Source organism: Primulina eburnea, chromosome 5, assembly GCF_022965805.1.
Source record: "Primulina eburnea isolate SZY01 chromosome 5, ASM2296580v1, whole genome shotgun sequence".
Taxonomy (NCBI): domain Eukaryota; kingdom Viridiplantae; phylum Streptophyta; class Magnoliopsida; order Lamiales; family Gesneriaceae; genus Primulina; species Primulina eburnea.
The window spans coordinates 14769003-14841091 of record NC_133105.1 but is presented as its reverse complement, the minus strand read 5'-3'; the positions used below and the strand labels follow the sequence as shown (position 1 = coordinate 14841091).

At 37.5% G+C, this 72089-nt stretch overlaps 1 pseudogene; it reads right to left on the bottom strand.

The window, feature by feature from the left end:
• Positions 1–21725: 21725 nt before the first annotated feature.
• On the bottom strand, positions 21726–55664 carry LOC140833052 (putative vesicle-associated membrane protein 726; annotated as a pseudogene).
• Positions 55665–72089: the final 16425 nt, after the last annotated feature.

Below are 72089 nucleotides of genomic sequence, written 5' to 3'. Positions count from 1 at the left end.
ATTAAAGCCTTTGGCATTTGGCCTGGAAATTTCAATAGCATTTATTTAATGTTCAAATATCATCCACAGTTCATTTCAATTACTGATATATTTTCTTGCATATTTATGAATGGATTGATATATCATGAATGAATGGAGTCATGGACAACGGATTTCGGTCTAGAAATTGAGTCCACTGGACAACGTGGTTTCGGACCGGAAAATGAGTCCAATGAACAACGGGTCAAAAGTCCCAGGTATATGGTTCATCTGAACAACGCTCACCGAATATTTCGGTCCGGAGAATGGTTCACCCGGCTCGTGTAAAAGTGCTCAATTAGAGCCACCAATGTTAATTTATGGAATTTTCATTTATCTATTATTTCATTGCATATCATTCATAATATCTAAATTTTTATTCCTATTATTTCATGTATAATTATGATGAAGTGTTATTTAAAAGCCATATATTGATTTAAACTCACTAAGTCCTCAAAGACTTAACCCTCTGTTTCTCTTCGTATATTGTAATTTCCAGACACAGGAACCCTTGAATTGGAACCAGATGAAAATAATTGAAGCTGAAATAAGATCATTTGAAAGTTGAGATGATCTGTTTATAACTGAATGTTAAACTTCCGCTGTAACATAATTGTACATATGAATGTTAGACTTCCGCTGTAAAATAATTGTACATATTTGAAATAAGAATGTAAATATTTGTAGATAATCCTTAAATTATTATAGAAAATATTCAAATTTTTATCTACAATATCTTTCTAATAATAATAATGGTAAAAATAAAAATAGAAGTTCAATAAAGAAAGATTGAAGGTAAATGTGGCACCTAGTAAGGGAATAATTATGAATTCCTAAACCGGGCGCCACAGAAGCGCTGGTCCTCGGGTTATGTGCACCTCCAGTCCAATCAAAGCAGGCATGCAAACCTCCCTCAACATTATTATCATACTCACCTGCATCAATCACATCTAATTATTCTAAAGACTTAACACATCATATTCTTGATAATAACATAATACGTATACAGATCACATATAATAATTAAAAATACTTGTACTTAAAATAACATTTTCATATTAATGAAAATGTTCAGATCTTGATTGTGACTCGTATTCGTATTGGGTGATGAATCCATCTATAAAAACCACAGAACTGGGCGGAGGAGACACCAATAACACTCTCACCGGTCAACTGGACATTGGCCAATGTATTAAGATTTTAACGTATTCGTATCTGAATCCAAGGAAACACGATCTTCGGGCTCCCACTAAGACCATAACCCTCACGATATCTCCAACATATCATCGTATTAGTCACAATCCCTTCACTTCCTTCAACATTTCGTATTCTCATCACTTAATAAAAACATGCATATAATATCTTTTTTCTTTGAAACCAAGCACGCAACATATCTTTTATATGTCCCATATTAAGCCATAAAAATTCCATAAACATTTAAAAATTCATAAACATTTGAAATAATCATATTAGCATATAAAACAACATTGAGGACAATGCCATGACGTTTACTAATTTTCGGGTGTAAAATTACCGTTTTACCCCTAGACGTAAAATTTCACGTGTTTGACATTGTCTTAGTTTCATTGACTCTAACATGTCCCAAATAGTTATTTAAGCCTAAATTAAAATACTCATAATTTTATTTAGCTTAAATACTAGGCTTTTAATTAAATCGTAATTAGTTATTTTTAAGGCGCTATAATCCCGAATAATTTCAAACTTTAAATAAAATTCTTAAATTTAAGACTTAGACTTTTAATAATTATTAGTCCCTCTTGAACCATGACTCGATCCCCGTGAGCCATGTTTCACTATAAAACCCAAAGAGAAACCCTAACCGAACCTTCTAAACTACACCATGAACCATGTTCGTTTTTCCATGAGCCAAGCTCGAGCCGGCCTAAGCCAAAACCAAGCCAACCCTTCCCTAGACCCTACTGGACCCTAAGAACCAAAGGAACCTGACCCTAAGTTGAAGCTGAAGCTCCCACCCTGCACAAGCAAGGCCGAGAACTCCTCATGTGAGTGGACTATTGTTTCGCACCTAGGACCTGATCCTCGAGCCCAGCCCTTGAACCAGCCTCTCAAGCACTTACCTAGGACCCCAAAGAGTCACCCTAGCCCAGCCCAGCCCTGAGCCCCGTGGCCGAGCCCCTTAATACCTGCAATCCTACGCAGCCCTGCACGTGCTTGATGGCTCTTGGGTTGGAGTCCTTGCATGGCTAGGACTCCACCCCTGACTCATACGTGGTCCTATCTCGGTCCTGGTCCCAACCAAACCCAAGCTAAGCCATCAACCCATGAAAACCGATCACTTATGACACAACCAACCAATTTCGGTTCCAGCATGTTTCCAACTCGTGTGGAGAATGTTGTCGTGCATCCTAGGACTCTTGTAACATGTAAAAATCATGCCCTTACCCTTTCTAATCATGGCAGCCCCCTTGCGTGCATATAAAACATTTTTTGTAGCAAAACACAAGGCTTAAGTTCCATGTTTATGCCAAACAAAAATATAACCACGTGTTCTTTGTTTTTTCATGCAAAACATGTTCAAGCAATTACTATGGTGTGGAAGATGAGAAAATGTAGAAGTATGGCGTGCCTTTGCGTATTTAACCAACGATTATTTGTTAACGATTTCGAATAACAGCGACGAACGACCTCGGCTTGAAACTCACTTGAAACCCTCGACTTTTTCCCTCAATTATGGTGTGTGTGTGTGCCGTGTAAGACTTGGGGAGAGTTTTGGGAGAGTAATTCTGAAAAGTGGCGTGGGGTTTAGGGTTAATGGGGAGGGTTTAACATATTTTATACTTAGTTAATCCACTAACAAGGCTTAGGCCCATTAATAAATTTAATTAGGCCCATTAGTGTTTAATTAAAATTTTAAAAATAATTTTGTTTAAATAAGTTTGTCAATTTATTAGTCGGGTTGCCAAAACGTTTGCATTTTTGTTGAAAAACCAACATTGATAAAATTTACGTCCCGGCGTATAAAATCACCTCAAAACCCCTTATTTTCAAAAGCATTAATCATATTTTAAATAATTAAAAACAATTATTTAATAAAAACATTTTACATTTTTCACCCATCGGTCTTCATTCCTCGACCGCAACTTGAATACCCTTTAACAATACATTTTTAATACATGTAAGTAGAAAACTACTAAAACATCATGTAAACATGTCACATAACCAATTAGGCAATTAAAATAATTTAATTAGCCATTTTTTTTCATATTTCCTAGATTTGCATGCAGTTGAATTACACCGTTTTAATTTTGGACCTTATAGCATTCCCATTCGGTGGCCTAATAGATACTGACCTCCGCCGAAAATCAATAGTATTTCCATTCAGTGTGAGCCAATCGATCCCAAAAATAATGTGGAATTTGGGCATGGGTAGTAATATAAGGTCCGCTCGTATAGTATTCTTTTACAATTTAAGTTCCACATCCTTAGCCATACTACTAGAGATCATTTGTTCGTCAGAAGGCACTTTAACTCTGAATCCCGACTCCACATCCACTGGTAAGATTCCCAATTCTTTCACAAAAGATTTAGATATGAAAGAATGTGTAGCTCCATAATTTAGCAAAGAGTAAGTAGCTACGCTCGCTAACAAATTTCGTCCTGATAACATTTGCATTATATTCGATGAAGGCCATAAAATTTAGGAATTCCTTATTATCTAGGCCTTGCTAGTTTCCCATATTATCATTTCAACCCCTAAAATTCGAAAATTACCAAATGACCTCTTAATATTTTTGAATTTTACAATTAAGTCTTAGGAAATTTCGAATTTGTCTAAATTTTTCCTCAACATTTTCGAAAATTGCTATCTATCCCTTAATTTTTCGAGTTGCACTAGGTTATCATTAATTATTTTTTGTATATTTCAATTTAGCCCCTAAAAATTTCAATCTTTTACAATTTGATACAAGTAACTAGTGTTTGCAAGAATTCAATTTCTTAAACCCAAGAGTTTGTAGCATGCAATTTTAATTCATCAATTTCAATGCATCTCGATTTAATTCTACCATTCATGCCTTTATCTTAAGCAATAAAGCAATATAAAATGCTTAAACAGTCGTAGTACCTGTAATAAGCATATTGTATGGCTCCGCTTGCTCAACATGCATCACGTAAGCCCTTCCAGTCGTGGGTTGCTTGAGCTTTGGGCAATCATCAGCATTATGCCTCATTCCTCCGCACTTGAAGAAAATGTAAGTGCCCCACATGCACTTTCCATAGTGATGGCGATCACACTCCTTGAAAAGTGGCTTCTCAGCAGTTTTCAGGACGTTTTCTTTAAGTGGTTTCGGCTGTCCCGGTCGCATAGGTGTTACAGTGAATGGTTTCTTATAAGCTGGGCGTGATTCCTCTTACGCTACATCTCTCAATCAATATCATTAAGTGATTGCTCGGTCGAAAAGCTTTAGCAACGGCAGTAGTATAGTCAATAGGATCAGTGAGCATCACATCGCGATGGATTGTCGGCCTCAATCCATCCAAGAAGTGTCGTAACTTCTCTGCAGCATAATTAGCAATCAAGGGAATCTCTATCAAACTTCTGCACAAACTCAGCAACAGACAAGTCCCTCTGGCGGAGACTCATAAACTCTCTCTTCAACCTCGAACGAACGTCGGTAGTGAAATATTTATCATAGAACACCCTCTTGAAATCCACCAATGATAGTGTCGCTAAATTCACTCCTCGCTCCGCTCCCTCCTACCATAAGGAGGCATCGCCCTTCAGTAGACAGGTGGTACAACAAACTCGGTCATCGTCTGCCATATCCATGTATCGGTGTTAGAGTAAATGCCCTGCAATCCAACGGTTGGCTAGGGAATTTATTGACTTAAGTGTAATAAACAATCTTTATTTTAATATAATTAAACTTTTTATGGTCTTGTTTTACTTTATCTGTATACACATGCAATCAGCATAGATAAAGTCCTTGATTATAGTTTAATACAAATGAATCGTAATTCGATGTTGAAACTCATTTGTAAATACTGTATGATCTAAATTCGTTCCTAGTCGATTCAGCCGCATAAAACATGGATAAAGGTCACTTGAGCTCGAGACTAGCATCTGTGATGTTGTGTACTGCGTTTCTTGGTAAGTGCATAGATATTTCCAAACATGCAGATGGGTAATCATATGATGATTATACCGAACAACCCTCCCTCGGACTTTCCAAGTGGTTATCATTCATCGAGAGGATAAGTCCGTTATTATGATTGTACACCATTAGTCCTTACGACTCGGGACAAAACTGAGGCTCTATATGCTAGGGCTGTGCTTTGACTCGTTTAGCGGCTCCAGGAGAGTCATCAGGTGGCGAGGTTGGGTATTGTTGCGACACATATATGAGCCAATGCATTGTAGTCGTGGATTCACCGCTCACCTACTGGTGTGGATATCCTATATGATCTGATGAATTAATAGTGCGTGGAATCTCTGGCCAGAGTATGAGATGTACATTGGAAAAGGATTTCTCCAAAGTTACATGCGATGCCACTATTTATATGTATCACATAGTCATCAAATTAATATGCCACCCTCGATGAACCTATGGTTCCAGATTCGATCGGGATATATGAGATGAAGGGACCGTACTGTACGCTAATCATGATCGACTGGTTCTTGCAGACACTATCAGTGATACCTAGGGAATCATGGGGGATACTACTAGACGCTCTTACCACGATTCGATGAGTTTAATCAGAAATATGATTTCAGACATTCTCATGATCAATGGTTGATACATAGAATGGGGAAATTAAGGGTAAGCCCAAAAAAAGATTATGTACTGAATCACAAGGACTTGTGAACTAACGGCTAGTTGTATCTCTGAACTATTGAGGGTCACACAAGCATTGGAACGTTTGTTTCCGTTGAGAGAATAAATTCAAGAAGTTGAATTTATATATGATATGGTAATTTAAGGAGTTGAATTTATGATAATTAAATTTTGAGAGAATAAATTCAAGGAGTTGAATTTGTAAAATTTGAGAATTTAATAATTAAACTCAAAAGTTGAGTTTATTAAATATTAAATTTTGGAGGTGATAAATTCAAGAAGTTGAATTTCTTATTTAAATATTAAATTCAAATGTTGAATTTATAATAGATTTGATTTATTAAGCTCAAAAGTTGAGTTTATTAAATTAAATTAAATATAGTGGGAAGTTTGTTTAATGGGCTTATAGGAATACAAGTCCAACATACTTAAATAATTAAAGTTCTTAATGGACTTTGATAAATTAATCAAACTAGTTGAACTAGCCTAATTTATTAATCAAACTCATTAATGTTAATTATGTGTATTAAGGTCATGTCTTAATTATAAATAGGTGTAATCAAGCCATAACCCTAGCCTCCCTAGACCTTGGAATTTTCGAAATTCCTTCTCCTCCTCCTCTCCAAATTTCGGCCACTTATATTTGGAGAAAAGTTTGAGCCGTCTCTCATACATTGATCTTCAACGTTAAAATTTCTTCCAAATTTTCTAGTGCAATTTGGAAGAGGATCAAATCTTCTAGTCGTGGACCTAATTAGAAGAATAAAGAAAGGATTTTGAAGATCGTTCGTAGGGATTCATCAAGAGCTAGATCTGCCTATACCGGATTAGTTGGAACCAAGTGATTTAATTCACCAAAGGTATAAAATTCTAATGCTCTATGAATGTTTATTCATAAAACCATAGGAGTGCTCAAACGTATATATATTTCGATTGTCAAATTAAATTAAATTTTTAAACTTCTGCTGCATTTTGGGCACGAGAAAACCGAGATCCAACAATCGGAAGATCACCTCTAAAGATCTAATCCACCCCTCAGCCACGAATGGATCATTAGTGCCAGAAAAATCCTCAGGGTTCATCCTTTTAAATCGCTCATAGATAACTTCCGGTCGGGCCCTCACACAATTTTCCACATGCTGCCATAATAAACGAGCCATACCGGCTTGCACACGGGCACTAGCATCCTGATTAGGTAGAGGCTTTGGAATCTCATCCTCGTGTCTATCCTCATTATCCCTACGAAGAACTCATCTAGGAGATATCTCTGTTACAAGTCGTCCATACCACGTAACCAACATGCACTTAATATTTAAAATTATCATGCACCTAACCTGTATATCATGCATCATGAAAGCATTTAAAAATTTAGCATATAAAATTAAAGATGTAAAACTCACAGACTTGAGACGTGACTTCTTGAGCTTCTCAGAGTGGCAGTAACACAACCCTTTAGGGATACTTGGCTCAGATACCAACTGACACATCAGCTAATTTTAAACTTTAAAATCCTACTTTTTTTACATATATACTTTCGAAATTCACCCTTTAAAATAACTTAACATTTCCATAAATCAAAATAATTTAAATATTTAAAATCTTAAGTGCATAAAAATTCTAAATCGTCAATTAACAACATTCAACTTCAACCTTTGACACAATCAAACTAACCTTAAAATAAAGCATAAAATCTCTAATTGAATCATTAAAAAATCTTTAAAACTTTGAAAATAAAGTCTCTCGGGAGTGTACTGCTGGACTCGATCTACTCAAGCGTCAGTGCCGCTCTCAATATCATCATCACCAGCAGCATTCAAATCTAGTGAATCTAATGTCTCATCACGTTCTAAACATGAGTAGAAAATAATATATATACAGGCACATTAATTAAAAATCATACTTTTATTCAAATAAGCTATCATAAATTTGTAAGAATAATTTAATCATAAATCGTCAAATCATAAAGCTTTCAATCATTTATCATTTTGGGTGAAGTTTGATATTTGAAAGTGACTATCTATATCCTCTGGTCGACTGATTAGTTTTAGCTCACCATTTCGCATGGGGACGGGCACCAGGTAACGACGTAAAATGGAAATACGATCGTTAGGCTCTCTCTGGGGCCTTTTTCCCTTAAATCGACTCCCTCTGGATCCTTTTTCCCTTAAGTCAGCTCCCCTCTGGGACCTTCTCCCTCACGATATCTCCACTAATCATATATCATATCATTTTTATCACATTGAATTCACATCCTTCAAAATATTTTCTTTTTTTTAAATCAGAAAATATCGTGTATTTTCCACATTTGAAAAATAGCATTTAACAGTAAAAATTTCACAGCTTTACCATAAATCATAAAATCTCATATTTTCATTATAAACGTCTTAAAATATCATTTAGCGTGCGTTATGATCCATCGGGACACTGTCAGACCTTTTTGTACTACCAAAGTGTAAAATAACCATTTTTCCCTTGGACCCTAAAATTCTCGATTTTGACTTTTTCTCACTTTTATTGACTCGAGACTATCCCAAATAATTATTTAAGCTTAATTTTGGCTTTTAATATTTTTATTTAACATAAACTTGAGCATTTTAATTTAATTCCTTAATTAGTATACCATGAAGCGTTTTAATCACGAATTAATTCCAAACTTAATGTTTTCATTCCAAACCTTAAACATAAACTTTTTATACCTAAACTACTCTTGTGAACCATGAATCGCCCTCGTAGACCATGGTTCAAGCCCTTACTCCTCCCCTTAGCCAAACCGAGATCCTAGCCACTAAAACGAGCCACTATTGTCCCAATTTTGAACTACCTTCGAGCCAGCCCAAGCCTTGACCGACCCAGTGTTAGAGTAGGTGCACGTCGAGCCAAGTGTTGGCCGACTGTTCACGATGAAACTCTTTGTATAAACGATCTTTATTTTAATAATATTTGAATTTATTAATTTGGCGCATCTTTATCTTTATACCTATGCTAGTTGCATAGATAAAGTCCTTGAATATACATATAGTAGAAAGAATATGAGATGCTCATATGATGAGTATCATGAAACTCATATTTGGAATACTGTATATTCTAAATGGTTCCTAGTCGATTCAGCCGTCACTAAGAAGGATAAAGGCCGCTCGAGTTAGAGACTAGTATCTGCGATGTGAGTACCATGTTTCATTGGTAGGGGACATTGTGATGTCCGAGCATGCAGATAGGTGCTCCTTGTAGAGTGCACTAAACAACCCTCTATAAAGGACTTTCCAAGTGGTTCTCACTTATCGAGTGGAAAAGTCCTAGTTTATGGTTGTACACCATTAGTCCTTATGACCCGGGACAACATTGAGACTCTATGTGCTAGCGTTTCACTTTGACTTGTTTACCGACTCTTGTGGGGTCATCAGGTGGCAAGGTTGGGTGTTACGGCGAAACATATAGGATTCGATGCATTGTAGCCGGGGATTCACCGCTTACCTACGGGTATGGATATCCTATGTGTTTTTCATGTATGTGTGGGTTGAAATCTCTGATCAGAGTATGGTGGTAATTATGAAAGGGGTTTCATAGATTACACCATCGATGCAACCACAACATGACACATAGTATCGATTCATTGACAACTCTCGATAAACCAATAGTTGTCGAATCGGTCGGGATATATGAGTTGAAGGGACCGTACTGTACGGTAACCATAATTGAATGGTTCTTGCAGGCACTATCATGTGATACCTAGGGAATCACGTAAGCGATGCTGCTAGGCGTTTAACGTGATTGGTTGGGCACTATCAGACTTGAGTTCTGACGTTCTTATTATCAAGGAGTTGATAAGTAAGAATGGAGCAATTGGGGTATGCTCGAATAAGGACATGTTTAGTCCGAATCACATAGAGATGTGAACCCACGGCTAGTTGTATCAATGAACCATTGAGGTCCACACAAGTACTAGCTTTCTAAATCCCGATGAGAAGTAAAATAGTTCAATGGGTTGAACGGCTTATAAAAGAGTTTATAGGCGTGAGGAAAAATAGAAGTATGACTTCTATGAGAGAAATATAAATTTTAATTTATGGAAGTGTTCCTAAAATTAAAATTTGGCCAAGTGAATAATGTATTTGAAAATTGTGATTTTCATAAACATTATTATGGACTAAATTAAATTAATTCAAGTGTTGAATTAATTAAACACTAGTGGACCTAGTAGAGTCTAAATAATTAAATTAATTCAAGTGTTGAATTAATTAAATAATATTGAGTCTTGTAGAGCTCAATTAAAATAATTATTTAACTAGTGGGACTTGGGTAAATTCAAGTAATGTTTAATTAGTCTCAAATATGTTTGAGATAATTAAATTTAGTCCAAGGTTTTTAATTTGATTAAAAACCATATAATATGCATGCATGGGAGGTGAAGGGTTGGGAGACTACTTTTTGTGTTTTCAAAGCATGGCATGCAAAAAAGTGATTCTACTTTTTCAACAACCAAGGCTAGTCTCCCCCCCACTCCATTCTCTCCCCTCTTGGCCGAAATCCCTCTTCCAATTCTCTCTCAAGTTTTTCCTCTCTTTTGTTCTTCAAGTTTTTGAAGATACAAACTTCTTCTCTTTGAAAAATCTTCTTGTTTTTCTAGTGCAAAACAAGAAGGGATTTAGCTTACAAGTGGTGGGCTTGATTTTGAAGAAAGGAGGTAGCTTGTAGACTTGTCTTCCTTGAAGAGCTTTGTTGTTTACAACAAAGTTGGTACCATTCATCAATCTCTTGAGATTGATAGGTAATATCTTCTTTAAACACCCTATGCATGGTTTTTGGTGTTTGTTGTATTTTTGCTACACAAAATAAGAGGGGCCGAAATTTTAAAGAAAAATTATGCTTCCGTTGTGCATTTCGGTCTCCCTAAATCGTTTCCAACAAGTGGTATCAAGAGCTATGGTTACCATTTTGTGTAGCATAATACATGATATTATATTGAGGGCGATTTCTAACCGATTGAGATGAAAGTTTGCAACAAATATCAAGGATTTTGTGGGGATTTTTCGGGCAGCAAGGGCAGCCCTAATTTTAATAAAAAAAAAACAAAATTTTTGTTGCCGGAATCCGGCGACGGAGCTCCGGCGACGGCGATGACGACTAGGGTTTCCAAAAGTTTTTTGGATTACCAAAGTGTCATGGGCCTTGAGTTGTTGGGCCATTGGATGGCTAACATATTTGTGAATTTTAAATGGGCCAAAATGTTTTTTGTGAAAAATAAGTTTTTGGGCCCTTAAGTTTAAAATTACAAAAGTTGCAAATTTTTCTCATAAAATAAATAATTGAAGTTGGACTTTAATTATTTATAGTAAATTGTGATTTACAAGAAATTCGGTTATAAATAAATTAATTGGAAAGTAGACAAAGGTGTTTGTATACTTTGTTAATTTAGTTTATAATCGTGGCGGTTAGTGATTGGTTCAAGATATATAATATTGGATCAATTAATTATTGTGATAATTAATTGATGGTGTTTATATGTGATATTATGCATGAAGGATGATCAAAAGCCCAAGCCCAGTTTGCTAGGTGTATGCTAGGATATTTGATGTTGAATGATTGTAATAATTATCAATTTATAAAGTGGGCTTGGTTTATGGCCCGTTCTCACCCCATGAGATGTATCCCTATTTGCCATGGATATTTATTTGTAAATATTAGTATAGTGGATGATCAAGATTGGAAGATGGTGGTCATGATGATTATGAAGATCGAAGACATGTAAATATTGGAAGCTAATGTAATAGTTGCATTGCATCCCGTGCATTTACCCTAGGATTGGACCTAGGCCCGTGTTTAGCTCACACGGGCCTTTAGTGTTGGGGCGATTGATCATCCTTGTTTTGTTTACTGTTTATAATATATGCATGATATGTTATAAATAATGAGTATGTGCGTTATTATTATGATAATAACAAAGTTGCATGAATCCGACAAACATACGATCAAACATGACGAGCTTTTAAAATAAAATTAATGATGAGACCTTTCAAAATTAAAAACCCTCATTTTGAATAAGATTCAAAATTAATATCAAGTCTGAAAAGGGGAATTATAAATTTGTTTATAATTTCCTTGTCTTCCATCGACGATGGGTGCATGATGAACGCTACCCGTACTCGGGGCTCGGCTCATATTATTGGGGGGGCCCTGGGTGCCAGAAAGCTGTGACATCCATTGACATGGTGATGTGAACTACGTGGAACTCCCATGATTTCGGCTCATATTATTGAAGGAACTCATGGCGACCGTCCATTAAGGTTCAATATCGATGGGTTAGGCTTGACACGTAAAGATGAACGACGTCATATTATTGGGTCCTAATCAAACGTGAGACAAAAGTATACGTAGAGGGTTGCATGGCGATGCAATTGGAAACTACCTTTTAGGAAATGTGATTGGCTGATATTATTCGAGATCACAATTCGCTAATTGGACCTTACGTACCTTCTGAGGAAAGTGTTTCCCGTTTTCACTAGAGGGTAGTGAAAATGTCAAAACAGTGGGAGCGACAATTTATAAATTTAAAGTCCAAACTTTATATCTTATTAAATATTTTAAAATAGTCATTAACATTTATCTGTTTTACTTTTCAGTACAAATCTTTGACAATGTCATCAATTCGCAACCCGTTTTCCGTTATTCTCGAAAAACATGTTCTAACCGGACCTAACTATATCACTTGGCTAAGAAATCTAAAGATTGTCTTGAAATCGGAGAAAATTGCATACACACTGACTGAGTCGCCCCCTGCTGAGGCTCCGACTAGCTGCACTCCTGAGGAATTGCAGACCTACAAGGATTGGTGCGACCATGACTTGAAGGCGAGGTGTTATATGCAGGCTTCGATGAACGATGAGCTGCAGAGGCGATTCGAGGATGCTAAGAATGCTGCTGACATTCATATGCACCTCAAGGAGCTCTTTGGTGAGCAGACTCGGCCTCTAAGGCATGCCACAGTCAAGGAGCTCATCACTTTACGCATGCGAGATGGGGCTTCGGTCCATGAGCATGGCCTAAAGTTGATTGGGCTCGTGGATAAGCTCGTTGGCATGGATTTGATCTTGCCTTCGGAGTTGACCACCGACGTGCTGCTGTTGTCACTGCCGAGCTCGTTCGATCCTTTTGTGGTGAATTTCAATATGAACCAGCTTGAGCCAAGCCTTGAAGAGTTGGTGAACATGCTTGTGACCTTTGAGTCCACAATCAAAAAGGAGAAGCCGGTTCTTTATGTGGGCTCTTCATCTGGCACGAAGACCGGTCCACCTAGGAAGGGAAAGAAGCGTTCTTTCCAGCGCCCCAAGAAGAGCGTGCCGTTGAAGAGGCAGACTCCGAGTCCCGTAGTGGCAGCCACACCTGTGAAGGCTGAGAAGACAGTTGACATCTGTCATCACTGCAAGAAGCCTGGACATTGGAGGCGTAACTGCAGGGAATATCTTGCCCAGAAGGGTTCTGGCAAAGGTATGTTCTACATTGAAGTAAATATCTCCATTAACTCTACTTCTTGGGTACTGGATACCGGCTGTGGCTCACATCTCTGTAATGATTTGCAGGTGATGGAAAGAAGTAGGAAACTTAGGGAAGGTGAGACCTTCTTGAGGATGGGCAATGGAGCAAGGGTTGCTGCCAAGGCTGTGGGAGATGTTTCTTTAATTTTAAACAATGATTTTAAGTTGTTATTGAGAGATGTTTTGTTCGTACCAGACTTGATTAAAAACATTATTTCCATTCCTATGCTTGATATTGATGGATTTTCTTGTTTATTTGGCAAAGGTGTTTGCAATATTTACAAGAATGAATGTTTAGTTGGTACCGGAGAACTAAAAACAATCTCTACACCTTAAAATTGAAAGATATTCCACTTAACAATGTCCAAGAAATAACAACAACGAATAAACGCAAACAAGATACTCTAAATTCGGCACAATTATGGCATGCTCGATTAGGACATATTTCCCTAAGAAGGATGAACAAGTTAGTGGGAGTTGGCATGTTTGATATGTCCGATATTAATTCTCTCACGACTTGTGAATCCTGTCTAAAAGGAAAGATGACCAAAATTCCCTTTAAGGGCCATGTGGAGCGAGCCAAAGGGTTATTGGATTTTATCCATACCGATGTGTGCGGTCCGCTTAGCATCACCACTAAGCATGGACATGCCTACTTCATCACCTTTACCGATGACTTTTCGAGGTATGGGTATGTGTATTTGATGAAATACAAGTCTGAAGCCTTTGAAAGGTTCAAAGAATTTAGAAGTGAAGTAGAGAAGCAATTGGGACGAAGCATCAAGACACTTCGATCGGATCGAGGTGGTGAGTACTTGAGTGCCGAGTTCCAAGAGTATCTTAGGGAGAATGAGATTCTCTCGCAGTGGACTCCGCCCGCTACACCGCAGTTGAATGGTGTTTCGGAGCGTTGTAACCGAACTTTGATGGACATGGTTCGGTCTATGATGGGGTTCACGGAGTTGCCGCCATCCTTTTGGGGATATGCGCTTGAGACAGCGGCACTGTTGTTGAACAATGTCCATACAAAGGCAGTTGACAAGACTCCATATGAGATATGGATGGGTAAGCCTCCCAAGTATTCTTATCTTAGAATATGGGGGTGTCCTGCTTATGTGAAGCAGACAGTGGGAGATAAATTGGATAGTCGATCCATTTTATGCTACTTTGTGGGATATCCAAGGAATTCAGTTGGATATTACTTCTATCATCCCCAAGAAACAAAGGTGTTTGTTTCTAGGAACGCAACCTTTTTGGAAAAGGAATTTCTATTGGATAGAAAAGGGGAGATGATAGAACTCGAAGAGGTTCGAGAGACACCCACAGTTGTAGAACCCACACCCGAGAAGCCAAGAGAGGAGATACAAGCTCCTAGAAGAACCGAGAGAGTCTCGAGACCACCTATGAGGTATGGTCTGCTTCTTGAAGAGGGCCATGATGAGCCTAACCTTGGATGTGATCCAAGGACCTTCAAGGAAGCGTTATCTGATGCCGATTCATCCAAATGGCTTGAAGCAATGGAATCTGAGATGAATTCCATGCATTCGAACCAAGTGTGGAATCTCGTGGATCCACCTGAGGGAATTGTTCCCATAGGGTGTAAATGGATTTACAAGAGGAAACTTGGGGCGGATGGGAAGGTATTGACCTTCAAGGCGCGATTGGTAGCAAAAGGGTATACTCAAAGGCAAGGTGTTGACTATGAGGAAACCTTTTCTCCAGTTGCGATGTTCAAGTCCATTAGGATTTTGCTAGCCATAGCTGCATGGTATAACTATGAGATATGGCAGATGGATGTCAAGACTGCCTTCCTTAATGGGGATATTAAGGAAGAGATTTACATGTCTCAACCTGAAGGGTTTACATCTATCGGAAGTGAGCATATGGTATGCAAACTTCAAAGATCTATTTATGGTCTTAAGCAGGCATCTAGGAGTTGGAACCTCAGATTAGATAGTACAATCAAAGAGTTTGGTTTTACTAAGAATCCTGAGGAACCCTGTGTATATAAGAAGGTCAGTGGGAGTGCTGTGACATTCCTTGTTCTTTATGTTGATGACATTCTACTCATTGGGAATGATGTAGGAATGTTGCAATCAACTAAGATATGGTTAGCAAGTAAGTTCTCGATGCAGGACTTGGGTGAAGCATCTTTTGTATTGGGAATACAGATCTATAGAGATAGATCAAAAAGATTGCTTGGTCTCACCCAGTCCACATACATTGATACCATCGTGAAGCGGTTCTCGATGGATGAGTCCAAGAGAGGACATCTACCAATGTGTCATGGCGTGTCCCTATCCAAGTCTATGTCTCCCAAGACTGATGCAGAGATAGCGGCGATGACACGAATTCCGTATGCTTCGGCTATTGGTAGCATCATGTATGGGATGATATCTACACGTCCTGACGTGGCTTTTGCACTAAGTGTAGTGATTAGATATCAATCCAACCCTGGTCTTCCACACTGGAATGCTGTGAAAGACATCCTCAAGTATTTGAGAAGGACCAATAAGTTGTTCTTGGTCTATGGGGGTGGAGAACTGAAATTGGAAGGCTATACCGACTCTAGCTTCCAAAGCGATGTTGATGCTCGAATTCAACCTCCGGATTCATATTCATGCTCAATGGTGGTGCTGTCTCTTGGAAGAGTTCCAAGCAAGACAGTACTGCGTATTCCACCACTGAGGCAGAATACATTGCTGCATCGGCTGCAGCAAAGGAGGCTGTTTGGATTAGGAATTTCGTCCAAGAGTTGGGCGTCATTCCTAATGGAGTTGCTCCTATCCCGGTGATGTGTGACAACACGGGAGCCATAGCTCAGGCGAAGGAGCTAAGGTCTCATCAGAAGTCCAAACATGTATTGAGAAAGTACCACATCCTCCGAGAGATTGTGGAACGAGGAGAAGTGTCGATCGACAAAGTCGGCTCCGCAGATAATGTTGTTGATCCACTAACTAAGCCTTTACCAGAACCATCATTCGAGAAGCTTCGCGAATCAATGGGTCTGAAGTATATGGGTAGTTGGCTCTAGTGCAAGTGGGAGATTGTTAGAGTAGGTGCACGTCGAGCCAAGTGTTGGCCGACTGTTCACGATGAAACTCTTTGTATAAACGATCTTTATTTTAATAATATTTGAATTTATTAATTTAGCGCATCTTTATCTTTATACCCATGCTAGTTGCATAGATAAAGTCCTTGAATATACATATAGTAGAAAGAATATGAGATGCTCATATGATGAGTATCATGAAACTCATATTTGGAATACTATATATTCTAAACGGTTCCGAGTCAATTCAGCCGCCACTAAGAAGGATAAAGGCCGCTCGAGTTAGAGACTAGTATCTGCGATGTGAGTACCATGTTTCATTGGTAGGGGACATTGTGATGTCCGAGCATGCAGATAGGTGCTCCTTGTAGAGTTCACTGAACAACCCTCTATAAAGGACTTTCCAAGTGGTTCTCACTTATCGAGTGGAAAAGTCCTAGTTTATGGTTGTACACCATTAGTCCTTATGACCCGGGACAACATTGAGACTCTATGTGCTAGCGTTTCACTTTGACTTGTTTACCGACTCTTGTGGGGTCATCAGGTGGCAAGGTTGGGTGTTACGGCGAAACATATAGGAGTCGATGCATTGTAGCCGGGGATTCACCGCTTACCTACGGGTATGGATATCCTATGTGTTTTTCATGTATGTGTGGGTTGAAATCTCTGATCAGAGTATGGTGGTAATTATGAAAGGGGTTTCATAGATTACACCATCGATGCAACCACAACATGACACATAGTATCGATTCATTAACAACTCTCGATAAACCAATAGTTGTCGAATCGGTCGGGATATATGAGTTGAAGGGACCGTACTGTACGCTAACCATAATTGAATGGTTCTTGCAGGCACTATCATGTGATACCTAGGGAATCACGTAAGTGATGCTGCTAGGCGTTTAACGTGATTGGTTGGGTACTATCAGACTTGAGTTCTGACGTTCTTATTATCAAGGAGTTGATAAGTAAGAATGGAGCAATTGGGGTATGCTCGAATAAGGACATGTTTAGTCCGAATCACATAGAGATGTGAACCCACGGCTAGTTGTATCAATGAACCATTGAGGGCCACACAAGTACTAGCTTTCTAAATCCCGATAAGAAGTAAAATAGTTCAATGGGTTGAACGGCTTATAAATGAGTTTATAGGCGTGAGGAAAAATAGAAGTATGACTTCTATGAGAGAAATATAAATTTTAATTTATGGAAGTGTTCCTAAAATTAAAATTTGGCCAAGTGAATAATGTATTTGAAAATTGTGATTTTCATAAACATTATTATGGACTAAATTAAATTAATTCAAGTGTTGAATTAATTAAACACTAGTGGACCTAGTAGAGTCTAAATAATTAAATTAATTCAATTGTTGAATTAATTAAATAATATTGAGTCTTGTAGAGCTCAATTAAAATAATTATTTAACTAGTGGGACTTGGGTAAATTCAAGTAATGTTTAATTAGTCTCAAATATGTTTGAGATAATTAAATTTAGTCCAAGGTTTTTAATTTGATTAAAAACCATATAATATGCATGCATGGGAGGTGAAGGGTTGGGAGACTACTTTTTGTGTTTTCAAAGCATGTCATGAAAAAAAGTGATTCTACTTTTTCAACAACCAAGGCTAGTCTCCCCCCCACTCCATTCTCTCCCCTCTTGGCCGAAATCCCTCTTCCAATTCTCTCTCAAGTTTTTCCTCTCTTTTGCTCTTCAAGTTGTTGAAGATACAAACTTCTTCTCTTTGAAAAATCTTCTTGTTTTTCTAGTGCAAAACAAGAAGGGATTTAGCTTGCAAGTGGTGGGCTTGATTTTGAAGAAAGGAGGTAGCTTGTAGACTTGTCTTCCTTGAAGAGCTTTGTTGTTTACAACAAAGTTGGTGCCATTCATCAATCTCTTGAGATTGATAGGTAATATCTTCTTTAAACACCCTATGCATGGTTTTTGGTGTTTGTTGTATTTTTGCTACACAAAATAAGAGGGGCCGAAATTTTAAAGAAAAATTATGCTTCCGTTGTGCATTTCGGTCTCCCTAAATCGTTTCCAACACCCAGACCCCAGCCTACTGCCCTGGACCGTACTTGAACCCTGATGGACCAATTCTAACCAGCCCAACCCATGCCTAGACCATGCACATGAAGCTTCTAGGACCCGCGACCTCCTTTCTTGCGCAACTAAGATTCCAGCCATGCTAGGACTACTCCTAGCCCCTAGACGCAGCCTCTATGGGACTGTGACCCAGCCCAGTCGAGCTCTGTAGCGAAAACCCTTATGGTCGACCCTTCATATGCCTAACAACCATGAAACCCTAGCGCCTAGTGTAATTCCTTGCTTGTCCAATAGTCCAACCATGCTAAAACTCCTCCTAGTCTCTCCCCTAAGCCGTACACGGATCCTGAGCAATCTCTGGCCAAGCCATGGTGCGGTTCTTCCCTTGCCGTCCCAATCCCACAAGGAAACCCATGAAGAAAGCCCTAGATTCGACCACATCACCATGCACAGCTCATCCTGCACGTTCCAGCATACATATCCTCCCTTCAAGGCTTTTTTCCCATCCCTTAAACACCTCCTATTGGCAGCGTATCTTTAGGAATCACGACGTTTTTTGGACAAGCGTAAAATCATCGAAAATTTCAAAATATTTGTTTTATCGTTTTTCATGAAAAAAATAACCAAATCAAGCATAATATGGTTTGAATTATGCGTTGAAGGATTTTAGAAACGTGCCTTTGCGTTTTAGAATGCTTGAATATACGATTGTTAGCGTGGGGTGCGAAGAAGAACGAACGGGCGAAGAAGACTCCTTGTTTTCTCCCTTGAGATTTTCGAAAATATTGGTATGTAGTGTGTGTTAGTTTTTGGCTAATATGCCCCTTAGAAGCCCTAGGTTTCTATTTTATAGATTTCAGTTTGCATGTTAATGGGCTTGGGTTTTGGGCCTTTGAGTTTATGAGCAATTAGGCCTACTAATCCTAGGTAAATTAGGTCTAATAACACCTATTTAATTGAAAAATAAAAGTTATAAAAATAATTTTTAAAAATAATACTTTTGATCTTGTAAAAGTCATTTGTTTGCCCAAAACCGACTTCTTGGATAAAATAGAGCTCATCTCGTAAAATAATTTGAACTCTATCATTTTAGAAAAATTTAATCATATTAATAAGCCTTGAAAATATTTATTGAAAAATATTTTTTTTATCATGATCGTCCCCGGTCTCTTTTCCCAGCCTATTATCGAATATTCAGATAATATTTTCAATCCTCATGAAATCATGTCATCTAATCATTTAATCATGCAATCAGACCTTACTCATATAATATGCATCATGTAAGCATTTAAAATCAATTAAACAAAGCAAGTAAGCAATTTTAAATCTTTATCATGTACGTGCTTTACGTATGTTGGCTTTTGGCCGTTACAATGTATGTAGGTTTTAGGGTTTAATTATATATTTTAAAAAAACAAAAAGGCTTTCTAAATCAGTTAATTGATGCACTTAATTAACTTTAGTTTTTTAATTAATAAATTGGGCCCATTAAGATTAATAAATTTATTAGGCCTAAAATTAAAAGATTTAAAAATACATATTTCCAAAAATATCATATAAATTACATAAAATACCTTGCTCCACCAATTAATTAAATTTTGACCTTAAAAAATGTCAAAATTCTTGAATTATTTAAAATAAACATTTTCTTAACTAAAAATAAAAATTTAGATTTTAAATCTTTATCATCTTAATCGTCTCCGGTCCTCCATCCCTAGCCAACCACCGATATTCGTCTGAAAATTTTTAAATTATGAAATCAAGCAAAATTACAAAATTAATTATTTAGTTAATCAAAAAATATCATTCACGCATCCAAAATTATTAATTAAAACATTTTAGCAATTTAATAAATTTCATGTATGTGATTTATTTGGACTCATTGTCGGGCGTTACAAATACATTTAAGAATCATGTGGTAATTAATAATAAACTTTGTTCTTTTATGTCATTTTTGGTAAGAACAAATTAATGAAACTCGTATTTGATATTTTTACATCTCTATTGTGAACACATTATAAATTGATTCGAGAAATATCAATAATTTGGACTTCAAATAAATATAGGATCTATTCATTAAGTTATATAGATTTGAGAGAGAGTATGAATTTTGGACGAAACCATGCATGTATTGTCTCGACTTTAAACTTTTGATACATGCACGTGCATCATCTTTTCGACATTCAAGCTTATGTATTTACTCATTGCGTATGAGAATGCCTATAAATATCAGCAATTGAGGTCCTTAAGCACACACATAAGAACAAATAATACACCATCTATAGAGGGTTGAAGTGCTTATAAGGCTTCAAACTAAGAGGAAAAAAATACTTACAAATTGTGAGGCCCGGGGCCGAAGAGGGTGGGGGGTGATCGCTGGTGCCTTCAGTTGCACGGACAATGAGCGGCTCCTAGCAGGCTTCTAGGTGGAGGGAACATGAATGAACCGACCCACACGGGAATGAGAGGGATTCTGAGACTGTTCAATATAATGGACTGTGTAGTTGAAGAGGGCTTAAAAGATTTGATTGGTACTACTCATATCACGAAGGTGCATCTTCTTTTCGGTAGCTCATCACATAAGAACTCTAAAGTTAAGCGTGCTTGACTTGGGGCAATTTTGGGATGGGTGACCTCCTGGGAAGTTTCTCAGGGTGCGTGTGAGTGGGGACATAAGCACGCTGGAAAGACCCGTCTTGATACAGTGACGACAGTCGTCGAATCTGGGACGTTACAATGAGCGACTCCTGACAGGCTTCTAGGTGGAGGGAACATGAATGAACAGACCCACACGGGAATGAGAGGGATTCCGAGACTATTCAATGTAATGGACTGTACAGTTGAAGAGGGCTTAAAAAATTTGATTGGTACTACTCATATCACGAAGGTACATCTTCTTTTCGGTAGCTCATCACATAAGAACTCTAAAGTTAAACGTGCTTGACTTGGGGCAATTTTGGGATGGGTGACCTCCTGGGAAGTTTCTCAGGGTGCGTGTGAGTGAGGACATAAGCACGCTGGAAAGACCCGTCTTGATACAGTGACAACAGTCGTCGGATTTGGGGCGTTACACAAATCATTCAATAACAAGAGATAATGCTTGATCAACTTCCGCATAATTGTTTATCGTGTTCATTCAAGTTTAGAAACATGATTTTTGAGAAACCTCAAACAAATTCAAGTATTCGAATCACATTATCTGCATATGCTTAATCAAAGTAAATATATAGCATAACATGAAATCTATTACACGTAGTGGCACGTAATATTCTCTTAAAATGTGAAGTATACAAAAAAATAACGCGACGTTTTAATCTCTTCACCTTCTGTGACACATTTACATGATCTATACATCAGATTCTACTTACAGGCTTAAAGAATAAATAACAAAAGATGCTAGCATCTACTAGAAACACCTGAAGCCGTGGCAAACAGTCAAGATGATGATTAGAATTAACGCTACGATGATACCAAACACGATCAGTTTTATCTTCATGTTGTGAATCCACATTTTCCTCCTCATCTTGGTTCCTTGCGTCCTAAAATCTTGAGCCTGAAACACGACGTAAAAACATAGAAACCACAAACTCTCATAGAAGAATTGATGGCTACATATGCATGCCTGATTCAAGAAAGTAGATAATTCCAATGCATGAATACGTTCAAATGGGATAACCTTGAAACGCTGGGAGATAAATCTGATGATGGTTCTTTTTGTTCCTTAAAAATTTTCGACACAAAAGTGTGGAAGTCGTAATTTTTTATTTTTGTCTTTGTTTTTTGTTTCTTATCTCCCTTGTAATTACGACAATAGTGTTAGAGTAGATGCCCTGTAAGCCAACTGTTGGCTAGGAAATTTATTGACCAAGTTGTAATAAACAATTTTTATTTTAATATAATTCATTATTTCATGGTTTGTTATTTCTTTATCTGTATACACATGTGATCAACATAGATAAATACCTTGATTTTACTTTAATACAAATGAATCGTAATTCGATGTTAAAACTCATTTGTAAAAAATCTATAATCTAAATTCCTTCATAGTCGATTCAGCCGCCGAAAACGTAGAAAAGATCGCTTGAGCTCGAGATTAGCATATGTGATGTTGTGTACCACGTTTCTTGGTAAGGGCGTATAGATGTCCAACATGCAGATGGGCAGTCATATGATGATTATACCAAACTGCTCTCCCTTGGACTTTCAAAGTGGTTATCATTCAACGAGAGGATATGTCTATGGTTATATTGTACACCATTAGTCTTTACGACTCGGGACAGGTATGAGGCTCTATATGCTAGGGTTGTGCTTTGACTCGTTTACCGACCTTGGGAAGGTCATCCAGTAGCGTGATTGGGTACAGTTGTGACACATGTAGGAGCAGTGCATTGTAGTCGGGAATTCACTGCTCACCTATAGGTGTAGATATCCTGTGTGATCTGATGAAACAATAGTGCATGGAATCTCTTGCCATAGTATGAGATGCACATTAGAGAATGGGTTCTCCAATTGTACATGAAATGAAAATATTTATTCTAAAATATGTGTCACATAGTTATCGAATTCTTATGCAACCCCTCGATGAACCAATGATTGCAGAATTGATCGGGATATATGAGATGAAGGGTCTTACTGTACGTTAATCATAACCGACTGGTTCTTGCAGGCACTATCAATGATACCTAGGGAATCATGGGGCGATGCTATATTAGACGCTCTTACCATGATTCGATGGGTTTAATCATAAATATGATTTCTGATATTCTCTTGATCAATTGTTGATACATAGAATGGGACGAATTAGGATAAGCCTGACTAAAGGAAAATGTCCTGAATCATAAAGAGTTGTGAACCAACGACTAGCTGTATCCCTGAACAATTGAGGGTCACACTAGCACTAGAACATTTGTTCTCGTTGAGAGAATGAAATCAAGGAATTGAATTTATGATCATTAAAATTTTAGAAAATAAATTCAAGGAGTTGAAATTATGATATAGTAAATTCAAAGAGTTGAATTTATGATATTTAAATTTGGAAATAATAAATTCAAAAAGTTGAATTTATAAAATTTGATAATTTAATTTATTAAACTCAAAAGTTGAGTTTATTAAATATTAAATTAAACATAATGGGAGGTGTGTCCAACATACTAAATAATTAAAGTTTTTAATGTACTTTGATTAATTAATTACACTAGTTGGACTTGTCCAATTAATTAATCAAGCTCATTAATGTTAATTATTAAAATTAGTTCATGGCTTGACTATAAAAGATAGTAGAGAGGCCACAAACCCTAGCCTCCACCACTTGAAAATTTCGAAAATCCTCCTCCAAAAGGTCCTCTCAATTTCGGCCACCTAGAATAATTTTCAAGGTCTTGAGCCGCTTCTCAATTTATTCTCCAACGTTAAAATCTCTTCTATACATTCTAGGGCAAGTTAGAAAGGAACAAGTAATCCGGTCGTAGACCTGATTCGAAGATTGAAAAAAGGAGATTTGACGAACGTACTTGGAATTTACAACAAGAGCTACGTTGCTTATACCGGTGTAGTTGGAGCCAAGTGAAAATTCAGTAAAGGTAAACATTCAAACATTATATGTATGTTTGTTCAATCCAAACCATATGAGTGCTCAAACAATAATTTTGAATGTCAAAATTTAAAAATTTAAAATTTCCGCTACGTTAGGGCACGAGAAAACACGATTAACAACATATAGCTATGTAATTCAAATATTGGATTCGTAAAGTAGCTAAAGTTTCAGGTTTCAATCTGTGTTCCCCTGTAGACAGGTAAAGCAATTGCTGTGGATACAGACCAACCAAGGTTAATTTATCTCAAAGTACATTTCTTGTGGATTAGGTGGATGATATAGTCATTTAAGGCATGTTAATTTTAGCACTCTGAATTTTGTGTTAGGTCGTTTAACATTTTATGCAAGAAAGTACAGAAGTGGCGAAATACAGTTCCTAGTGCAAAACCCATCATTTTCTATATTTGCTAATTAATATGACTTTATAAGGGAAATATGCACATGGAAGATCCTTTAAAGTGGTTAACCTGCGATCGGAGATTCTCCGTTTTGTCAACAAGTAGTTCTATTTTTTCTCCACGGTCAAGAACCTGATGAACAAACAGTAAACCAAAACCACAAACGCAATAAGTAAGTAACCCATTATGAATTGAATCTTGTGAAGGCAAAGGAACCCTAGAAACTTATTTACCTTCTCAATATTTTCCATCATCACACCTTTAACTTGAGAAATCTGATCCTTCACTTTAGCAAGTTTGCTAATTCTTCGGGATGATCGACGCAATATTGCATTTGCTCTTTCAATTTCGGCCTAAAATACCAAAAATAATATGGTCAAGTCGGAAAGAAAAAACTACAAGAAAAGAAAGAACTTACCCGAATTCTCTTTTTAGGCCATTGGCACCGGTAGTTGAGGCTTTTCCTCCTCCATATCTCTTGCTAAAATCATCTTTAACTCGCTCCAAAAATGCCATCGGAATTTGCCTACCAGCGGACTCCACGGCAACGACACAATAGGCTACAAAAATTGAGCATATGTTACAAAAATCTAATGAAAGAATTAATCAGTTGGATCGTGCTCAGTTACTTCTTTATCATAGCCTGCGAAATAGATCTTCAACCATCAGACACTTCGTAAATAAAAAGTTGAATTTCACTCGAACATTTCATGTAGTCTAATAAGTTTAGTTGAAACAACTGTCAAGTTTGCTTGCTTGACCATAATTAGATAAGATATTAACGAACTTACAAGATATGTGCAAGTATTTACTAGTAATTTATAAATGATTAGAATAATACCAATGATCGGAGACGTAGCCAGAAAAATATTTGAACCTGGGCTAAGAGCCCCCGCGATACAATGTACACAATAATTTCTGTAATTTTTTATGAAGACAACAATTTATTTGTGCATTCGCTAAAATACCAAAAATTATTACAATACAATCTTATAATAATTAATGTTCGAAAGATGAGTTGAGTGAACGAAGTTAAGAAAATAAAAGGTGAAAAAATTATAATTTCTGGATGAATTTTTTAGATATAAAATCAATAATATGTTTAATTAATTATACATTATAAGTTAAATATCGATATTCTATAATACTTAATACTATATTTTTCAAGAAATCACCAAGAAAATGTCAGGCTAAAAACAAGTTAAAATAAATAATTAACAAAATAATAAAATCCAATTGCAATGACAGACGTACTGAATTCGACTTATTCTTTTCTTGTACTTTAACAGATCTGAGCAAACCTTATAAATAGATATTATATTTCAAAAAACTGCATCAAGGGAGCGACTTTAAAAAATTAAATTGTACCGACAATAACAAGAACCTGAAATAAAATATTCTCCCAGAAACTACCAGGGATCGGAACATGTTCATAGATAAGCTTTGATCTTTTACATGTTAGAGTAGATGTCCTGTAAGCCAACGATTATCTAGGAAATTTATTGACTCAAGTGTAATAAACAATATTTATTTTAATATAATTTAAATTTTTATGGTCTTGTTTTACTTTATATGTATACCAATGCAATCAGCATAGATAAAGTCCTCGATTATACTTTAATACAAATGAATCGTAATTCGATGTTGAAACTCATTTGTAAATATTATATAATCTAAATTCGTTCCTAGTCAATTCAACTGCTTAAAACATGGATAAAGGTCGTCTGACCTCGAGACTAGCATCCGTGATGTTGTGTACCGCGTTTCTTGGTAAGGCATAGAGATGTCCAAACATACAGATGTGTAGTCATATGATGATTATACCGAACTACCCTCCCTCGGACTTTCCAAGTGGTTATCATTCATCGAGAGGATAAGTATGTGGTTATGATTGTACACCATTAGTCCTTGCGACCCGGGACAACATTGAGGCTCTACATGCTAGGGTTGTGCTTTAACTCGTTTATGGACTCCACAAGAGTCATCAGGTGGCGAGATTGGGTATAATTGCGACACATGTAGGAACTAGTGCATTGTAGTCGGGGATTCACCGCTCACCTAAGTGTGTGGATATCCTATGTGATCAGATGAAATAATAATGCGTGGAATCTCTGGCCAAAGTATGAGATGTACGTTGGAGAAAGAGTTCTCCAATAGTACATGCGATGCCACTATTCATATGTGTCACATAGTTATCGAATTATTATGAAACCCTCGATGAACCAACGGTTGCAGATTCGATCGAATTATATATGAGATGAAAGGACCATATTGTACGTTAATCATAACCGACTGGTTCTTGCAGGCACTATCAGTGATACCTAGGGAGTCATGGAGCGATGCTACTAGACGATCTTGCCATGATTCGATGGGTTTAATCAGAAAATAGTTTCTGACATTCTCATGATCAAATGTTAGTGCATAGAATGGGGCAAAATTAGTGTAAGCCCGAACAAAGGATTATGTCCTGAATCACAAAGAGTTGTGAACCAACGACTTAGCTGTATCCCTGAACTATTAAGGGTCACACAACTACTGGTTTACTTGTTTCCGTTGAGATAATAAGTTCAATGAGTTGAATTTATATGAAATAAGTTTGATATGATCAATCGATAAGCTTATAAATAAAGTTTATAAAAACTTATAAAAATTTGAGAGCATGACTGTTAAGACAGTCAAAGAGTTGTAGAACCCGTAACTTAGACTACATATAAGCCATGCATAATTCTAGTATTTTAAATGATTTTATTTCATGAGTATTTAAATGATTTTCCTTAAGTTAATTATTTCATGCAGCAGTTGATTTTTTATCATTTCAGTTAATTCAGTGAGGCCGGACTGGAGTTGGAGTTTAGAGATAAAACTTAAGATTCAGAAAATATATCCAGAATTTATTTTAACTAGCAAGTAAGTTCATTTAAGTTAAAAAGGAAGTTTAAGGAATTATTTAAGTTACTTGAGGTGAGTAGAAAATAAATTCATTTAAATTCCATAATTAAGGGGTTAGTTCACTAAATTAATTAAAGGATAGATGAGGCTTTTAAGGGTTATAAATTTAGTTAATAATCAACATTTCCTTTCATTTTATTTTCTAAATTTCGGACACCCTTAATAGATTGAGCTAGGACATGCCAACTCACCTTTGACCCTTTCTTTGTATTTAATTAGTAGGATAATCCTTTCAATTTTTCTAGCATCATTTAATTAATGATCAACCTCATCCTCATCTAGTCTAGATGGATAATCATCGGCCATGCACCTCTAACATTGCCCCCCACCAATATTTGATAGCAACAAGAATTCAAAATTCAAAAAGGTGGAGACTTGGTCTAGATTTTTCCCTATATTTTGCACCCATTCTCCTCACCCTCTTAACCACCATTCCCCCTCCCTTAGTCTCGAAATTCAGAGAGAAATTGAGAGAAAAAAAAACGTGAGCATCATAGATAGAAAGAGAGGAAAAAATCGAGAGAAAGCAAGGTAGAAAAGAAAGCACTCCACCTCCTCCGCGCTGGATTGTCTCGTTCTTTCGTTTTTCTTTCAAACGAAACCAGGCATGCATATATTCTTCCTTGACTCTTCAATAAAGTCCTAATATCATTTATTTTCATTACATGATCATGTTTTATTAAGAAAAAACCGAAACATGGCAAGAATTTTCAGAAAAACCACATGCAGAATTTTTCGGTTCCATGACAAGCTTCACGGTTTTCTTTCGTTTTCATGGTTTCAGGTATTGGTTCGATTCCAGGCTCCCAAGGCGACATATAGACATGTAATAGGACGCATTAGAACCATGATGGTCCATTCATTTAACCCCATGTACGCTGAAGTCGAGAAGATGACAGCAACTTCCCCCTTGATCCATTCGAGTTTCGAAAATGGTGTTTTCGGTCCAAGGGTAAGGATCTGATCATGGCTGCCCTAGGGGCCTATAGCTATGGTTAGATCACTTCCCTAGCATGTCCAAGACGTGACTAAGTCGCCCCTTTGGTGGCTTGGTGTAAGGACCGTGTATCGTATTATCGTAAATCCTGTGTTGATTATCGATAATCTATGAAATTGTCATGTGATTATACATTTGATGTATATTATAACAATGAAATTGAGAAATGAATATTGAATATGAATTGACGTTGTAAGAGCTCGAGTAGAGAGGCCGGACGCCAATTTAGTACAAACATAAATATTTGTACAGAACATGTGGCGCCCGGGCGGTAGAAAATGACCGCCCGAGCGCCAAAGTATGTAAAGTTTGTGTTCGGGCAGAACACTTCGCGCCCAAGCGGTAGTTTGTGACCGCCCGAGCGCGACGCAAGTGATAATCGGACAGAACATGCCGCGCCCGAGCGATAGTTTTTGACCGCTCGAGCGCGGTGCATTTGAAACTCGGGGGCAGAACCTCTCGCGCTCGGGCGCGAGAATTCTACCGCCAAAGCGCCGAATCGGTGGAGGGATAAGAATAATTCTTTCCTTTTTCTTCTTCATTTCTTATTCGATATCTTCGAGAGAGTACGAGAGAATTTTTATTTCCTTCGTCCAAATCGACTTCGAAACTGCTGTCTAAACGCGAAACAAATTATATATTTGTGATCGTCGCGTCGAGAGCTTCTGACTGAGGTAATTTTCTCTTGGTTCCAGCAGCTCTAAATATCAAGGTGCTGGAATAAAATGTATTTGAAGTTGAATTTCGTATATGTAGTAGAATAACCGACAATAAACTCGTATTCGAAGTCGGAATTGAATTATGATATGATTATGATTGTATATGAATTTTTGAAGTTTCAAACGATATTTGAAACTCATATTAATGATTTTGGAAAATGTTATTGATGTAGATAAAGTATTATACCGATATCTTCAGGCTACATCAATTGGAACGAAGAATTGAGGTATGTTGCAACCGGATAACATACGACAGGTATCTGTATTATATGATATAAGTTGGATTGATTGGATTGATTGGAATGAGATTACATGTCTATATGCCTTATTTATTGATTGATGTGGCATACATGACATTAAGATTGGAATATCGATGTATAAAATAAATGTTTTGTTAACACACATCATTTGATGCATACATCGATACATGACATACACGTTGAGCTATGATCCTTGGATACCCTGATATGATTTGATTGGATTCTGGGGTTTGTGAACACAATTGCTATGCTGGTATTATATGAACCGTAAAGCATAGACATTTGTGGCCCCGATGATTGGATATGAGATTTGGGATTTGATGGCGCTTTGTCGACGCTATGCTACGAGTATCCATTATTGAGGCCGGTGTGCCATCTCGAGCATTGATTTGATAGCGATTCGATTGATTCTGACATGTGCTCAGTGGATGGGCATTTGACCTGATACCTCCACGACATACATGCATTGTATACCATATATCATTGTTTAGATATCTGTGGTATATGATTGGTTGTTCCATACGGAGCTTTGCTCACCCCCAAGGGGGGCTGTTGTTGTCTTTTTGTGTGGACAATGGCAGGTACTCCAGGATATCAGGTACTTCTGGAGGGATCCACAGCTTGGGCTGAGGTTTTATGTTTATGTCTTGTTCCCAGTATATATGTATATGTATCTATATACGGGGGCATGTCCCGAGGATATGAGTTGTTTGTATGTGATTGGTTTTGATTATGTGTGCGCGTGTTTTATGATTTGAAATTAGATACTTTTTTTAGTACTCAAATTATAGAAGAGATATTTTGGGCTCATTGTAAAGAAAATTTTAAACTCGTTTTACGCTGTAATTAATTAACCCTAATCAGATTGTGTTGTAATAACGATTAGGAGTTAAGAGCCCCACACTAGATGGTATCAGAGCATAGCTGGGAATGCTCGATTGAGTCTTGTGTACACTTGAATAGGCACAAATGAATTGTGCGTATGTGTTTGATTTATTTGTGTTACTTGCTCCTACTTGATTTGATTCGAGTAAGTATCTGATGAGATTGATGATACGAGATGATGATGTGAAATTGATATTGATTTGTGATATTCATCCTCTGATTTGTAGATGGATCACACAAATGAAACTGGGAGTAGTAGTACTGAGAGGATAGCTGGGCAATTTGAAGGATTGTCCATGGATGTTGTGATGGCTCGATTCCAGGATCTGAAACCACCGAGGTTCTTTGGCACTGAGAGTGCTGAAAGAGCTGAGGCCTGGCTGAAGGATATCGAGCATCTGTTTAATATTGTAGAATATTCCAAGGCTCGGAGACTGAAACTTGCGCTTTACCAGTTGAAAGACCGAGCTTAATCTTGGTGGGAAGCCGCTGAGATTGGATTGAAAGAGGCCGGGATTGAAGTCACTTGGGTTGTCTTCAAGGCCCAGTTTTTGGAGCAGTATTCTCCTCCTTCTTATTATACTGCTCAGGAGAATGAATTCAATAATTTGCAGCAGGGAACGATGTCTGTTGCAGAATATGCTTCGAAGTTTTCTACTTTAATGAAGTATGCACCTCACGTAGTTGGGAATTCGAGGGCAAAATATAACAGGTTTGTAAATGTTTTACATTCTGCTCTGTATACATATGTTGTTTCTGGATTGCCTACCAGCTACGCAGAGGCAGTTGAACGAGCTAAGACAGCCGAGGCTGGACTTAGGACAGGAGGTCCACAGTATACTCCTCCACCACCGGTGTCAGCTCAGCAGCCTACTTTGCGACCGAGAGGTAAAAAGTTCAAGAAGACTGGTTCTGTTTCTTCGTCTTCTTCGACGCTATCCTACGAGTATCCCTTATTGAGGCCGGTGTGCCAGCTCGAGCATTGATTTGATAGCGATTCGATTGATTCTGACATGTGCTCAGTGGATGGGCATTTGACCTGATACCTCCACGACATACATGCATTGTATACCATATATCATTGTTTAGATATCTGTGGTATATATGATTGGTTGTTCCATACGGAGCTTTGCTCACCCCCAAGGGGGGCTGTTGTTGTCTTTTTGTGTGGACAATGGCAGGTACTCCAGGATATCAGGTACTTCTGGAGGGATCCACAGCTTGGGCTGAGGTTTTATGTTTATGTCTTGTTCCCAGTATATATGTATATGTATCTATATACGGGGGCATGTCCCGAGGATATGAGTTGTTTGTATGTGATTGGTTTTGATTATGTGTGCGCGTGTTTTATGATTTGAAATTAGATACTTTTTTTAGTACTCAAATTATAGAAGAGATATTTTGGGCTCATTGTAAAGAAAATTTTAAACTCGTTTTACGCTGTAATTAATTAACCCTAATCAGATTGTGTTGTAATAACGATTAGGAGTTAAGGGCCCCACACTAGATGGTATCAGAGCATAGCTGGGAATGCTCGATTGAGTCTTGTGTACACTTGAATAGGCACAAATGAATTGTGCGTATGTGTTTGATTTATTTGTGTTACTTGCTCCTACTTGATTTGATTCGAGTAAGTATCTGATGAGATTGATGATACGAGATGATGATGTGAAATTGATATTGATTTGTGATATTCATCCTCTGATTTGTAGATGGATCACACAAATGAAACTGGGAGTAGTAGTACTGAGAGGATAGCTGGGCAATTTGAAGGATTGTCCATGGATGTTGTGATGGCTCGATTCCAGGATCTGAAACCACCGAGGTTCTTTGGCACTGAGAGTGCTGAAAGAGCTGAGGCCTGGCTGAAGGATATCGAGCATTTGTTTAATATTGTAGAATATTCCAAGGCTCGGAGACTGAAACTTGCGCTTTACCAGTTGAAAGACCGAGCTAAATCTTGGTGGGAAGCCGCTGAGATTGGATTGAAAGAGGCCGGGATTGAAGTCACTTGGGTTGTCTTCAAGGCCCAGTTTTTGGAGCAGTATTCTCATCCTTCTTATTATACTGCTCAGGAGAATGAATTCAATAATTTGCAGCAGGGAACGATGTCTGTTGAAGAATATGCTTCGAAGTTTTCTACTTTAATGAAGTATGCACCTCACGTAGTTGGGAATTCGAGGGCAAAATATAACAGGTTTGTAAATGTTTTACATCCTGCTCTGTATACGTATGTTGTTTCTGGATTGCCTACCAGCTACGCAGAGGCAGTTGAACGAGCTAAGGCAGCCGAGGCTGAACTTAGGACAGGAGGTCCACAGTATACTCCTCCACCAACGGTGTCAGCTCAGCAGCCTACTTTGCGACCGAGAGGTAAAAAGTTCAAGAAGACTGGTTCTGTTTCTTCGTCTTCTTCGAGTTCTAGTGGATCCCAGAGAGGGAGTCCTGTGATTGCTCCCTATTGTAGCCATTGTGGGGGTAAACATAATATCGAACAGTGTCGAGGTATGTTTGGTACTTGTTATCAGTGTGGACAGGAAGGCCATTTTTATCGGGTATGTCCGAACAGGGATACGACTTCGTCCCAACCCCAGCCAGGATTTAGAGGTGGCCCTGGTATGACGAGACCTGATGTTCCTGTTCCATATTTTCAGCAGTCAAGTGTCCCACGATATCGAGGACCGGGTGGTCAGAGTGCCCAAGTTCCTCCTCAAGTGAGAGTGTACACCATGACTGAGGATCAGGCGAGAGAAGCTCATGGTGGCGTGATTGCAGGTATTTGCACGCTTTGTGATTATCCTGCACGTGTTTTATTTGATACAGGAGCATCTAATTCATTCATATCTCATGAATTTGTTGCATCTCACGATATTGAGTGTACCCCGTTGTATGATACTTTGTCGATAGCCACGCCAGCAGGGAAGATTATTTTGTCTGAGAAAGTTGTGCATAATTGTATATTGATATATGAGGATAATGTGGTATTTATGAATTTGATTGTCCTCCCAATGCACGACTTTGATTGTATTGTTGGCATGGATATCTTGATGACAAATCGAACTACTGTTGATTGTTGTCATGGAGTGGTTCGATTTCGACCGATTGATGGACCCAAGTGGAATTTTTATGGCAAGGGTTCCCAAGCCAAAATTCCATTGGTCTCTTCCTTGGAAATGTCCCGATTGTTGACTAGCGGAGATGAGGGTTATCTTATCTACGCTATTGATACTTCGAAGAAGGAGTTTTCTTTATCTGAGATTCTGTTGCGAAAGAATTCCCGGATGTATTTCCCGATGAGATTCCTGATTTTCCTCCTCATCGAGAAGTTGAGTTTAGTATTGATCTTATGTCGGGGACTGCGCCTATTTCCAAAGCTCCTTATCTCATGGCACCTCTAGAATTGAAAGAATTGAAAGAACAATTACAGGATCTTCTCGATAAGGGATATATTCGACCGAGTGTATCACCTCCAGTTTTATTTGTTCGGAAGAAAGATGGTACTATGCGAATGTGTATCGATTATAGGCAGCTGAATCGGGCTACTGTGAAAAATAAGTACCCACTTCCTCGTATTGATGATTTGTTTGATCAGCTTCAGGGTACTTCTGTTTACTCGAAGATTGATCTTCGTTCTGGGTATCATCAAGTACGTGTTCGAGACGAAGATGTGCCCAAAACTGCTTTTCGTACGAGGTATGGCCATTATGGATTCTTGGTTATGCATTTTGGTCTTACGAATGCTCCTGCTATCTTTATGGATTTAATGAATCGTGTCTTTCGAGATTATCTAGACCGATTCGTTATTGTTTTTATTGATGATATTCTTGTATACTCGAAATCGAAAAAGGATCATGTTGAACATCTGAAACTGGTACTTCAAACTCTTCGTACTAGTCATTTGTATGCCAAATTGTCCAAATGTGAATTCTGGATGGACAAAGTGATATTTTTAGGCCACGTACATTTCGAGACATGGCATATCTGTTGATCCTACGAAGGTCGAAGCTGTATTGAATTGGCCGAGACCTACGAATGTTCCTGAGATCCGTAGCTTCATGGGTTTAGCTGGTTATTATCATCGTTTTATTGAAGGGTTTTCGAAGATAGCTAAACCTATTACTCAACTGACACAGAAGAATCAGCGATTCATTTGGTCAGATGAATGTGAAGCTAGTTTTCTTGAATTGAAGACGAGATTGACCACAGCACATGTGCTTATTATTCCCTCAAGGTACCGGAGGATTTGTGGTATGTACAGATGCGTCTAGTAAAGGTCTGGGCTGTGTTCTGATACAACATGGCAAAGTGGTTGCTTATGCATCTCGTCAATTGAAATCTCATGAAACACGTTATCCTGTTCATGATCTAGAATTGGCCGCCATTGTATTTGCTTTGAAGCTTTGGCGCCATTATTTGTACGGAGAAAAGTTTGTTATCTATTCGGACCATAAGAGTCTGAAATATCTCTTTTCGCAATCTGATTTGAATATGAGGCAGCGGAGGTGGATGGATCTCCTGAAAGATTTTGATTGTGAGATTCAATATCACCCTGGATCGGTGAATGTTACTACGGATGCCCTGAGCCGTAAAGTTCATGATTCTGTGTTGGCTTCTGTCAATGTCGCCAAAGTACACGAGGATATATGTACTTCTGGTTGGACTTTTCACTCGAATTGGAATTCTGTCACTGTCTCAGCATTGAAAATTGAGCCGAACTTGATCTCAAAAATACGAAAGGCCCAACGAAGCGATGCTCAGATCCAAAAGTCGAAAAAACTTGTATCTGCTGGACATCAGTCTGGATTCCAGATTTCTTCTGATGGTTCTTTACGACTTAATGGTCGGCTGGTAGTTCCTAATAATTCTGATTTGAAATCTGCCCTTCTTCGAGAAGCACATTGTAGCAAATACAGTATTCACCTTGGAGGTCGGAAGATGTATTTGACATTGAGACCTCAATTCTGGTGGAAACGTATGAAGAAGGACATTGCTGAATTTATTTCTAAATGCTTGGTTTGCCAGCAAGCGAAAGCCGAGGGAATGAAACCGGGAGGATTGCTCCATAGTCTTGAAATCCTGAAATGGAATTGGGAACATATTGCTATTGTTTTTGTGACTCATTTACCTCGTTCGCCCAAGGGCTGTGATGTTATTTGGGTTATTATTTATCGGCTTTCGAAATCTGCGCATTTTATTTCCGTATGAACGAACTTATCCTTATAAGAGAATGGCCTGTTTATACATCGAGAATGTAGTGAGACTGCATGGTGTGCCAGTCTCAATTATATCTGATCGTGATCCCAGATTTGCTTCAAATTCTGGGGTAGTTTCCAAGAAGCGATGGGTACGCGTTTGGCTATGAGTACTGCTTATCACCCTCAAACTGATGGCCTAGACCGAGCGTACGATTCAAACTTTAGAGGATATGTTGTGTGCAATTGTGATGGACTTCAGAATGGGATGGCAAGATGCCTTACCATTGGTTGAATTTTCTTATAATAATAGCTTTCAGACGAGTATCGGTATGACACCGTTTGAAGCTCTATATGGGAGACGATGTAGATCACCGTTATTCTGGGATGAGATTGGTGAGTGACAATTGACTGGACCTGAAATGATATAGGAAATGAATGATAAGGTTCAGTTAATTCGGCAACGGATGAAAGCTGCTCAGGATCGTCAAACGAGTTATGCGAACAAACGAAGGCGACCCTTGGAATTCCAGAAAGGTGACAAAGTGTTTTTGAAAATATCTCCCTTTAGAGGCACTGTTCGATTTGGCATGCGAGGGAAGTTATCTCCTCGTTATGTTGGTCCATACGAGATTCTCGATCGAGTTGGTGATCTTGCATATCGATTGTCATTGCCACCAGCTCTATCCGCTATTCACGATGTATTTCATGTTTCTATGCTGAGGAAATATGAATCAGATCCCTCACATGTACTTGCACCTGATGAGGTTGAATTTGATCATTCTATTTCCTATGTTGAACAACCTGTTCGCATTATGGATCGAAAGGAAAAGATATTGAGAAACAAATCGACTCTTCTAGTACGAGTGCAATGGACACGACATGATGCGAGATTCATATCCGCATTTGTTTGATTCTATGACGTCTGTTCCATTGTATTCGATGTATTCTCATCCTTTTACTGATTTTAGTTTTGATATGTACTATAACTGGTGACATATGTATGTTTACCAATGTTATGTATATAGAAATATTTGAGATTTCGAGGACAAAATCTTTTAAGAGAGGGAGAAATGTAAGGACCGTGTATCGTATTATCGTAAATCTTGTGTTGATTATCGATAATCTATGAAATTGTCATGTGATTGTACATTTGATGTATATTATGACAATGAAATTGAGAAATAAATATTGAATATGAATTGATGTTGTAAGAGCTCGAGTAGAGAGGTCGGACGCCAATTTAGTACAAACATAAATATTTGTACAGAACATTTGGCGCCCGTGCGATAGAAAATGACCGCCCGAGCGCCAAAGTATGTAAAGTTTGTGTTCGGGCAGAACACTTCGCGGCCGAGCGGTAGTTTGTGACCGCCCGAGCGCGATGCAAGTGATAATCGGACAGAACATGCCGCGCCCGAGCGGTAGTTTTTGACCGCCCGAGCGTGGTGCATTTGAAACTCGGGGGCAGAACCTCTCGCGCTCGGGCGCGATAATTCTACCGCCCGAGCGCCGAAGCGGTGGAGGGATAAGAATAATTCTTTCCTTTTTCTTCTTCATTTCTTATTCGATATCTTCGAGAGAATACGAGAGAATTTCGATTTCCTTCGTCCAAATCGACTTCGAAACGCTGTCTAAACGCGAAACAAATTATATATTTGTGATCGTCGCGTCGAGTGCTTCTGACTGAGGTAATTTTCTCTTGGTTCCAGCAGCTCTAAATATCAAGGTGCTGGAATAACATGTATTTGAAGTTTAATTTCGTATATGTAGTAGAATAACCGACAATAAACTCGTATTCGAAGTCAGAATTGAATTATGATATGATTATGATTGGATATGAATTTTTGAAGTTTCAAACGATATTTCAAACTCATATTAATGATTTTGGAAAATGTTATTGATGTAGATAAAGTATTATACCGATATCTTTAGGCTACATCAATTGGAACGAAGAATTGAGGTATGTTGCGACCGGATAACATACGACAGGTATCTGTATTATATGATATATGTTGGATTGATTGGATTGATTGGAATGAGATACATGTCTATATGCCTTATTTATTGATTGATGTGGCATACATGACATTGAGATTGTAATATCGATGTATAAAATAAATGTTTTGTTAACACACATCATTTGATGCATACATCGATACATGACATACACGTTGAGCTATGATCCTTGGATATCCTGATATGATTTGATTGGAATCTGGGGTTTTTGAACACAATTGCTATGCTGGTATTATATGACCCGTAAAGCGTAGACATTTGTGGCCCCGATGATTGGATATGAGATTTGGGATTTGATGGCGCTTTGTCGACGCTATCATACGCGTATCCCTTATTGAGGCCGGTGTGCCAGCTCGAGCATTGATTTGATAGTGATTCAATTGATTCTGACATGTGCTCAGTGGATGGGCATTTGACCTGATACCTCCAAGACATACATGCATTGCATACCATATATCAATGTTTAGATATCTGTGGTATATATGATTCGTTGTTCCATACGGAGCTTTGCTCATCCCCAAGGGGGAGCTGTTGTTGTCTTTGTGTGTGGACAATGCCAGGTACTCCAGGATATCAGGAGACCGGAGAGGGTACTTCTGGAGGGAGCCACAACTTGGGCTGAGGTTTTATGTTTATGTCTTGTTCCCAGTATATATGTATATGTATCTATGTACAGGGGCATGTCCCGAGGATATGAGTTGTTTGTATGTGATTGGTTTTTATTATGTGTGGGCGTGTTTTATGATTTGAAATTAGATATTATTTTTAGTACTCAAATTATAGAAGAGATATTTTGGGTTCATTGTAAAGAAAATTTTAAACTCGTTTTCCGCTGTAATTAATTAACCTTAATCAGATTGTGTTGTAATAACTATTAGGAGTTAAGGGCCCCACACTTGGTCCATGGTGAATCGGTTTTCAATTTAAAACATCAAGATCAGCCCCTTTCCCTTTCGGCCCTTCATTTTTCAGCATGTGTGTTTCGACTTTCGTGGAATGATGTGGATCTTGGTTGGCCTATGGCCCTTAGCCATGGTTCATTCCATACCCTAGATGTCTAGATCGTGCCATGGTCAATCAAATGGCCACTGGAACGACGAGAGACAGCAAACAAAGCAACAAACTTCCCACGCGCAGAATTTCTCTCGGCCTTGACGTGTGGATTGTTTCTTGGTGTGGTTCATATTGTGGCTGGCCTAGAGCCCTTAGCCATGGCTCAAATCATTCCTTAGGATGTTGGTAAGAGGTTCAGGTCGGTGGTTCAAGCCCCAATGGCCATTAGCCTCGCAAACGACGCAAGGAAACCAAAGCACAGTTGCTGTATTTTCGGACAGCAACTTCCTGTGACGGTTCAGTGGCTCGTTCGAGTTCTCGGTTGGCTTTTAGCCTATGGCCTTGGAGTGGACAGTGCCTCATTGAGTTAGGAAGGTCATGTTTTTGACTGTTCGTAATTCGGTTCATTTTTAGGTCGTACGAGAATTTACGGTGCGATGTGCCAAATTGACTCTCGAAAAAGCGTTTCATGTTTTGGCATCCATTCACCTAAGATTCTACATGCATCATTTGAGGAGCATTAATTCATCATTTTAAGCGTATTTTAATCATGACTATATGATGTTTCAGTGTTGGCTCGGGTTGGTTCGGAGTCATGATTAAATACGAAGTCGTTCGGTGTAATCGTCACATTTTCGAATGTTATTGCATAGTTTGGTCCCATAAAGCTATTGCATATTTTTCATGGCATATTTAGGTTGCAGCGAGCCTGGGAGCAATCCAATCCATCAGTAAAAATTATTACAGGATATTTAATTTTGTGAATTAATTATATTACGAGATTTATGCGATATTGCTGGTGGTCACTTTACTATTATGATTAAATCCGGTCACCAGTTACTGGTCAGTTCAGTTGTTTCACCCAGTATACTGTGGCAGTAGTCTGATCAGACGTAAATCCGGTCACCAGTTACCGGTCCGGTCCCCAGTATCGGTCAGCTCAGTTCAGTTCAGTTCAGGGACCACTTGCGTAGACCATAATCTCACCAGAAAATTATCACAAGCTATTTCAGTACATGGCTCCAAGGAGCAAACATTTTTACTATGATTTTTCAATTCAGTTATGCACGTATTATAATTGTTCATGACAAGTTATTTTCATGTATGCCTCATGAAATGCTATTTTTATCCCATGCAAATTTTACTATATTATTTACTTGTTATTTACGATATATTCATGTTGAGTCTTTAAACTCACTAGACTTGATTGTTGTAGGTACTGATGATGTCGGGATCGAGGGCGGGGACCAGCGAGCCAGCTCGATTCGGCAGTAGTGGCACCCGAGGACCTCAGTTTCAGCACTTGCCATTTTATTCTTGATGCTCAAATATTTTATCAGTTGTTGAATACTTTAACTTGTTATTTTGCCAAGTAATAATGTAGAACCCGTAAATCAGTCTACGTATAAGCCATGCATAATTCTAGATTTTTAAAATTTAATTGACTTCATTGCATGATTATTTTAAATGCATTTTTTTGAAGTTAATTATTTTATTATTTCAGTTCAGTAGTTGATTTTTAGCATTTCAGTTATTTCAGTGAGGCCGGACCGGAGTTGGAGTTTTGAGATAGAATTTAAGATTCGAGAAATATATCCAGGATTTTTTTAGCTAGCAAGTAAGTTCATTTAAGTTAGAAAGGGAGGTTTGAGGATTTAATTTAATTATTTGAGGTGATTAAGAAATGAGCCCATTTAAGTTGCATAATTAAGGGATTAGCTCACTAAATTAATTAAAGGATTAGTGAAGCTTGTAAGAGTTATTAATTATCAACTAGATAACATATTTCCCCTCATTTTATTAGCATAATTTCGCCCCCCCCCCGCCCCCCCCCCCCCCCCCCCCCCAAGTTGATAGCCTATCATTGCCAACTCACCTTTGACCATTTCTTTGCATGTAAATTGTAGGATAATTCAAGGATTTTTGGGAGCACAATTTAATTAATTAATGGGCATATCCTAGACTAGAAACCAAGCTAATGATCGGCCACCATCACCTAGCAAGTACCAACAAATCATTTGATATCAAACAACCATTCAAAATTCAAATTAGAGAAGACTTGGTCTTGATATCCTTCCTTATATCTTGCACCTATCCTCCTCCCTCCCATAACCATTTCTCCCCCCTCTCCTTTTTCGAAATTCAGACTCATATTCAGTAGAAAATCGTGAGTTATAGCTAGGGAGAAAGGCAAGAAAAAAATCGAGAGCAAGAAACAAGAGAAACGTTCCACTCCACCGTGTCGTCTCGTCTCTTCTTTTCGTTTCTATTTCAAACGAATCCAAGGCATGTATATACTTTTTCTAAACCTCAATCAAGTCATATTATCTAGTATTGTTCAGTACATGATCAGATTTCATCATGCTAAAACTGAAATATTATCAGCAAATTTCAGAACTTACATATGCAGAATTTTCGATTTTAAGATGCATTTCACGGTTTCTTTTGGTTTGTGAGTTTCAGGTATTAGATCGACTCCAGGCTCCCAAGACAACATCTATACATGTTCTAGCATGGATTAGGATCACGTTAGTGCCATGTTTCAGTCTCCATGCTTGCTGGAAGTCGAGATTGACAGCAGCTCTCCATCGGTGTCACTTTGAGTTGCATAGCTTCGGTTTTTGCTGTCATGAGGGATAGATCTGATCGTGGCTGCCCCAAGGCATATAGCCATGGTTGGATCCCTTCCCTAGCAAGTCTAAGACGTGACTAAGTCGCCCTTTTGGTGGCTTGGTCCATGGATCATCGGTTTTTACACAAAACTTTAGAACAGTCCCCTCTTCCCCTTCGGCTTTCTCATTATACAGCATATGAGTTTCGGTTTTGGTGGTTTGGTGTGGATCTTGGTTGGCCTATGGCCCATAGCCACGGTTCATACCATGTCCCTAGATGTCTAGATCGTGCCATGGTCAATCAAATGGCCACTGGAACGACGCAAGACATAGATCAAAGTAAAACACTACACCCCCATGCACGTTGGTTCTCGGTTGGAGTTTCGGTTTTGTTTCTGGTATGATTCGAATTGTGGCTGGCCAAAAGCCCTTATCCATGGTTCAAATCATTCCTTAGGATGTTGGTAAGGGTCGCTGGTCGGTGGTTCACGCTCCAATGGCCGATAGACTCGAAACCAACACAAGACTAGCGAGTGCGCAGCTGCTGGAATTTACAGCAAGTTGCTGTGTCGGTTCGGAGGCTCGTTCGAGTTCTCGGTCGGCTTTTAGCCTATGGCCTTGGACTGGACAGTACCCCATTGAGTTAGGAAGGTAGTATTTTTGATCGTTCGTGATTCGGATCATTTTTTAGGTCGTACTAGAATTTACGGTGCGATGTGCCAAATTGACTCTCGAAAGAGCGTTCATGTTTTGGCCTCCATTTCACCTAGATTTCGACCCTATCATTTTAGGAGCATTATTTTATGATTTTCAGCGTATTTTAATCATGACGATATGTCGGTTCAGTGTCGGTTCGGGTTGGTTCGGAGTCATGATTAAATACGAAGTCATTAGGCGTCATAGTCGCATCTTTGGAACGTAAATTGCATAGTTGGTCAAGTTTTATCCATTGCATATTTTCATGGCATATTTAGGTTGCAGCGAGCCTGGGGACGATCCAATCCAATCCAGTTGGTAAAATATACAGGAATTTTCATTATGCCAGTTAATTATTTTACGTGCATTAAACAGAAAATGATTATTTTGAGATTTATGAGATATGGCTTGTGGTTCATTCACTATGTGGGAGTATTATTTTATACGGTCGCCAGTGACAGCTCAGTTCAGTTTGGTACCACCCGGTCGCCAGTTACCGGCCAGCTCAGTTCAGTTTCAGACTCCCCGGTAGCCAGTTACCGATCAGTTCAGCTTAGTGCAGTGGCCACAGGCGTAAAACATAATCTCAACAGAAAATTTTACCAGTTATTTCAGTACAGGCTCCAAGGAGCAAACATTTTTACTGTGATTATCAGTTCAGTTACGCACGTATTATAATTGTTCAGTACAGACTATTTGCAGCATGAGTACAGATTATTTTCAGCATGCCTCATGTCATGATATTTTATCCCATGCATATTTTACTTCAGATTTTACTCGTTATCTGCGATATATGCATGCTGAGTCCTTAGGCTCACTAGACTTGATTGTTGTAGGTACTGATGAGGCCAGGGCCGAGGGCGGGGACCAGTGAGCCAGCTTGGGTCGGCAGTAGTGGCACCCGAGGACCTCAGTGCAGCAGTTGTTATTTTATTCCGCAAACATTTTATCAGTCGTTGGATATGTTTAAATTGTGATTTTTGGCAAACTTTATTTTCTTCCGCTGCGATATTTTAAACTTTGAACTGGATTTATCAGTTGATTTTATGAATGAGGCACTTCATTTATTTTAAAAAGAAAATTTTTAATTTTCCGCAAATTTTCAAGCAAGGATTTTAGGGCCTTTACAAATAATTTCTTCCGCTGCTATTGTGAACGTTAAACATTTTATCAGTTTTTGGTATGAATGAGGCACTCCATTTATTTTAAAAGAAAAATTTTAAATTTCCCGCAAATTTTCAAAGTAAGGATTTTTAGGCCTTTAGAGATGGTATCAGACCAATGGTTCTGTAAAGGGTTGCACTACTACTGACTGCGAGAAGCTCATGAAGTCACGTCTTCGGTCTGTAAGTTTACATTTACGCATTTTCTTTAAAGCATGAATTATTTTTTTACGGCATGATTTCATGAAGTATTTTATGTCCAGATTCATTTTTATTGTTCAGTATTTAAATTTAAATAAATTATGGAATTATGCATATTAGTTACGTATGGGTTATGTATGTAACAGTATGCCCCCTAGCCGCAATCTAGAGCGCACTAGAAATGAGGAGCCTCGCCAGGAGGACAGGGAGGAGCAGAGACAGGAGAGAGATTTACCACCTCCACCCCCACCGAACATGAATGCCTAGATGCTGGCTGGGATGACTCAGTTCTTCGCACAGTTTGCGGGGAACAATGTTGTGGCGACCAGGCCGACAGGCCCGAGGCTGTATATGAGAGATTCATGAAGATGCGTCCAAAGGAGATTTCAGGGACTTCGGACCCCATGATTGCCGAGGGCTGGATCAAGTCCCTCAAGTTTATCTTCGAGTTTATGGAACTTGAGGATGCAGATCGAGTTTGTTGTGCCTCTTATCTGTTCGGAGGAGATGCCCGCTTATGGTGGGAAGGAGCTTCAGTAGCCCTTAATTTGGCTACACTGTCTTGGGTGCGCTTCACGGAGGTATTCTACTCCAAATATTTTACTGAGGAAGTGCGCACCAGGTTGACTATTGAGTTCATGAGCCTGAGACAAGAAGATCTGACAGTTACGGAGTTCATCCGTAAGTTTGAGAGGGGTTATCATTTCGTGCCCCTGATCGCGAATGACGCTAAAGCCAAGTTGATGCATTTCTTAGTGGGTCTACGGCCGATCTTGCGCCGTGATGTTGGGGTGTCTGACCCTACTTCTTATGAGGTCGTTGTCTCCAAAGCTCTAGCCGCAGAGCAGGATCAGCGTGATATAGAGAGAGACCGCCAGGGCAAGCGCCCAATCCAGGTACCACACCGCCCTCCTCCTCAGCAGCATCAGCATCAGCACAAGAGGCCGTATCACGGCCCGCCCAGAAACAGAGGAGGACCTCAGTAGCAGCAGCAGTGACGTGTCGTCCCGAGGACCTTTGAGCACCCAGTCTGTCCCAAGTGCTCACACCGTCATCCTGGAGCATGCATGTATGGCTCAGGGAAATGTTTTAAGTGTGGCAGCACAGACCACGTGCTGCGGCAGTGCCCCCGGAAGAATCTGCCTACCCAAGGCAGAGTTTTTGCTCTCCATGCTGCGGAGACGAACCCCGATACCATGTTCATGACAGGTACTTTACAACTTTAAGTTTACATTTGCATTCCAATGTTTTGGGAATCGAGATTAAGATTTTGAACTTAGAATTGCGATAGGATTGCATGCTCTACTCAGTATTATTTGTGGCATTAAGATAGAAGAATTGTGACCTTTGCATACCTATAAGCTTAGCTCTTGTGATTACTTGGGTTCAGCTTAGTGTTCCGAACTTTCAGGGTGAATTTTCATAGCTGGCTCAGGTACCAAAGCCTTGATAGATTCAGGGGCTACCCATTCATTTATTTCAGAGGTCTTTGCGAACTTTCTCAAGGTTAAGACCATCGGGCTAGATGTAGCATATTCAGTATCATTGCCTTCCGGAGAGGAGATCACAGCCACCAATGTGATCCGAGACATAGACCTTGAGTTGCACGGAAATCTTGTTTATTCAGATCTTATCTTATTGCCGATGCCAGAGTTTGACATCATTCTGGGGATGGACTGGCTATTGCGGAACAGAGTTTTGATCGAATTTCAGCGGAGATCTATTCTAGTCCGACCGCCTGGAATGACTCAGTTCTTATTCGAGCCGGACAGGTACTTTCCTTTACCGCGCATTATTCCTTATGTCCAGGCTAGGAAGCTCATGCAGAGAGGGTATCGGGCATTTTTAGCCACTTTTATATCTGTCCCTGAGGCACCCAGTCAATCAGCTTCAGATGTTCCGATTGTTAGAGACTTCTTAGACGTTTTTCCTGAGGACGTCTCTGGTATGCCGCCTGAGAGAGAAGTGGAGTTTTCTATCGAGCTTATGCTAGGTACGGTTCCGATCTCGAAAGCACCGTACCGACTTACACCGACAGAGATGGCAGAGCTTAAGAAGCAGATACAGGAACTTCTCGACAAGGAGTTCATTCGCCCTAGTTTCTCACCTTGGGGCGCGCCAGTCTTGTTTGTTAAGAAGAAGGATGGCTCGATGAGGCTTTGTATTGACTATCGGGAGTTGAACAGGGTTACAGTGAAGAATAAATACCCACTTCCGAGGATTGAGGATCTGTTTGACCAGTTGCAGGGAGCTTCGATTTTCTCCAAGATTGATCTGCATTCCGGTTATCACCAGTTGAGGGTGAGAGATGCTGATGTTTTCAAGACTGCTTTCAGGACTCGTTATGGTCACTACGAGTTCCTTGTGATGCCGTTTGGTTTGACGAATGCGCCAGCGATCTTCATGGATCTCATGAATCGCGTATTTCAGCCATACCTCGACCACTTTGTGATAGTGTTCATAGATGACATTCTCGTCTACTCCAAGAATCAGGAGGATCACAGCATGCATATGACCACAGTGTTGCAGACATTGCAGAAGCACAAATTATTCGCAAAGTTCAGTAAATGTGAATTCTGGTTAGAGAAGGTGGTGTTCTTAGGCCACATTGTTTCTAGCAGTGGCATTGAGGTAGACCCAACGAAAGTTGCAGCAGTCAGAGATTGGGTTGTGCCGCAGAATGCATCAGAGATCCGCAGTTTTTTTGGCTTAGCAGGATATTATCGAAAATTCATTAAGGAATTCTCTTCGATTGCAGTTCCACTCACAGGACTGACAAAGAAGAATGTGAAATTTGTTTGGAGCGAGGAGTGTCATAAGAGCTTCGATACTTTGAAGAAAGCTCTTGCCTCAGCACCAGTTTTGGCCGTGCCATCAGGTCCCGGTGAGTTTGTTCTATATACCGATGCTTCGAAGCTCGGTCTTGGTATTGATGCAGCATGGGAAGGTGATAGCATATGCTTCTAGACAGTTGAAGACTCAAGAGAAGAACTACCCTACCCATGATCTAGAGTTGGCCGCAGTAGTTTTTGCCTTGAAGATTTGGAGGCATTATCTGTACGGGAAGAAGTGTCAGATCTTTACCGACCACAAGAGCCTCAAGTATTTCATTACACAGAAGGAGCTGAATATGCGTCAGAGGCATTGGTTGGAGTTTGTGAAGGACTATGATTGTGACATTAGCTACCACCCGGGTAAAGCTAATGTAGTTGCGAATGCATTGAGTAGAAAAGTCGCAATGATGGCTCATTTGACGATTCAGAGACCTCTTCAGACTGAGATGCAGAGGTTTGATCTAGAGACTTATCCTTGAGGTAGAGTTTCCCGTCTATCTACCTTGATCATTCAGTCTTCTCTTCTGGACCGTATTCGCAGTGGTCTGTCATCAGATGAGCAGTTGGCCAAGTGGAAGCGGAGAGATGAGGCCAAGGGCAGTGTCTTGTATTCAGTCAGCGATGGTATTGTGAGATACCGAGACAGGATATGGGTTCCTAGCAGTGATTCTATCCGAGCAGATATTCTATTAGAAGCCCATATGTCCCCGTACTCTATTAATCCAGGGAGTACGAAGATGTACCGAGATCTGCAATCGTTGTATTGGTGACCAGGGATGAAAGGATATCAGACGATTTGTATCCGAGTGCTTGACTTGTCAGTTAGTGAAGGCCGAGCATCAGATACCTGCAGGTTTGCTCAAGCCTCTCCCTATTCCCGAGTGTAAGTGCGAGAATGTTAGCATGAACTTTGTGACCTGATTGCCGAGGTCAACCAGAGGATCGAATGCCATCTGGGTGATTGTTGATCGTCTAACCAAATCAGCGCATCTCTTGCCTATTAAGACGACTTTCACCATGATTCAGTACGCAGATTTGTACATCCGGGAGATAGTCCGACTCCATGGTATTCCAGTTTCTATCGTGTCTGACAGAGATCCCAGATTCACTTCCTAGTTTTGGAAGAGTTTGCATTGGACTATGGGTACGAAGTTTCTGTTTAGCACAGCTTTCTGTCCACAGACAGATGGGCAGTCAGAGCGAGTCATTCAGATTTTGGAGGATCTTCTCCGTGCTTGCGTCATTGATTTCTCTAGGAGTTGGGAGTCGAACTTACCATTGGTTGAGTTCACCTATAACAACAGCTTCCAGTCTTCTTTTGGTATGGCTCCGTATGAAGCACTGTATGGCCGCAAGTGCAGATCTCCTGTTCATTGGGATGAAGTAGGAGAGAGAGCAGAGTTGGGTCCAGAGATTATCCAGCAGGCTGCAGATGTAGTAGTCAAGATCCGTGATAGGATGAGGACTGCTCAGAGTCGACAGAAGAGTTATGCCGATCAGCGGAGGAGAGATTTAGAGTTTGCAGTGGGCGATCATGATTTTGTGAAGGTGGCACCTCTGAAGGGTGTCATGAGATTTGGGAAAAAAGGGAAGCTCAGTCCGAGATTTATTGGACCGTTTGAGATCCTCGACAGAGTTGGGACGCTAGCTTATCGTGTGGCTCTTCCGCCGAATCTGGCCGGAGTACACAATGTGTTTCACGTCTCGATGCTGAGGAAGTACATGGCGAATCCTTCGCATGTCTTGAACTTCGAGCCGTTGCAACTTACTTCGAACCTATCTTATGAGGAGAGACCAGTACAGATCCTAGACAGGCAGGAGAAGAAGCTTCGGAACAAGCTGGTTAGACGAGTCAAAGTCAAATGACTCACCCATTCAGAGGAAGAAGCTACGTGGGCGTCTGAGCCGGAGATGAGACATCGTTACCCCGAGATATTCGGTGAGTTTTAATTTCGAGGACGAAATTTCTTTTAAGGGGGGAAGGATTGTAGAACCCGTAACTTAGACTACGTATAAGTCATGCATAATTCTAGTATTTTAAATTATTTTATTTCATGAGTATTTAAATGATTTTCCTTAAGTTAATTATTTCATGCAGCAGTTTGATTTTTTATCATTTCAGTTAATTCAGTGAGGCCGGACTGGAGTTTGAGTTTAGAGATAAAATTTAAGATCCAGAAAATATATCTATAATTTATTTTAGCTAGCAAGTAAGTTCATTTAAGTTAAAAAGGAAGTTTAAGAAATTATTTAAGTTACTTGAGGTGAGTAGAAAATAAATTCATTTAATTTCCATAATTAAGGGGTTAGTTCACTAAATTAATTAAAGGATAGATGAGGCTTTTAAGGGTTATAAATTTAGTTAATAATCAACATTTCCTTTCATTTTATTTTCTAAATTTCGGCCACCCTTAATAGATTGAGCTAGGACATGCCAACTCACCTTTGACCCTTTCTTTGTATTTAATTAGTAGGATAATCCTTTCAATTTTTCTAGCACCATTTAATTAATGATCGACCTCATCCTCACCTAGTCTAGATGGATAATAATCGCATGCACCTCTAACATTTCCCCCCACCAATATTTGATAGCAACAAGAATTCAAAATTCAAAAAGTGGAGACTTGGTCTAGATTTTTCCCTATATTTTGCACCCATTCTCCTCACCCTCCTAACCACCATTCCCCTCCCTTAGTCTCGAAATTCAGAGAGAAATTGAGAGAAAAAAACGTGAGCATCATAGCTAGAAAGAGAGGAAAAAATCGAGAGAAAGCAAGGTAGAAAAGAAAGCACTCCACCTCCTCCGTGCTGGATCGTCTCGTTCTTTCGTTTTTCTTTCAAACGAAACCAGGCATGCATATATTCTTCCTTGACTCTTCAATCAAGTCCTAATATCATTTATTTTCATTACATGATCATGTTTTATTAAGCAAAAACCGAAACATGGCAAGAATTTTCAGAAAAACCACATGCAGAATTTTTCGGTTCCATGACAAGCTTCACGGTTTTCTTTCGTTTTCATGGTTTCAGGTATTGGTTCGATTCCAGGCTCCCAAGGCGACATATAGACATGTAATAGGATGCATTAGAACCATGATGGTCCATTCATTTAACCCCATGTACGCTGGAATTCGAGAAGATGACAGCAACTTCCCCCTTGATCCATTCGAGTTTCGAAAATGGAGTTTTCGGTCCAAGGGTAAGGATCTGATCATGGCTGCCCTAGGGGCCTATAGCTATGGTTAGATCACTTCCCTAGCATTTCCAAGACGTGACGAAGTTGCCCCTTTGGTGGCTTGGTCCATGGTGAATCGGTTTTCAATTTAAAACATCAAGATCGGCCCCTTTCCCTTTCGGCCCTTCATTTTTCAGCATGTGTGTTTCGACTTTCGTGGAATGGTGTGGATCTTGTTTGGCCTATGGCCCTTAGCCATGATTCATACCATACCCCTAGATGTCTAGATCGTGTCATGGTCAATCAAATGGCCAATGGAACGACGAGAGACAGCAAACAAAGCAACACAATTCCCACGCGCAGAATTTCTCTCGGCCGGGACGTGTGGATTGTTTCTTGGTGTGGTTCGAATTGTGGCTGGCCTAGAGCCCTTAGCCATGGTTCAAATCATTCCTTAGGATTTTGGTAAGAGGTTATTGTCGGTGGTTCAAGCCCCAATGGCCATTAGCCTCGCGAACGACGCAAGGAAACCAAAGCACAGTTGCTGTATTTTTGGACAGCAACTTGCTGTGACGGTTCAGTGGCTCGTTCGAGTTCTCGGTTGGCTTTTAGTGTATGACCTTGGACTGGACAGTGCCTCATTGAGTTAGGAAGGTCATGTTTTTGACCGTTCGTAATTCGGTTCATTTTTGAGGTCGTACGAGAATTTACGGTGTGATGTGCCAAATTGACTCTCGAAAGAGCGTTTCATGTTTTGGCATCCATTCACCTAAGATTCGACATGCATCATTTGAGGAGCATTAATTCATCATTTTAAGCGTATTTTAATCATGACTATATGATGTTTCAGTGTTGGCTCGGGCTGGTTCGGAGTCATGATTAAATACGAAGTCGTTCGGTGTAATCGTCACATTTTCGAATGTTATTGCATAGTTTGGTCCCATAAAGCTATTGCATACTTTTCATGGCATATTTAGGTTGCAGCGAGCCTGGGAGCGATCCAATCCATCAGTTAAAATTGTTACAAGATATTTAATTTTGTGAATTAATTATATTACGTGCAAAAATATTCATTTTGAGATTTATGCGACATTGCTGGTGGTCACTTTACTATTATGATTAAATCCAGTCACCACGGTCAGTTCAGTTGTTTCACCCAGTATACTGTGGAAGTAGTCTAATCAGACGTAAATCCGGTCACCAATTACCGGTCCGGTCCCCAGTATCGGTCAGCTCAATTCAGTTCAGTTCAGGGACCACTTGCGTAGACCATAATCTCACCAGAAAATTATTACAAGCTATTTCAGTACAGGGCTCGAAGGAGCAAACATTTTTACTATGATTTTTAAGTTCAGTTATGCACGTATTATAATTGCTCATGACAAGTTATTTTCACGTATGCCTGATGACATGCTATTTTTATCCCATGCAAATTTTACTATATTATTTACTTGTTATTTACGATATATGCATGTTGAGTCTTTAGACTTACTAGACTTGATTGTTGTAGGTACAGATGATGTCGGGATCGAGGGCGGGGACCAGTGAGCCAGCTCGAGTCGGCAGTAGTGGTACCCGAGGACCTCAGTTTCAGCACTTGCCATTTAATTTTTGATGCTCAAATATTTTATCAGTTGTTGAATACTTTAACTTGTTATTTTGGCAAGTAATAATTTCTTCCGCTGCTATTGTGAACATTAAACATTTTATCAGTTTTTGGTATGAATGAGGCATTCCATTTATTTTAAAGAAAAAATTTTAAATTTCCCGCAAATTTTCAAAGTAAGGATTTTTAGGCCTTTAGAGGAGTACACTTGCCTTTTTTAGACATTGGTGATATCGAAATTAAAGTGTGCATCATAACAAAAAATAAGTTGTAATTGTTACATCGATGATGTTGGATTGTCGATCGAGATTATGATGAGATTAATGTAATGAGAGCATGGATCATGGACTTGTAATAGTATAAGTCCATCATACTAATTTATTAATGTTCAAATAGGCTATAATGATAAAATTATATTTTAATTGAGTTAAAATATAACCCATTAAGTTTTTATATGATATTGATTATGTAATATTGAAATATTCATGATAACATAATTTTAAAACTTGCACACAAAACAAAATAATTTTGATGCATGATATTCTCAAAATATATGCATTAATCGAGATTGGCTATGATATGGAATATACTTAAAATCTTTAATTAACTTAATTAATTAGATTATTTAAGTAAATTAAGGATTAGAAAATAAATATAATGATTTTATTTCTTAATTGAGAATAAGGCATCCGAAAGGTTTTTGAAGAAGACTTTCGGCTCTTTGAATTGAAGAAAGAATGTACGTTGCAAAAGGCATAATATTCTAGAATCACGATTAGCATAAAATAAGAATATTTCATTTACTTAATTAATTGGATTAATTAAGTTAAATGAAAGATTAGTATTAAAATAAGGATTTCTTATCCTTGTCAAAAGGCATGCATTCGGTGGTTTTGATTTTATGGTTGTAACTAGAATTGAAGCTCTCGAAATATTCTCTCCCACATTCTCTCAAAACTTTGGTGACTTCAAATTTGAGAGTTGTGCCGGGTTTTAGTGTTCTACCTCTACGCAAAATATCTTCTAATTATCTACTGTAAATTAGAAGAGGAACAAGTAGCCCGGCCGTGGACCTAATTAGGAATTATGGAAGAAAGTTCGTAAGGATTTACAACAAGAGCTACGTCTGCTAATACCGGAGTAGTTGGAGCCAAGTGAAAATTATCCATGAAGGTATAATCTTCTGACATCCTATGAATGTTTATTTATTAAAAACCATACGAGTACCCAAACAATTATATCTTGAATGTCAACATCTAAAAATTGTAAAACTTCCGCTGCGTTTTGGGCACGAAAAAACCGAGATCCAACATTACGTACAAGACAAAATAGAAATCAAGCAGTCGAAGGTTTAGTAGGCAGAGCCACTCTCAATAATTATTGTGGGCGGAACCAAATTTTTGATGTGGACAAAATTACATATACAATGCATATACTAATTTTTTTAAAAAAATTTGGTCGGGGCTGGAGCCTACCACAACCTTCGGGATGACTCCGTCCATGCGGCAACTATCGTAGTTATATATCTTTCAATATATTTTTTTCCACTTTTTTTTCCTTTCACTTAGATTAATTAGTTCCACTTCCCTTTTGATTAATTTTTTTTATGAGAATTTGTTTTATAAAATGTTTTAGTAGCTTAAAATAACTCAAGGTCGTATCCGAGATTATTTAGGCTTCAGTAGATTTTAAAAGTTGGGTTTCTCTTTTTTTCATTAATGAGACCTTTTCAAAACTATACCTGTGGAGAGTAGACGCAAATATAAGAAACAACATTCCGAATATTTGTAACGTAATCAAATAATAAGACTAACTATTCTACAAAATGACTTAAATACCACCCATCTTTAAGTTTTGGTGGCAAATGTTCTAACTATGTTTGCATAATCAAGATGTTAACTCTTTTTTCTCGATTGACGACGTAGTCAATCCACTTAATTTTTCTTGTGATTAAATGGTTGATAAAGACACAAATCTTAACAAACCTCAAAGAAACCCAGCTATGTATGATTTAACTCGAAACCAGATAAACCAAATATCATATTTGAATAAACATTAATTTTTCGTTTCCCCTTAAAACAATCGAGGAGGCATCTACTGTTAGAGTAGATGACATGCAAGCCAACTGTTAGTCATGAATTTTATTGACTAAGTTGTAATAAACAATCATTATTTAATATAATTCATTATTTCATGATTTGTTATTTCTTTATCTGTATACCCATGTTATCAAACATAGATAAAGACCTTGATTACACTTTAATACAAATGAATCGTAATTCAATTTGTAAACATTGTATGATCTAAATTCGTTCCTGGTCGATTCAGCCACCTAAAAGATGGATAAAAGTCGCTTGAGCTCGAGACTAGCATCTGTGATGTTGTGTACTACGTTTCGTGGTAAAGGCATAGAGATGTCCAAACATGCAGATGGGTAGTCATATGATGATTATACCGAAAAACCCTCCCTCGGACTTTCCAAGTGGTTATGATTGTACACCATTAGTCCTTACGACTCGGGACAACACTGAGGCTCTATATGCTAGGGATGTGATTTGATTCGTTTACCGGCTCCTGGAGAGTCATCAGGTGGCGAGGTTGGCTACAGTTGCGACACATATAGGAGCCATTGCCTTGTAGTCGGGGATTCACCGCTCACCTATGGGTATGGATATCCTATGTGATTTGATGAAATAATAGTGCGTAGAATCTCTGGCTAGAGTAAGAGATGTATATTGGAGAAGGAGTTCTCCAATGGTACATGTGATGCCACTATTTATATGTATCACATAGTTATCGAATTATTATGCAACCGTCGATAAACCAATGGTTGTAGATTCGATTTGGATATATGAGATGAAGGGACCGTACTGTAAGCTAATCATAATCGACTTGTTCTTACAGGTATTACTAGTGATACCTAGAGAATCATGGAGTTATGCTATTAGACGCTCTTACCATGGTTCGATGGGTTTAATCAGAAGTATAATTTCTGACATTCTCACGATCAATTGTTGATACATAGAATGGGGCAAGTAAAGGTAAGCCTGAATAAAAGATTATGTCCTGAATAACAAGGAGTTGTGAACCCACGATTAGCTGTATCCTTGAACCATTGAGGGTCACACAAGCATTGGATTTTTTGTTCACGTTGAGAGAATAAATTCAAGAAGTCGAATTTATATTATGATATAGTAAATGCAATGAGTTGAATTTATAATAATTAAATTTGGAGAGAATAAATTCAAGGAGTTGAATTTATAAAATTTGATAATTTAATTTATTAAACTCAAATGTTGAGTTTATTAAATATTAAATTTTGGAGGTGGTAAATTCAAGGAGTTGAATTTGTAATATTAAATTCAAATGTTAAATTTATAATGTATTTAATTTATTAAGCTTAAAAGTTGAGTTTGTGAAATATTAAATTAAAATTGGTAGGAAATATGTTTAATGGGCTTGTAGGAGTACAAGTCTAACATACTTTATAATGAAAGTTCTTAATGGACTTTGATTAAATTAATTAAACTAGTTGGATTAGTTCAATTGATTAACCAAGTCCATTAATGTTAATTATGTGTATTAAGGTCATGACTTAATTATAAAAGGGTGTTGAGAGGCCATAACCCTAGCCACCACAAGACACAAATTTCGAAAATCACTCTCCTCCTCCTCTCCAAATTTCGGCCACCTTGATTAGAGTTTAGGGTGAGCCGCCTCTCGCTTTTAATCTCCAACGTAAAAACTTCTTCTAATTTTTCTAGTGCAAATTAGAAGAGGACAAATCATCTAGTCGTGGACCTGATTAGAAGAATAAAGAAAGGAGTTTATGAAGAACGTTCGTAGAGAATTCATGAAGAGCTATCTCCGTTAACCACTGAATAGTTGGAGCCGTGTGAATATTTCACCAAAGGTGTAAAATTCTAACGCCATATGAATGTTTGATCATATAAACCATACGAGTGCCCAAATCAAATATATTTTGATTGTCAAAATAAAAAAAAATATTAAACTTCCGATGCGTTTGGGCACGAGAAACCGAGATCCTACACCTACCTCTTCCACGAAGCTACTAAATCATTTTATAACTTTGAGTATGATCATAACGTACGAAATTTGAAAGATATATGATTAAGACTCAAGTTTAACAACTAAGAATAACAAAATTGCAAACAAATTAAACAATTATACATGAACAAAACGGAATTTTGTTTTATGATAAAATTAGCTAATAGGTAGGAAATTTGATGTATTTTTGGTTAAATTTATTTTTCATCAAATCACACGGAAAATGTTCACCGTGAACATTCCCACACCTGAGGTTTAAACATATTTATTTGAGCTTCATGTGAATTCGATACAATATAAAATATATACAGCAAACAGAAAAACAAACAAACAAACGCCAAAAACCAAAACGGGATTGCGATAATTAACCAGAAACATAAACAAAATCACTCTTTCAAATTTCATTTTGTTTTTAAAAAGGAAAGAAACCAAATCTAGGAACTTACTGAATCCATTATCCACAAGGTAATTAAACGTGTGCCCATCACAATTGTAGGTGAATTTGTTATTCGAAGCAGGCAGCTTCTGCAGGCATTGAGAGGCAATGTTGGTGAAATTCCCCGTGAATTCCGTGTACTCCGCTAAAATCACCGTGTCCCTCGCCACGAAGCTGTAGATCAACGACTGCTGCCCCATCATGCATGAACGTCAAAATCTTTTTTCTGAATCAATGAAAAAACCCATCTTCCGAAATCAAAGTAGGAAAAAAGGTAAGATCCAAGAATTGAGAAGGGGAAATGGGTTTGTGTTGATGGAAGAATGGATGGGAGAAAATAGTGGAAGTGTTTGGTGAACTAGAATAGCATGCATGCAGCCTCCCATTTGATTTTCCTTCAAATATACACTTTTTTGGTAGTCTATGTCCTAATTTATATTAATAACATGTTTGAGTACCAAATTCCTGTTGAATTTCGGTTTTCTCGTGCCCAAACACAGCGGAAGTTTTAAAAATTTTAGAACTTGACATTCAAGATATATTTATTTGAACACTTATATGGTTTTAAAGAACAAAAATACATAGAATGTATAGTAATATACTTTTATTGAATTTTCACTTGACTTCAACTACGTCGGTATAAGCGAACGTAGCTCTTATATATTATAAATCACATGTACAATCTTCCAATCTTCTTTCTTCAATCTTCGAATCAGGTCCACGACCGGATTACTTGTTCCTCTTCTAACTTGTACTAGAAAATTAGAAGGATTTTTCGTTGAGATTAATTAAACGATAGGAGGCCGAAAATTTTGAGAGGAGAGAAGGAGGATTTTTGAAATCCTTGACTTGGAGGCTAGGGTTTCAAAAATTGTGAATGAATTATTTCTAACTCTAAATCTAATACACTTATATATAAGCTTGGGGTCCATTAAATAAATTATATACTTAATGGGCTTAATCAATTAATTATTCTAGTCCAACTAGTTTAATTAATTAATTAATCATTTTCATGCCAAATTAAGAACCTTAATAATTTGTATGTAGGTCTTGTACTCTTACAAGCCCATAATACATACACCCATTACATTTAATTTAAATCTTTTATAAATTCAACATTTGAATTTAATATTTAAATTATAAATTCAACTCCTTGAATTTATCACCTCCAAAATTTAATATTTAATAAACTCAACTTTTGAGTTTAATAATTAAATTATCAAATTTTATAAATTCAACTCTTTGAATTTATTCTCTCCAAATTTCATAAATTTAGCTTCTTGAATTTACTATCTCATAAATTCAACTCCTTGAATTTATTTTCTCAAAATTTAATTATCATAAATTCAACCCCTTGAATTTACTATATCATAATATTAATTCAACTTCTTGAATTTATTCTCTCAAGGTTTTATATAAATTCAACTCCTTGAATTTATTATATCAACGGGGATAAAATAATCCAGTACTTTTGTGACCCTCAATGGTTCAGGGATACAGTTAGCCGTGGGTTCACAACTCCTTGTGATTCAGGACACAATCCTTTATTCGGGCTTACCCTTATTTGCCCCATTCTATGTATCAACAATTGATCATGAGAATGTCATAAATCATATTTCTGATTAAACCCATCAAACCATGGTAAGAGCGTCTAGTAGCATCGCCCCATGATTCTCTAGGTATCACTGATAGTTACTGCAAGAACCAGTCGACTATGATTAGCATACAGTACGGTCCTTTCATCTCATATATCCTGATCGAATCTGCAACCATTGGTTCATCGAGGGTTGCATATTAATTCGACAACTATGTGATAAATATAAATAGTGACATCGCATGTACCATTAGAGAACTCATTCTCTAATGTACATCTCATACTCTGGCCAGATATTTCATGCACTATTATTTCATCAGATCACACAGGATATCCACACCCGTAGATGAGCGGTAAATCCCCGACTACAATGCACTGGCTCCTATATGTGCCGCAACTGTACCCAACCTCGCCACCTGATGACTCTCCTGGAGCCGGTAAACGAGTCAAACCACAGCCCTAGAATATAGAGCCTGTGTGTTGTCCCTAGTCGTAAGGACGACTAATGGTGTACAATTATAACCACAGACTTATCCTTTCGATGAATGATAATCACTTGAAAAGTCCGAGGGAGAGTTGTTCGGTATAATCATCATATGAATACCCATCTGCATGTTTGGATATCTCTGTGCCTTTACCAAGAAACGCGGTACACAACATCACAGATGCTAGTCTCGAGCTCAAGCGACCTTTATCCATGTTTTAGGCGGCTGAATCGACTACGAACGAATTTAGATATGCAGTGTTTACAAATGAGTTTCAACATCGAATTACGATTTCATTTGTATTAAAGTATAATAAAGGACTTTATCTATGTTGATTGCATGTGTATACAGATAAAGTAAAACAAAACTATGAAAATTTAAATTATATTAAAATAAAGATTGTTTCTTACACTTGATTCAATAAATTCCCTACCCAACAGTTGACCTGCAGAGCATCTATGTAGTGGACTTGTAATTACCTTAGCTTCCCTGTGGATACGATATTCGGACTCACCGAATTATATTACTTGTGGACAACCTGATCTTGGGAGTGCAACAATCAAAGTCGCAACAAGTTTTTGGCGCCGTTGCCGGGGAAGTATAATTTAATTTCAAGTCTATTTAATTTTGTTTATGGTTTATTTTTCTTTATTTGAATTTTTATTGCTTTTGTGTGTTTTTTTTTCTTTTTCTTTTGCATTTGCATGAGCATTTGGTCACGTACATTTAGTGGTCGACTCATTCGAAATAACCCTTTATTTTTACAAAACATGGCGGAAGAACCCATCCAAGAAAATCAAGATGAAATTCAATCTCAACATGATCATGATAGACGAAGAACACTTAGAGATCACATGAATCCTATACGTACTAGTGCACCTTCTTGTCTAGTTTTTCCCCCTGATGCATCTCATTTCAATTTTAAGCCTGGTATTATCCAACTTTTACCCAACTTTCATGGCTTAGATTCTGAAAATCCATACATGCATTTACGAGAGTTTGAAGAAGTGTGCAACACATATAATGATCTAAATTGTAGCATGAACACCATTCGACTTAAGCTTTTTCCTTTTTCTTTAAAAGATAAAGCTAAAACTTGGCTACAAAATCTTAGATCGGGATCCATTCGAACTTGGGATGAATTGCAACAACAATTTTTGAAAAAGTTTTTTCCATCTCATAGAACAAATTCTTTCAAAAGGCAAATCATCACTTTCACTCAAAAACAAGGAAAAACTTTTTATCAGTGTTGGGATAGATACAAAGAATTGCTTAATCTTTGTCCACATCATGGTTTTGAAATTTGGAGAGTTGTTTCTCAATTTTATGAAGGCTTAACACCTAAAGATAGGCAAATGGTTGAATTTATGTGTAATGGAACATTTGAAGATAAAGATCCAAATGAGGCAATTGAGTATCTCGATTCATTAGCTGAAAATGCTCAAAATTGGGACACTATAGGTACTATCGAACCATCAAACAAGATTCAATCTCCTACATCTGGTGGAGGTATGTACACTCTCAAAGATGAACATGATCTTCAAGCTAGATTTACCTCTTTGGCAAGAAAAGTTGAGGCACTTGAATTGAAAAAGAATGGTCAATTAAAATCTGTTCAAGAAATTGTGTGTCACATCTGTGACACAAGTGATCATTTTACAAAAGATTGTCCCACTTTGCCCTCTTTTAAAGAATGTCTCCATGAACAAGCCAATGTTTTGAACAGTTTCAAAAGGCCAAATTTTGAACCATTTTCTCAAAATTACAATCCAGGTTGGCGAAATCATCCAAATTTTAGTTGGAGGAATGATAATGCTGCACAGTTTTCAAACCACATTTTCAAAATCAACAAAATTTTCAAAATTATGCACCTTATGTTCCTCCGCCGAAAAGAAATTTGGAAGATACATTGAATTCTTTCATTGCAAAGCAAGAGTCTATCAATACTCAAACTGCTCAAACCATGACAGATTTGAAAGATACTCTTGCTAAATTTGCATCTGCACTTAATGTTCATGAAAAAGGTAAATTTCCTTCACAACCTTTGCCTAATCCCAAGGATCATCATTCACAAATTGGAACTTCTGGAACTCAACCGATGGATCAGGTAAAATCTGTTACTACCCTTCGAAGTGGTAAGGTTGTGGAAAAATCCATTCTTGAACCTTGTGAAGATGATGATAAATCAACTTCAAAGGGTAAGGAAGTGGAACCCATAACTTGCGAAGAGGAGGTTCAACAGACAGTGTCACCACCATTCCCTCATGCATTGAAAAATACAAAAAAATCAAATTTGAATTCTGATATATATGATATTTTTAAACAAGTAAAAGTTAATATTCCTTTATTAGATGCAATAAAACAGGTACCATCATATGCCAAATTTTTGAAAGACTTGTGCACTGTGAAAAGAAAATTGAATGTGAAAAAGAAAGCATTTTTAGCAGAACAAGTAAGTGCAATCATTCAAAATAATAATGCTTTGAAATACAAAGACCCTGGTTGTCCTACTATTTCTTGTATTATTGGAGAACGAAAGATTAAAAAAGCCTTGCTTGATCTTGGAGCTAGTGTTAATTTACTTCCATATTCAGTTTATCAAGAACTCAATCTAGGCGAGTTAAAACCTACTTCGGTAACACTTTTACTTGCTGATAGATCTGTTAAAGTGCCAAGAGGTATGGTAGAAGACGTGTTGGTCCAAGTTGATAACTTTGTATATCCTGTCGATTTCATAGTTTTAGATACACAACCTATCGAAGCTTGTAATGCAATTCCTGTAATTTTGGGTCGTCCATTTTTAGCAACTTCTAATGCTCTTATAAATTGCAGGAATGGAATAATGAAGTTGTCATTTGGTAACATGACCTTGGAGCTCAATGTTTTCAATCTTTGTAAGCAACCACATGACAAAGGAGATGAAAGTGAAGATGAAAATCTTATTGAAACTCTTGTGGAAGAAAACATTCAAGAAGGGAGTACTCGTGATCAATTAGATATTTGTTCAATTGAAACTGTTAAAGAAAATATTGAAATTGATCTTATGATTTTATCAGGTATCACTCGTTACCAGGATCAGAGAAAGAATTTGAGGCGAAATATGAGAACAAAGACGAACCACCCATATTGGAGTTAAAACCCTTGCCAGAAGAATTGAAGTATGCATTTCTTGGAGAAGATGAAACATATCCAGTGGTAATTTCTTCCAAACTAGAAAGTGATCAAGAAGATAAATTAGTTGAAATGCTTAAAAGACATAAAAATGCAATTGGTTGGACACTAAAAGATCTGAAGGGCATTAATCCACTAATTTGCACACACAAAATTCATTTAGAAGAAAATGCTAAAACATCTCAACAACCACAGAGGAGATTAAATCCACACATGAAAGATGTTGTGAAAACTGAAGTTCTCAAACTACTTGATGTTGGGATTATCTACCCTATTTCTGATAGTAAGTGGGTAAGTCCAACACAAGTAGTTCCAAAAAAATCTGGCATCACAGTGATAAAAAATGAAAAAGGTGAATTGTTAACAAGTAGAGTCCCATCTAGTTGGCGGATGTGTATTGACTATAGAAAATTAAATGATGCCACTAGAAAAGATCATTTTCCATTACCATTTTTGGATCAAATTTTAGAAAGAGTAGCTGGTCATCCCTACTACTGTTTTCTTGACGGATATTCAGGCTATTATAAAATTCCCATTGCACTCGAAGATCAAGATAAAACTACATTCACATGTCCTTTTGGAACATTTTCATTTAGAAGGATGCCATTTGGATTATGCAATGCCCCAGCAACATTTCAAAGATGTATGCTAAGCATTTTTGCGACATGGTTGAAAATTGTGTGGAAATTTTCATGGATGATTTAACTGTCTTTGGGAATACATTTGATAATTGTCTTGAAAATTTGGAAAAAGTTTTAAAAAGATGCGAGGAAAAAGGTCTTATTTTAAATTGGGAAAAATGTCATTACATGATTACTTCTGGAATTGTTTTGGGACATGTCGTGTCATCTCATGGAATTGAAGTTGATAAAGCAAAAGTTGATGTCATTGCCAATTTACCCCCTCCAAAAACCATTAAAGAAATTCGATCATTTTTGGGACATGCTGGATTTTATAGGAGGTTTATAAAGGACTTTAGTTTAATCTCTAAACCCATTTGTAACCTCTTAACAAAAGACACTGCATTTGAGTGGACTCAAGAATGTCAAAATGCTTTTCATAAAATCATTCGACATTTAACATCAGCTCCTATCATGCAACCTCCTGACTGGTCTTTACCATTTGAAATCATGTGCGATGCGAGTGATTATGCAGTCGGTGCAGTACTGGGTCAAAGAAGAAACGGTAAGCCTTATGTGATATATTATGCAAGTAGAACTTTAAACAATGCTCAAATGAATTACTCCACAACTGAAAAAGAACTACTTGCTGTAATATTTGCATTAGATAAATTTCGTTCTTATTTGATTGGATCAACGACTATTGTGTTTACTGATCATTCTGCTATTAGATATTTGTTGACGAAACAGGATGCAAAGCCACGACTGATACGATGGATTTTGTTACTCCAGGAATTTGACATTGTGATCAAAGATAAAAAAGGAACCGAGAATGTCGTAGCCGATCATTTATCGAGACTAGTAACATGATCATCTTTTGAAATGACACCAATTAACGATAATTTTCCTGATGAACATCTATTTTCAGTTACTACTACACCTTGGTTTGCTAACATAGTAAATTTTCTTGTGACAGGAAAAATGCCACCGCAATGGAGTTCCCAAGATAAGAGAAAATTTTTGAATGAGGTAAAAAACTTTTATTGGGATGATCCGTATCTGTTCAAGTACTGTCCAGATCAAATTTTTCGACGTTGCATACCCGACAATGAGGTAAGTAGTGTCATTAAATTTTGTCATTCAGAAGCATGCGGAGGACATTTTTCTTCAAGGAAAACGGCTGCAAAAATTTTGCAGTGTGGATTTTATTGGCCCACTTTGTTTAAAGACACCCACGAAATCTGCAAGATCTGTGAAAATTGTCAAAAATTGGGTGCAATTTCAAAAAGAAACATGATGCCTTTGAATCCTATCATTGAAATTGAAATCTTTGACTGTTGGGGAATTGATTTTATGGGACCTTTTCCACCGTCGTTTGGATACTTGTATATTTTAGTTGCAGTTGATTATGTTTCCAAATGGATAGAGGCAATTCCATGTCGAACAAATGATCATAAAATCGTCATCAAAATTTTGAAAGAAAATATTTTTAGTAGATTCGGAATTCCTCGAGCTATGATAAGTGATGGGGGAACTCACTTTGTTAATAAACCATTTGCTTCATTAATAAAAATATATGGTATTACTCACAAAGTAACTACTCCTTATCATCCTCAAACAAATGGACAAGTTGAATTAGCTAATAGGGAGATAAAGCAAATTTTGGAAAAAACTGTTAACTCAAATAGAAAAGATTGGTCTCTGCGGCTTAATGATGCACTTTGGGCATATCGAACAGCTTTTAAAACATCATTGAATATGTTTCCCTATAGGTTGGTTTATGGAAAACATTGTCATTTGCCTGTAGAATTGGAACATAAAGCTTATTGGGCGATCAAAACTTTAAATTCAAGCATGGATGATGCCAACAAATTGCGTAAATTGCAACTTAATGAACTTGATGAACTCAGAAATGATGCGTATGAGAATTCAAGGATTTATAAAGCAAAAATCAAATCATTTCATGATAAAACAATTCTTAGAAAATCTTTTGAGATTGGTAAAAAAGTTTTGCTTTATAATTCTCGACTTCACATATTCCCAGGAAAATTACGATCAAGATGGACAGGCCCATATGTTGTAAAGCATGTGTATCCTTATGGAGCTGTGGATATTGAAAATCCTAAAAATGGTGATGTTTTTAAATTGAATGGACAAAGGCTTAAACCATTTTTGGAAAATGAAATCTTTCAAAAAGAGTTTATTTCCCTTTCTGATCCTTAAATTTTTATGTTGCATTTAATTTTGTTTGTTTTTATTTCAGGTTTCCTTAATCTTTTTATTTTCCCGGTTAAATGGCGGATAACGGTACTCCGTGACTCTCATAGTCGGTTAAATCAGTTTCCCACAATTTCTGATACAAAAATAAAAAAAAAATCATTTCTTTTCTTTTCAAAATGGATGAAATTCTCTCAAAAATTAGTAAATATTTTCCCTCTGTTTCTGAAAATGTTCTAAGAAAAATTTATGCAGGAATGTGTGAAAGATTGAGATTGCTAATGCAAAAAGGAATTCCAGAAGATATTCGTCTTGTAATTGAAGCTAAGGTCCGATTAGGAGGAGAAGTTCCACAATCATTGCTCATTCGGTATTTGCCTGGATTAGGAAAAAGCACTTATGCGAAAAAACGAAGGGCAAAAAGTTTAGGGGTTTGTCATAAGTGTGCAAGATGGACTTGTGACAAACGATGCAGATCTTTGGGATGTGTTTCCAATAACAGAGAAGATAAAATTGATTTCATTAAGAATGGGCTGAGTAAGGAGTCTTTAGATAACATCTTATTGACTCTTGAGACGCATTCTAGTGGACATGTGCATATTGAACTTCTCCGTTTATGGAAACAATTCCAAGATGAGCGTCATAGTCTTGGGAATCTGACTAAAAAAGACCATGTTTGCCAATTTATAAGAAAATTGGATGGGAAGCATATCCTCGACTCATAGAAGGCGTTGAAGCCGTTTCTGGACGTAAAAACAGAGGAAAATTGTGAGCCACAATCACACTACTGTTTATATGCATGTGTGTCATTATTGTTTTTACTATTTATTCTGTTTACAGCTGTGACCCATAGTTTTGTCATGATAACATATTACCCCTATAAAATCTCTCATCTTTCTCTCTATTTTCGCAGAAAAAAAAAAAAAAGAAAGTAAAATCATGGCTGGATCCCCTGCACAAACATTGAAAAATATTTGTGTATTTTGTGGGTCGAGTCCTGGAAAAAATGAAGTGTTTGTAGAAGCAGCGAATAATCTTGGAAAGATATTGGCTGAGAGAAAAATTCACTTGGTATATGGGGGAGGTAATATTGGGTTAATGAGATCTGTTTCAACATCTGCTCATCTTGGAGGTAGTCAGGTTTTGGGTATTATTCCTATAGCTTTAGCTGAAGGAAATATTACAGGTGTTACGATTGGGGAGGAATTAAAAGTTTCTTCTATGTATGAAAGAATCACTCAAATGATTGAAAATTCTGATGCTTTTATCGCACTACCAGGTGGTTTTGGTACATTAGAAGAAATTTTTCACACTGTTTCTTGGGCACAACTTAATATCCATAATAAACCTGTGGGCTTGTTGAATATCAATAATTATTATGACAGTTTGTTGACATTTCTTGATAAAGCTGTGGAACAGAATTTCATTTCCGAAAATTCACGACGGATGCTCATCTGTGCTTCGACTGCCGATCAATTAATTGATGATTTGGAAGCTTTTGTTCATAAGCCTGATCCGATGATAACAAAGATCAATTGGTTACAATCAAGCATTAAGAAAAGGAAGTTGGATCATTGATTCAAAAGTCGTGGATTGGTTTGCATTTGTTTCAGTTTGTTATCTTCAATAAAATTCCAAGTGATATCTCTTTCATTATGCACTCTTTATTACTAGTTATTTTGACATTAGGGACAATGTCATATTCTGATTGGGGGGAGAACAAACTTATATAAAAAACATTTAAAAAAAAATTAAAAAATTAAAAAAAAATATATTATTTTAAAATAAAATCATGTTTATTGTTTGTATCTTAGTAATTTTCGCAAAAATGTTATACATTACATGTTTGAAAGATTTAAATTAGAATATGCATTAATCTATTTAAGAATGTTTAAATTTTTATTTGAAAAAAAAATGTCAATTTTAATATTCTGATCAATATAAAAATATGATTTATGAAATCTTTTTGAGTGATTAACCATTGTGATAAAATCAGGTATTAAAGTATATGGCCCAAGATATACCTTATAAGAGTGCCTAAAATTTTAAACTCACACATATTTTGTGAGTGAGTGGAGAGGACTGAGAAAACAGTTTTCGAGCCTTTATTGATCATGAGAGAGACTATCTATTGTTTAGATCTTGAGTTCTTATTTTGAAAAAAAAAATGATATTTCCTGAAAAAAAAAAAGAAAAAAAAAAGAGAAAAATACAAAAAGAAAGATGTTGAAGATCTATGTAATTTTTAAGTTATATGATGCGACCCATTTTTCTCTCATAAGAATAAAAAAAAAGAAAAAAAAGAAAGAGAGAAATACATTGTACAAATTAAATAAATATGTGGTCAAAAAGCATAAACTTAGTCTGATTCCATGATGTAAAAAAAAAAAAAAAATCAGGAAAAAAAAAATATAATAAGAACAACTGGATTTTAAATCAATGGATTTTCTATCTTTTGATTAGTTTGGCTCGTTTGTCTGTCTGCATTCTGTAAACCATTTTCCTGAGCATTCATCTGTATTCCAACTCCATGAGAGAAATCGTTGCCATAAATAGAAATATTTATTAACCTGTGAGGATATGGAGTTGAGACTCTTACTAGGAATTTCTGAAGGCCGTGTACACTTAACTACCTGAAATAAGCTTTGAATTAATCATCTCAAATTATTTCATAAATTATAATTATGATGATCTTGATATAACTTTGACAGTTTTCAAATTTAATTTAAACACTTAGATAGTTTTGATTACATTTCTATTTAAATTAATCAATATGTTTTGTATTGCTATTAACGCTTAAATTGCTAGGGACTAGCAATAAGCTGGTTGGGAGGTGTGATAAACATAAAAATTGTACATTAATTAAATGTTTTATAATATAAATATATAGTTTTTGTTTTATTAAATGTTTAAATATTATATATTTTATAATAAATTGTATAAAATATAAGTTGTTGTGTAATTATAAGTTTTTACTATTTTTACAGGTTCGATAAAAGAAGAATAAACTTGGCATTGCAAATGGGATTAAGATGATTCTTGGGCCTGTAGAAAGTTGATGTTAATATCTACAATATTGATGGCAAGCATGAGATAAAAATCCTTTAACAATTGGGATCAAATTAAGCAACAATTAAAGTTACCAAAGGAGTGGCAGTTTTACCATGCTCTAGTATTTTGACCATATCTCTCAAATTACTTGGTCAAATATTCTGAAAAAAATACCACAACTAGACAACTCAATTATCCACATGTTTCATTTTATGTGAAGAAGCAAATTCGAAGAAGAAGACCTTCAAAAGTGATGTGTAATATAATATTAATTTCTTGGAACACCAATGAAGACTTTTGTGTAAAAAATAATATTTTATTTGTGGTTGTCTCCCCAAATTTGGCTATAAATAGGGGTGTATTGTAATGTATTGAGATATCCCTCATTCTATGAACAAATCTTTGAGTTCATAATATTTCTCTCTATATTTTTCTTTTATTTCTTCATTTAAATATAATTAGCATGTTAATTTCATATTCAAAGTTTTACACTTTGAATAATGAATAGCTAACTTCCTAAAGTTGAGATGATAAGGTGAAGCTCTTGGCATGATAATAAGGTTATTATAAGGTAAGAATCTATGTTTTATATTATTTAATCATTATTTATTGTTTATGTTATATTTATTTCTTTAAGTATTTTTATACCCTACTTATAAGTGGGAGTTTTGATTTATTGTTGCTATATGTTACACTAAATTCTTGGAACCATTTAAATGTTAGTTTGGTATTACCAACCATTTAAAGTGGATGCCTTGATTTATTATATATAAATATATTATAATATTAAATTCTTGGAACCATTTAAATGTTAGTTTGGTTTTACCAACCATTTAACTTGGATTCCTTGATTTACTATATATAAATATATCATAATAATATTTTCTTGGTACCATTTAAATGTTAGTTTGGTTTTACCAACCATTTAAAGTGGGAACCTTGATTTAGTGTTTACAAATATATATATAGCACAATAAATACTTGACCACATCTATAAGTTTTGGTATATATTATATATTTATGAGATAATAATTTATAACATAATATAAATATGATTATTTAATATATTGGAACCATTTTATTAAGTGGATTTCAATATTGTTCGTTAATGTTAACTTTATTAAAATACCAAGAGTGGATCCTTTAATCTCAACTACTTAAATTAAAATTTGAACAATTAAAATTTACCTGCGCGCCGCTCTATGCGCATGTGCACGCCAGCCACTGGCAGGAGCGCGCACATGCGCGCAGGCGCGCGCGCATGTGCACGCCTGCCACTGGCATGTGCGTAGGCCCGCGCGCATGCCACTGCCATGCGCGCGCAGGTGCGTTGACTACTGTTCACGCAATTTTTTTTATTTTCGTCCCTTACATGTTCTGACTATCGTTTGAGTTTCTTTCAATATTTGATGAACTATTTTCGAGTTTTATTCAGAAGCACCGAACTTAATATTCGTTCATTAAACTTCGTTCTTCATTTCGAATTTTTTCAATCAAACACATTGATTTATTTGCATAATTTTCATTCATTAAGCATCAAATTCCTACAAAACTCTTTGTATGAAAAGTACCTGATGCAACCCGGGCAAAAATGATGAGTCGGGTCGGGAACTCTGCCGAGTTTGCTATCAAGATATCGAAGGAAATATTAGTTGGACGTCTGGCTCGAATCTCGTGACTCTTTGAATGATTTAAGAGATCTGCGAACAAGAAGACAACAACGTGAATGGGCGCCGGAGGGGGGGTACGGCGTGACCACTCCGATGCTTAAGTCAGCAGGGTACTCAAGCAATGAAAACAAATGTAGCCGAGTGATGACTGTGTGATTGGTGTAGGGAGCAAATGAGGGTATTAAATGTGTTGGAAACTTAATTCCGGCGTTTGACAAAAGACTCAACTGAATTCAGCAACTAAAAGCTACCAACTGATCGACTTAACTGAACCTAGCTTAACTGATATTTCAGCAGATATTCTCGCCAGTTCATTCTCGCCAACTGATTTGTTATCAGCTGATCTTTCAGCTGTACACGTCATAAAGTGAAAACGACAACCGACAAATAGTACAGTCTTCTGCGAACTGGTAGTGGATCGTCGCATTTCAGAAGTTGCAGTGTACGATCTATCAGGGAATATTGACGTGGCAAACAACGGCTGTTATTCAAATAAATGTTACCGTTGACAGAAGCCTATAAATAGTCGAAGAGAGCAGCTGAAGAACAACCGATTCTGAACTACTCATTTTACTTGCTGTTACTCTGCGAAAATATTCTCTCAACTTCGTCAAATCAAAGCTCAAGCTTATCAGTTTTATCAGTAGCATTCAGGCTACGTTTTGAGCTAGAAAAAGCACTTTGTAATCTTTGATAAATTGTACAAGTTGTGCTAAGATCAGTTGTGATCTGTAAAAGAGTTGTTAACTAAGAGTTTCAGTTTTGGCAATAGATAAGTCCAAACTGAAGTGGGTCAGTACACGTTATTGTATTTGATCAAAGTCTTTTAGTGAATATCCTATCTTTGTGATAGAAGGGGTGACGTAGGAGTTATTCAAGTCTCCGAACATCCAGAAACATTTCCTGTGTTATTTACTTTCAGTTATTCATTCTATCTTTCAGTCAGTTAGTTTTCCGCAACTGTTTTATTCAGTTTAACTGATTGTTATCGACCGACGAGATACTTGAGTCAGTTTGTAACAAAACTGTACCCAACCTTTCGAAGAAGTTTTAATCTAGCAAGTGTTTATTCAACCCCCCCCCCCCCCCTTCTAAACACTTTCACGTTGAGTTAACCGATCCTATCAAGTGGTATCAGAGCGAAGTTTATCTTGTCGTAGAACATATTCTCTCAACTGATTCAGTATGTCTTCTTTCAACAAAATTCCTATGTTTTCCAGGGAAGACTTTGATGACTGGAAAATCAGAATGCAGGCTCATTTAGCTGCACAAGATGATGATATGTGGTACGTCATAACTGACGGGCCAATGAAAATTTTGAAAGCAAACACAGCAGTTGCCATCACCGAAGGGGCACCTCATAGAATTGAAAAACCCAGAGATGAGTGGACTGCTGAAGATAAAAGAAAAGCAAACCTTGACAATGTAGCCAAGGACATACTGTATAAAACACTGGACAAGATAACGTTCAGTAAGATCAAGATGTGCAAGACAGGAAAAGAGATATGGGAAAAGCTGATTCAGTTATGCGAGGGAAATGAGCAAACAAAGGAAAACAAACTTTCTGTTGCTGTACAGAAGTTTGACAACATCAAAATGAAAGCTGGAGAATCAATGCTTGAATATGATGAAAGAACCAGTGGAATCATAAATGAACTAAATGCACTTGGAAAAGTGTATACAAATAAAGAAGTGGCTCTCAAGATTATCAGAGGACTTCCCAGGGAATGGGATGTCAAGACAATGGCCATGAGGGAATCAAAAGACTTGAACAAAGTTGAAATTCATGATTTGTTTGCTGATCTGAAAGCATATGAGTTTGAGTTACAAACTCGAGGAGAAGCAGAACCATCAACACCTTCATCAACTACTGCTCTAACTGCTATAAGAACAGAACCAACTGGTTCAGTTGAAAAAGCTGCAGATCAATTGAGCAATGATGCTAAGTCATTGTTTATCAGAAAGTTTGGTAGATTCATGAGGAAGAATCAGGGAAATTTTCAGAAGAGCTACCAAAGAAATAACTCCAGAGAAGATTCAAACGCTTGCTATAACTGTGGAAAGCCAGGACATTTCATTGCTGACTGCCCAAAACCAAAGAAGGACAGTCAAGTCTCAACTGAACGGAAAAAGAAATCATATGAGCACAAAAGGAGACCTAAGGATGAAAGGAAAACCTATAAAAAGAAGCATGAAGTGCTAGTAGCTGAAGAAAGCAAAGCCAAATGGGCAGAGACTGACAGTGATGAGTCAGAAGCTGAAACTTCATACAGTTCTAGTGAAGAAGAGGAAGAAGTCAAGTGTCTGATGGCTGATGAGACAGAAGATCAATCAGACAATCAGCAGGTATTCGACTTTAGCTCAACTGATTTCACTAGAGAAGAGCTTATTTCGACTCTTCATGACATGGTCAGCGAGTATCAAAAGCTTGCTCTATCATTTGATAAAGCCAGAGCAAAGCAAGATGATCCCTTGGACAACAATACTAAAACTGATCAGTCAGTTGATATGTTGAGTCTAAAAAGGGAAATTGCTGAGCTCAATGCTGAAAAGAGCAGGAATCAATTGTTGATTCAAAAATTGATGCTTGAAAATGCAAAGCACAACGAGCTCATTCAGGCTTGGAATAAATCTTCAGCAGCTCTAACTGATATTCAGAATTCGCAAAAATCAGTTGCTGACAAGACTGGACTAGGGTTCAGTAGTCAAAGTGAGATGTCTTCCAATGATACTCAGCCACAACTGAATATGGACAAAGGAAAATTCATTCGCTTTGTCAAATCAGTCGTGGAACAAGAACAGCTTGAACCAAGTAAACTGATTGAACCGCCCTTTGAGAACAAGAACAAGGCAAATAGATATGGTATTGGATATAGTCCAAAAATTTCAACTGACTTTCGTGGTCAAACATCGAAAAGAATTTCAAAACGATTTTCAAATGAATACTCCAACTACTATAACTGTAAGCCTGTTCAGAAACGATATCGGCCGAACAATCAGTTGGGAAAGGCAAAATCACATATTGATTCACCTATGCATCACACACAAAGCACACACAAAACGAGAAAGACCATATGGAATACAGCAACTGGACGGTCAGTCAGACTGATCCAAGTTTGGATTCCTAAAGGACTAATCAACTTTGGACCCAAATAAACAAAGGGTACCACAATCTTATTTTGTATGTGAATGCAGGTAACAGGTACAACTGAAGATTCAGTTTTGTATCTGGACAGTGGATGCTCAAGACACATGACAGGTGATTCAAAACTGCTATCCAAACTGATCAAATACGATGGTCCAAAGATTAGTTTTGGAGACAACTCGAAAGGTACAACTGTGGGTAAGGGTAAGCTTATCCATGGTAATTTTATCATTAATGATGTTTTATTAGTTGAAAATCTCAAGTATAATCTGATAAGCATCAGTCAGTTATGCGATAATGGATTTTCAGTTCAATTTGAAAAACTTATTTGCTCAGTCAAAAACTCAACTGATGAGGTCATTCTAACTGGCAAAAGATGTGGAAACACATACAAAGTCAGCTGGAATGATCAACCTTATGCACCAGTATGTCTTATTGCCTCAAAATCTTCGAAAAACTGGTTATGGCATAAGAGGTTAAACCACTTGAATTTCAAATCTATTGCATATTTGAGTAAACATGATCTTGTGACTGGGCTGCCCAAAATGGATTTTACAAAAGACAAAATTTGCTCAGCATGTCAGTTTGGCAAACAAATAAAATCTTCTTTTAAGAACAAGGGTCGTAAATCTTCTTCCCGATGCTTAGAACTATTACATATGGATCTCTTTGGTCCAATACCGGTGATGAGCTTAGGGGGAATGAAATACACCTTGGTGGTTGTAGATGATTTTTCTAGATTCACTTGGGTCATTTTTCTCAAGACCAAAGACCAAACTGCTGCTCAACTGATCAAGCTTTTCAAAAGATTATCAAAT